The sequence below is a fragment of the Bombina bombina genome, chromosome 2, assembly GCF_027579735.1.
Source record: "Bombina bombina isolate aBomBom1 chromosome 2, aBomBom1.pri, whole genome shotgun sequence".
NCBI lineage: Eukaryota > Metazoa > Chordata > Amphibia > Anura > Bombinatoridae > Bombina > Bombina bombina.
Window position 1 is genome coordinate 900,608,000 of NC_069500.1, and position 72,089 is coordinate 900,680,088.

Here is a 72,089-nt window from a genome sequence, read left to right on the forward strand (position 1 = left end):
AGGTAGGTGGCGGCAATGTTAGGGATGGCAGGTTAGGGGTTAATAATATTTAACTAATGTTTGCGAGGCGGGAGTGTGGCGGTTTACGGGTTAATATGTTTATTATAGTGGCGGCGATGTTGGGGGCGGCAGATTAGGGTTAATAAGTGTAGGTAGGTGGCGGCGACATTGGGGGCGGGAGATTAGGGGTTAATAAATATAATGTAGGTGGCGGCGATGTTGGGGGCAGCAGATTAGGGGTTCATAAGTATAATGTAAGTGGCAGCAGTGTCTGGAGCGGCAGATTAGGGGATAATAAGAATAATGTAGATGTCGGCGATGTCGGGGGCGGCAGATTAGGGGTAATAAGTGTAAGATTAGGGGTGTTTAGACTTGGGGTTCATGTTAGGGTGTTAGGTGTAAACATAAAATATCTTTCCCCATAGAAATCAATAGGAATGCGTTAAGGAGTTTTACGCTGCTTTTTTGCAGGTGTTAGACTTTTTTTCAGCCGGCTCTCCCCATTGATTCCTATGGGTAAATCGTGCACGAGCACGTTACACCAGCTCACCGCTGACTTAAGCAGCGCTGGTATTGGAATGTAGTAAGGAGCAAAATTTTTACTTCTTGTCTTTTAACGACGGATTTGTAAAAACCTGTAATACCAGCGCTGCAGGTAAGTGAGCGGTGAGGGAACACTGCTCGTTAGCACTGCATAGCCTCTAACGCACAACTCGTAATCTAGCCGATTGTTTTCAGGTATTATCTGATAAAGCCAGAGACAGATATATATAGCAATATAATCCTTAAAAAGCAGGCTGCATTTTAAGTTCTGAGAATAAGCCATTGCTCATGTTTAGATCTAAATTACAAAGAAAGGGGGGCAAAATAAATAATGAAAAATTATTGCAAAGTTCTTTAATTATGCATAACTAAACATTTTATTTAAAAATATCTTTAAAGGGGCATTAAACTACTGATTACAACAACAGTTTATACTCTGTGCCTGCAGCCTCTTCAAAGCCTTTTTAAAAGTGCTGGTTGGGGATGTTCTGCATCTTCATACAAGGGGCCTGATATTCAAAACCTCACCACTCAGTCAAGATATTCTATGAAGTCTCGTCAGTACAGCGAGACCCTTAAATAGAGTTTCTCTTCCCTTTAATAAATTACTAGAACTCATGGAGAAAAGAAAGGGACATTGTAATCATTTTTTATTTATTTTTTTCCTTTTAAAGAGTGCATTTCAAAATATATTGCTGTTTTGTTTAAAGGGCCATAATACCCAAATGTTTAAACACTTGAAAGTGATGCAGCATAGCTGTAAAAAGCTGACTAGAAAATATCTCCTAAACATCTCTATGTAAAAAAGAAAGATATTTTACCTCAAAAGTTCCTCAGTAGCCACCTCCCATTGTAAAGGATTTCTAAGCAGCATTAGAGTGTGTCTGTCCTGGGACAGCTTAGGGGATGAGCCTCGTGAACTCTCATATTATTTCACCAATCAGGTAAAGGAAGCTTACTATGAAATCTCATGAGAGTTAAGCGAAATCTCATGAGATCACAGTAAGAGTTCATGACCTCAGCAATGCTGATGGCTGCTGTTCATTTCTTCATTTTTTTTTTTTTTTACCTGCAGCTGGGAGCAGGTGAAGTATAACTTTTTACACAGAACTTACTCTGCTGAGCTGAGGAGATTGTGAGGTAAAATATCTTCCATTTTTACATAGAGATGCTCAGGTTTTATTTTCCTGTCAGCTTTTTACAGTTATACTGCATCCGTTTCAAGTGATTTAGCATATGAGTATTATGTCCCTTTAAGCCTCAATTAAACCATTTTTCAGGCCTGATGAAACAGCCACTGGTTGGCTGAGAAACGCGTTGCTAGTATTTTCTTTTTCTTTTAATAAATTAAGTTATTTTATTCTTACCACTTGCTGCCATACACCATCCTTTCTGTAACCATTATTTATTCCTGGATTGCTGGGAGTTCCTGTGTGCCTAGTATCAGTCTACTGGGTGACTGTTTGATCCCATTTCGCTCCTAATGCACCAAGGGAGGTGCTTCATCACATATTACAGATTATCAAACATCCACCGGAGGTCAGTCTGCTGGGTGACTGTATTAGATCCCAGCCCGCTCCATCTGCACCAATAGGGGTGCTAAACCTAATGTGAGTGTAACCATTAGACACAAAATTCACTATTGTATCAAACAATATTGGGCCATGTGGTGCTTCTGTCTTTTAATGTTGTCTACAGATCAATGATCCTGGATCGTGGCCTTGATTCCTATACAGACAGCTGCCTTGACCTGAATCAACTATCCATTGGTGATACCTTATTACATATGGGACTTTATTTTCACTGACATTTATATTGAGATATTCTCATATTTCCACAATATTCAATGCCTGAAGTGATATAATTGTATCTGTTTAATTTGTTCACTGGAATTTGTTTTTAGTGTGAGATATATTGTGAGATATATGATATCTAGCCCTTTAATAGATTCTAGGCTAAGATATTAATTGTATCTTATTCTGACACCCTGACCAATAGTCATTTAGTACATACACTTAAATTTGATTTACCAAGGGCGCCTCCTATATACGTTTATATTTTTCTCTGGTAACTTACATGAAGGTAAGTTATATTGATAATAATATAAAAGAAAAATCCAAACATTAAAAAAAAGGAAAAAAAGGGGGGTTATAGGGTAGCGCTAATGAAAGCAATAGAGCTGTAAATATATGTGTGTGGTATCTACCAATATATAAAAAGCATATACGGTATATCTCAATGTGCAAAATATAATAGGTGATGCGAAAAGAGGATATAGATTCTCAAAATGGTATTAAAAATGTAATATATAATAATAATAAGCATATATTAATAATGAGCAATAGTGCCGGCACTAATAAAAGCAATAAATATTATCAAACATAAAAAACAAATCAAGCAATTATCGCTGTAGCAGTGTAACATATAAATTGTATTAATATATCACATCTATGGAGAAGAAAGTCCAGGATATAAGGCTAGCTAATGGGTGATTATACCAGCGTGCAACTGGCTTGCTGAATAATTGTAGCAGCTTCTAACTGCAGGTGTGTCCGTATTGGATAAAGAGCAAAGTTCCCAAATAGGTATACAAGTTACCGTCTCTGAAGTGTATATAGTTGTCCGTTGTTTTTAAAGCTCCTTGCTTTTTTTTCCTCAGAGTGATTCTCCTGATGTAGATGTAACCGAAGAGGTTAATAAAAGTCACAGTGTGTGGTAATAAATCGGTTGAAATTGCAAAGGTGGGGGTAGGTCCTGGGACCGATGTATTAGCTGAAATATGATGATATGTCCCACAGCTATACCATTGAGTCCTATTACCCTTAACAGCAACAAAGGTAGAGAATCAGGAGCTTGTTTGAGGCTCCAGGAGTACTCCAATATTCATGAGACAGACACAGGTGGTAAACAGATCATGGGTCGGAATATTAAGCCGGTATCCACTACTCTACTGTTATGAGAGGGATATAGCACCATACCTACTGTAACCACTTATATCAAACGTTTAAAATAAAGAGGTGGACGAGCAAATCTCTTTTCGCATCACCTATTATATTTTGCACATTGAGATATACCGTATATGCTTTTTATATATTGGTAGATACCACACACATATATTTACAGCTCTATTGCTTTCATTAGCGCTACCCTATAACCCCCCTTTTTTTCTTGATCTATCTCATTAACGATTGGAGATTCGTTAATGTTTTAGGGTAGCCATATAGAGCCAGAGAGTGTTAGTATCTTTTACACCATTTCTTTGTATCATTAAAAAAAAGGAAGAAAGCAGTATGGAGTATAGGGTTATTTTGGAGATGACAAATATAGAAACAAAGATGTAATTCTGAAATGTTAATAGAGGTTGCATGTAGCAAAGTGGTTGAGCTTTCCTATATAATACTGTGAATGTAAAAAAATGAGAGCGTCAAAATAAAAATAATATAATTTACTCTAAGTATTAAGAAAGAAAAAATTGAACTTCAAGATAAAGTTTCTTTGATAGGCTGCTATCTACAATGCTAAGCAGTCAAAATCACTACAATACTGACAGAGCCAGAAAAAAGATAACGATACTAACAAATATAAAATATGTTATATATTATTAAAAAAACTAACAATATGGCTGTCATAAAAACATAAATAATAAAATATTATGGTTAAAAAAGTGCATCAAAACATAGGTCAAGTCATATATAAAATCATAGGTAAAATATCAAAAATTAAGAAAAAAACAACGTAAAGAGACAAAACACTGCTTGCCTGGTCAGGATAAACAATCCCCACAAAACGCTTCAGGGATCCTCCCCCTTCCTCAGGTGTGCTTAGATTGCTGTAAGCAATAACATAATTTATGTAAGAACTTACCTGATAAATTCATTTCTTTCATATTGGCAAGAGTCCATGAGCTAGTGACGTATGGGATATACAACCTTACCAGGAGGGGCAAAGTTTCCTAAACCTCAAAATGCCTATAAATACACCCCTCACCACACCCATAATTCAGTTTAACGAATAGCCAAGTAGTCGGGTGATAGAAAAAGGAGTAAAAAACATAAAAAAAAAGGAACTGGAAATAATTGTGCTTTATGCAAGAAATCATAACCACCAAAAAAAATGGGTGGGTCTCATGGACTCTTGCCAATATGAAAGAAATTAATTTATCAGGTAAGTTCTTACATAAATTATGTTTTCTTTCATGTAATTGGCAAGAGTCCATGAGCTAGTGACGTATGGGATAGTAATACCCAAGATGTGGAACTCCACAGAAGAGTCACTAGAGATAGAGGGATAAAAAATAATAACAGCCATTTTCCACTGAAAAAATTAAATCCACAACCAAAAAATAAGTTTTTCTCATAATTGAAAAGAAAAAAACTTAAAACAAAAGCAGAGGAATCAGACTGAAACAGCTGTCTGAAGAACTTTTCTACCAAAAACTGCATCCTAAGAGGCAAATACATCAAAACAGTAGAATTTAGTAAATGTATGCAAAGAAGACCAAGTTGCTGCTTTGCAAATCTGATCAACTGAAGCTTCATTCTTAAAATACCACGAAGTGGAGACTGGTATAGTAGAATGAGCTGTGATTCTCTGAGGCGGGGCCTGACCCGACTCCAAATAAGCCTGATGAATCAAAAGCTTTAACAAGATGCCAAGAAAATGGCAGAAGCTTTCTGACCTCTCCTATAACAAGAAAAGACAACAAATAGACTAGAAGTCTTCCTGAAATCTTTAGTAGCTTCAACATAATATTTCAAAGCTCTTACAACATCCAGAGAATGTAAGGATTTCTCCAAAGAATTCTTAGGATTAGGGCACAAAGAGGGAACAACAATTTCCCTATTAATGTTGTTAGAATTCACAACCTTAGGTAGAAATTTAAATGAAGTCCACAAAACTGCCTTATCCTGATGGAAAATCAGAAAAGAAGACTCACAAGAAAGAGCAGATAATTTAGAAACTCTTTTAGCAGAAGAGATGGCCAAACGGAAAAACACTTTCCAAGAAAGTAGTTTAATGTCCAAAGAATACATAGGCTCAAAAGGAGGAGCCTGTTAAGCCTTTAAAACCAAATTAAGACTCCAAAGAGGAGAGATTAATATAATGACAGGCTTGATACGGACCAAAGCCTGTACAAAACAGTGAATATTAGACATGTGCGGTTCGTTTCGGATTAATTCGGAAATTCGGTAAATTCGGTAAATTCGGAGATTCGGATCGATTCGGATTTCCGAATTAAAATACTTCCGAATCTACCGAATGAATCCGAAATAGTTGCCGTATCTCCGAATAAATCCGAATTAGCTCGGTAAAATTCGGCATTTCCCCATAGGAAACAATGGGAGTTTCGGCTGAAAAAAAACTAACACCGCAGCCCCATTGTTTCCTATGGGGAAACACTAAGTCTGCACCTAACACCCTAACATGTACCCCGAGTCTCTAAACACCCCTAATCTGACACTTATTAACCCCTAATCTGCCGCCCCCGCTATCGCTGACACCTGCATTATTTTATTAACCCCTAATCTGCCGACCGAATATCGCCGCCACCTACATTATAACTATTAACCCCTAATCTGCTGTCCCTAACACCGCCGACCCCTACATTATAGTTATTAACCCCTAATCTGCCTCCCCCAACGTCTCCGCAATCAAACTACAAGTATTAACCCCTAATCTGCCGACCGAATATCGCCGCCGCCTACATTATAGCTATTAACCCCTAATCTGCTGTCCCTAACACCGCCGACCCCTACATTATAGTTATTAACCCCTAATCTGCCTCCCCCAACGTCGCCGCAATCTAACTACAAGTATTAACCCCTAATCTGCCGACCCGATATCGCCGCCGCCTACATTATAACTATTAACCCCTAATCTGCTGTCCCTAACACCGCCGACCCCTACATTATAGTTATTAACCCCTAATCTGCCCCCCCAACGTCGCCGCAATCTAACTACAAGTTTTAACCCCTAATCTGCCGACCCGATATCGCCGCCGCCTACATTATAGCTATTAACCCCTAATCTGCTGTCCCTAACACCGCCGACCCCTACATTATAGTTATTAACCCCTAATCTGCCCCCCCAACGTCGCAGCAATCTAACTACAAGTATTAACCCCTAATCTGCCGACCCGATATCGCCGCCGCCTACATTATAACTATTAACCCCTAATCTGCTGTCCCTAACACCGCCGACCCCTACATTATAGTTATTAACCCCTAATCTGCCCCCCCAACGTCGCCGCAATCTAACTACAAGTTTTAACCCCTAATCTGCCGACCCGATATCGCCGCCGCCTACATTATAGCTATTAACCCCTAATCTGCTGTCCCTAACACCGCCGACCCCTACATTATAGTTATTAACCCCTAATCTGCCCCCCCCAACGTCGCCGCAATCTAACTACAAGTTTTAACCCCTAATCTGCCGACCCGATATCGCCGCCGCCTACATTATAACTATTAACCCCTAATCTGCTGTCCCTAACACTGCCGACCCCTACATTATAGTTATTAACCCCTAATCTGCCCCCCCCCCAACGTCGCCGCAATCTAACTACAAGTTTTAACCCCTAATCTGCCGACCGCAAATCGCCGCAACTATAATAAATGTATTAACCCCTAAACCGCCGCACTCCCGCCTCGCAAACACTATAATACATTTTATTAACCCCTAATCTGCCCTCCCTAACATCGCCGCCACCTACCTACAATTATTAACCCCTAATCTCCCGCCCCCAACGTCGCCGCTACTAAAATAAGGTTATTAACCCCTAAATCTAAGTCTAACCCTAACACTAACACCCCCTAACTTAAATATAATTTAAATAAAACGAAATAAATTTACTATAGTTAAATAAATGAATCCTATTTAAAACTAAATACTTACCTGTAAAATAAACCCTAATATAGCTACAATATAACTAATAGTTACATTGTAGCTATTTTAGGATTTATTTTTATTTTACAGGCAACTTTGTATTTATTTTAACTAGGTACAATAGTTATTAAATAGTTAATAACTATTTAATAACTACCTAGCTAAAATAAATACAAATTTACCTGTAAAATAAATCCTAACCTAAGTTACAATTACACCTAACACTACACTATCATTAAATAAATGAATCATATTTAAAACTATAGACTTACCTGTAAAATAAACCCTAATATAGCTGCAATATAACTAATAGTTACATTGTAGCTATTTTAGGATTTATATTTATTTTACAGGCAACTTTGTATTTATTTTAACTAGGTACAATAGCTATTAAATAGATATTTACTGTTTAATAGCTACCTAGTTAAAATAATTACAAAATTACCTGTAAAATAAATCCTAACCTAAGTTACAATAAAACCTAACACTACACTATCATTAAATAAATTAACTACAAGTACCTACAATTATCTACAATTAAATAAACTAAAGTACAAAACCCCCCCACTAAATTACAAAAAATAAAAAACCACTAAATTACAAAAAATAAAAAAATATTACAAGAATTTTAAACTAATTACACCTAATCTAAGCCCCCTAATAAAATAACAAAGCCCCCCAAAATAAAAAAAATGCCCTACCCTATACTAAATTTCAAAAGTTAACAGCTCTATTACCTTACCAGCCCTGAACAGGGCCCTTTGCGGGGCATGCCCCAAAGAAAACAGCTCTTTTGCCTGTAAAAAAAAACCACAATTCCCCCCCCCCCACATTACAACCCACCACCCACATACCCCTACTCTAACCCAAACCCCCCTTAAATAAACCTAACACTACCCCCCTGAAGATCTCCCTACCTTGAGTCGTGTTCACCCATCCGGGCCGAAGTCTTCATCCGATGGGGCAGAAGAGGACATCCAGACCAGCAGAAGTCTTCATCCAAGCGGGGCAAGAAGAGGTCTTCCATCCATCATACAAGTACCAAAATACAAACAAACACTAAATTACCAAAAATAATAAAATATTACAATAATTTTAAACTAATTACACCTAATCTAAGCCCCCTACTAGCTATTAATATAGCTTCAATATAACTAATAGTTACATTGTAGCTATTTTAGGATTTATATGTATTTTACAGGCAACTTTGTATTTATTTTAACTAGGTACAATAGTTATTAAATAGTTAATAACTATTTAATAACTACCTAGCTAAAATAAATACAAATTTACCTGTAAAATAAATCATAACCTAAGTTACAATTACACCTAACACTACACTGTCATTAAATTAACTAAATAAATGAATCCTATATAAAAATAAAGACTTACCTGTAAAATAAACCCTAATATAGCTGCAATATAACTAATAGTTACATTGTAGCTATTTTAGCATTTATATTTATTGTACAGGCAACTTTGTATTCATTTTAACTAGGTTCAATAGCTATTAAATAGATATTGACTATTTAATAGCTACCTAGTTAAAATAATTACAAAATTACCTGTAAAATAAATCCTAACCTAAGTTACAATTAAACCTAACACTACACTATCATTAAATAAATTAACTACAAGTACCTACAATTAAATACAATTAAAAAAACTAAACTAAAGTACAAAAACCCCCCCACTAAATTACAAAAAATAAAAAAATATTACAAGAATTTTAAACTAATTACACCTAATCTAAGACCCCTAATAAAATAACAAAGCCCCCCAAAATAAAAAAATGCCCTACCCTATACTAAATTACAAAAGTAATCAGCTCTATTACCTTACCAGCCCTGAACAGGGCCCTTTGCGGGGCATGCCCCAAAGAAAACAGCTCTTTTGCCTGTAAAAAAAAAACACAATCCCCCCCCCCACATTACAACCCACCACCCACATACCCCTACTCTAACCCAAACCCCCCTTAAATAAACCTAACACTACCCCCCTGAAGATCTCCCTACCTTGAGTCGTGTTCACCCAGCCGGGCCGAAGTCTTCATCCGATGGGGCAGAAGAGGACATCCAGACCGGTAGAAGTCTTCATCCAAGCGGGGCAAGAAGAGGTCTTCCATCCATCAGAAAAGTACAAAAAAACAAACAAACACTAAATTAGCAAGAATAATAAAATATTACAATAATTTTAAACTAATTACACCTAATCTAAGCCCCCTACTAGCTATTAATATAGCTACAATATAACTAATAGTTACATTGTAGCTATTTTAGGATTTATATTTATTTTACAGGCAACTTTGTATTTATTTTAACTAGGTACAATAGCTATTAAATAGTTAATAACTATTTAATAACTACCTAGCTAAAATAAATACAAATTTACCTGTAAAATAAACCCTAACCTAAGTTACAATTACACCTAACACTACACTGTCATTAAATTAACTAAATAAATTAATCCTATATAAAACTAAATACTTACCTGTAAAATAAACCCTAATATAGCTACAATATAACTAATAGTTACATTGTAGCTATTTTAGCATTTATATTTATTTTACAGGCAACTTTGTATTTATTTTAACTAGGTACAATAGCTATTAAATAGATATTTACTGTTTAATAGCTACCTATTTAAAATAATTACAAAATTACCTGTAAAATAAATCCTAACCTAAGTTACTATTAAACCTAACACTACACTATCATTAAATAAATTAACTACAAGTACCTACAATTAAATACAATGAAATAAACTAAACTAAAGTACAAAAAAAACAAACACTAAATTACAAAAAATAAAAAAAAATTACAAGAATTTTAAACTAATTACACCTAATCTAAGCCCCCTAATAAAATAACAAAGCCCCCCAAAATAAAAAAAAATGCCCTACCCTATACTAAATTACAAAAGTAATCAGCTCTATTACCTTACCAGCCCTGAACAGGGCCTTTTGCGGGGCATGCCCCAAAGAAAACAGCTCTTTTGCCTGTAAAAAAAACACAATACCCCCCCCACATTACAACCCACCACCCACATACCCCTACTCTAACCCAAACCCCCCTTAAATAAACCTAACACTACCCCCCTGAAGATCTCTCTACCGTGTCTTCACCCAGCGGGCCGAAGTCTTCATCCGATGGGGCAGAAGAGGACATCCAGACCGGCAGAAGTCTTCATCCAAGCGGGGCAAGAAGAGGTCTTCCATCCATCAGAAGTCTTGATCCAGGCGGCATCTTCTCTGTTCATCCATCGGGAGCGGAGCGGCAGCATCCTGAAGACATCCCACGCAGAGCATCCTCTTCTTTCTTGATCCGACGACTAGGTGACTGTACCTTTAAGTGACGTCATCCAAGATGGCATCCCTTGAATTCCGATTGGCTGATAGGATTCTATCAGCCAATCGGAATTAAGGTAGGAAAAATCTGATTGGCTGATTCAATCAGCCAATCAGATTCAAGTTCAATCCGATTGGCTGATGGAATCAGCCAATCAGATTGACCTCGCATTCTATTGGCTGATCGGAACAGCCAATAGAATGCGAGGTCAATCTGATTGGCTGATTCCATCAGCCAATCGGATTGAACTTGAATCTGATTGGCTGATTGAATCAGCCAATCAGATTTTTCCTACCTTAATTCCGATTGGCTGATAGAATCCTATCAGCCAATCGGAATTCAAGGGACGCCATCTTGGATGACGTCACTTAAAGGTACAGTCACCTAGTCGTCGGATCAAGAAAGAAGAGGATGCTCTGCGTGGGATGTCTTCAGGATGCTGCCGCTCCGCTCCCGATGGATGAACAGAGAAGATGCTGCCTGGATCAAGACTTCTGATGGATGGAAGACCTCTTCTTGCCCCGCTTGGATGAAGACTTCTGCCGGTCTGGATGTCCTCTTCTGCCCCATCGGATGAAGACTTCGGCCCGCTGGGTGAAGACACGGTAGAGAGATCTTCAGGGGGTAGTGTTAGGTTTATTTAAGGGGGGTTTGGGTTAGAGTAGGGGTATGTGGGTGGTGGGTTGTAATGTGGGGGGGGTATTGTGTTTTTTTTACAGGCAAAAGAGCTGTTTTCTTTGGGGCATGCCCCGCAAAAGGCCCTGTTCAGGGCTGGTAAGGTAATAGAGCTGATTACTTTTGTAATTTAGTATAGGGTAGGGCATTTTTTTTTAATTTGGGGGGCTTTGTTATTTTATTAGGGGGCTTAAATTAGGTGTAATTAGTTTAAAATTCTTGTAATTTTTTTTATTTTTTGTAATTTAGTGTTTGTTTTTTTTGTACTTTAGTTTAGTTTATTTCATTGTATTTAATTGTAGGTACTTGTAGTTAATTTATTTAATGATAGTGTAGTGTTAGGTTTAATAGTAACTTAGGTTAGGATTTATTTTACAGGTAATTTTGTAATTATTTTAAATAGGTAGCTATTAAACAGTAAATATCTATTTAATAGCTATTGTACCTAGTTAAAATAAATACAAAGTTGCCTGTAAAATAAATATAAATGCTAAAATAGCTACAATGTAACTATTAGTTATATTGTAGCTATATTAGGGTTTATTTTACAGGTAAGTATTTAGTTTTATATAGGATTAATTTATTTAGTTAATTTAATGACAGTGTAGTGTTAGGTGTAATTGTAACTTAGGTTAGGGTTTATTTTACAGGTAAATTTGTATTTATTTTAGCTAGGTAGTTATTAAATAGTTATTAACTATTTAATAGCTATTGTACCTAGTTAAAATAAATACAAAGTTGCCTGTAAAATAAATATAAATCCTAAAATAGCTACAATGTAACTATTAGTTATATTGTAGCTATATTAATAGCTAGTAGGGGGCTTAGATTAGGTGTAATTAGTTTAAAATTATTGTAATATTTTATTATTCTTGCTAATTTAGTGTTTATTTTTTTGTACTTTTCTGATGGATGGAAGACCTCTTCTTGCCCCGCTTGGATGAAGACTTCTGCTGGTCTGGATGTCCTCTTCTGCCCCATCGGATGAAGACTTCGGCCCGGCTGGGTGAACACGACTCAAGGTAGGGAGATCTTCAGGGGGGTAGTGTTAGGTTTATTTAAGGGGGGTTTGGGTTAGAGTAGGGGTATGTGGGTGGTGGGTTGTAATGTGGGGGGGGGGTATTGTGTTTTTTTTTAACAGGCAAAAGAGCTGTTTTCTTTGGGGCATGCCCCGCAAAAGGCCCTGTTCAGGGCTGGTAAGGTAATAGAGCTGTTAACTTTTGTAATTTAGTATAGGGTAGCGCATTTTTTTTTATTTTGGGGGGCTTTGTTATTTTATTAGGGGGCTTAGATTAGGTGTAATTAGTTTAAAATTCTTGTAATATTTTTTTATTTTTTGTAATTTAGTGGGGGGGGGTTTTGTACTTTAGTTTAGTTTTTTTAATTGTATTTAATTGTAGGTACTTGTAGTTAATTTATTTAATGATAGTGTAGTGTTAGGTTTAATTGTAACTTAGGTTAGGATTTATTTTACAGGTAATTTTGTAATTATTTTAACTAGGTAGCTATTAAATAGTCAATATCTATTTAATAGCTATTGAACCTAGTTAAAATAAATACAAAGTTGCCTGTACAATAAATATAAATGCTAAAATAGCTACAATGTAACTATTAGTTATATTGCAGCTATATTAGGGTTTATTTTACAGGTAAGTCTTTAGTTTTATATAGGATTCATTTATTTAGTTAATTTAATGATAGTGTAGTGTTAGGTGTAATTGTAACTTAGGTGATGATTTATTTTACAGGTAAATTTGTATTTATTTTAGCTAGGTAGTTATTAAATAGTTATTAACTATTTAATAACTATTGTACCTAGTTAAAATAAATACAAAGTTGCCTGTAAAATAAATATAAATCCTAAAATAGCTACAATGTAACTATTAGTTATATTGAAGCTATATTAATAGCTAGTAGGGGGCTTAGATTAGGTGTAATTAGTTTAACATTATTGTAATATTTTATTATTTTTGGTAATTTAGTGTTTGTTTGTATTTTGGTACTTGTATGATGGATGGAAGACCTCTTCTTGCCCCGCTTGGATGAAGACTTCTGCCGGTCTGGATGTCCTCTTCTGCCCCATCGGATGAAGACTTCGGCCCGGCTGGGTGAACAAGACTCAAGGTAGGGAGATCTTCAGGGGGGTAGTGTTAGGTTTATTTAAGGGGGGTTTGGGTTAGAGTAGGGGTATGTGGGTGGTGAGTTGTAATGTGGGGGGGGATTGTGTTATTTTTTTACAGGCAAAAGAGCTGTTTTCTTTGGGGCATGCCCCGCAAAGGGCCCTGTTCAGGGCTGGTAAGGTAATAGAGCTGATTACTTTTGTAATTTAGTATAGGGTAGGGCATTTTTTTTATTTTGGGGGGCTTTGTTATTTTATTAGGGGGCTTAGATTAGGTGTAATTAGTTTAAAATTCTTGTAATATTTTTTTATTTTTTGTAATTTAGTGGTTTTTTATTTTTTGTAATTTAGTGGGGGGATTTTGTACTTTAGTTTATTTAATTGTAGATAATTGTAGGTACCTGTAGTTAATTTATTTAATGATAGTGTAGTGTTAGGTTTAATTGTAACTTAGGTTAGGATTTATTTTACAGGTAATTTTGTAATTATTTTAACTAGGTAGCTATTAATTAGTCAATAACTATTTAATAGCTTTTGTACCTAGTTAAAATAAATACAAAGTTGCCTGTAAAATAAATATAAATGCTAAAATAGCTACAATGTAACTATTAGTTATATTGCAGCTATATTAGGGTTTATTTTACAGGTAAGTATTTTGTTTTAAATATGATTCATTTATTTAGTTAATTTAATGATAGTGTAGTGTTAGGTGTTAGTGTAACTTAGGTTAGGATTTATTTTACAGGTAAATTTGTAATTATTTTAACTAGGTAGCTATTAAATAGTTATTAACTATTTAATAGCTATTGTACCTAGTTAAAATAAATACAAAGTTGCCTGTAAAATAAAAATAAATCCTAAAATAGCTACAATGTAACTATTAGTTATATTGTAGCTATATTAGGGTTTATTTTACAGGTAAGTCTTTAGTTTTAAATAGGATTCATTTATTTAACTATAGTAAACTTATTTCTTTTTATTTAAATTATATTTAAGTTAGGGGGTGTTAGTGTTAGGGTTAGACTTAGGTTTAGGGGTTAATAATCTTATTATAGTAGCGGCGACGTTGGGGGCGGGAGATTAGGGGTTAATAATTGTAGGTAGGTGGCGGCGATGTTAGGGAGGGCAGATTAGGGGTTAATAAAATGTATTATAGTGTTTGCGAGGCGGGAGTGCGGCGGTTTAGGGGTTAATACATTTATTATAGTGGCGGCGATTTGCGGTCGGTAGATTAGGGGTTAATACTTGTAGTTAGATTGCGGGGACGTTGGGGACAGCAGATTAGGGGTTAATAACTATCATGTAGGGGTCGGCGGTGTTAGGGACAGCAGATTAGGGGTTAATAGCTATAATGTAGGCGGCGGCGATATCGGGTCGGCAGATTAGGGGTTAATACTTGTAGTTAGATTGCGGCGACGTTGGGGGAGGCAGATTAGGGGTTAATAACTATAATGTAGGGGTCGGCGGTGTTAGGGACAGCAGATTAGGGGTTAATAGTTATAATGTAGGTGGCGGCGATATCGGGTCGGCAGATTAGGGGTTAATACTTGTAGTTAGATTGCGGCGACGTTAGGGGAGGCAGATTAGGGGTTAATAACTATAATGTAGGGGTCGGCGGTGTTAGGGACAGCAGATTAGGGGTTAATAGTTATAATGTAGGCGGCGGCGATATCGGGTCGGCAGATTAGGGTTTAATACTTGTAGTTAGATTGCGGCGACGTTGGGGGAGGCAGATTAGGGGTTAATAACTATAATGTAGGGGTCGGCGGTGTTAGGGACAGCAGATTAGGGGTTAATAGCTATAATGTAGGTGGCGGCGATATTCGGTCGGCAGATTAGGGGTTAAATAATGTTATTATAGGGTTTGCGATGTGGGGGGGCCTCGGTTTAGTGATTCATAGGTAGTTTATGGGTGTTAGTGTACTAAAAACATACCGAATTTCGGAACGGAATAGGACCGAATTCAGCCGAATCAGAATAAATCCGAAACGAATTTATTCGGATCCGAATAAATCCGAAACGAATTTATTCAAATTTTGCCGAATCCGATTCGATCAGAAACGAAATTTGAAAAGTCCGAATCGATCCGAACCGAAAACGAACCGAATTTTTTAGCCGTGCACATGTCTAGTGAATATCAGGAAGTTTAGCAATCTTTCTGTGAAATAAAACAGAAAGAGCATAGATTTGTCCCTTTAAGGAAATTGCAGACAAACCTTTATCCAAACCATCCTGAAGAAACTGTAAAATTCTAGGAATTCTAAAAGAATGCCAGGAGAATTTATGAGAAGAACACCATGAAATATAAGTATTCCAAACTCGATAACAAATCATCCTAGAGACAGATTTACGAGCCTGTAACATAGTATCAATCCCTGAGTCAGAGAAACCTCTATGACTAAGCACTAAGCGTTCAATTTCCATTCCTTCAAATTTAATGATTTGAGATGCTGATGGAAAAACGGCCCTTGAAACAGAAGGTCTGGTCTTAAAGGAAGTGGCCAAGGTTGGCAACTGGACATCCGGACAAGATCCGCATACCAGAACCTGTGAGGTCATGCTGGTGCTACCAGAAACACAAACGATCGTTCCATGATGATCTTGGAGATCACTTTTGGAAGAAGAACTAGAGGCGGGAAGATATAAGCAGGTTGGTAAAACCAAGGAACTGCTAACGCATCCACTGACTCCGCCTGAGGATCCCTGAACCTGGATAGGTATCTGGGAAGTTTCTTGTTTAGATGTGAAGCCATCAGATCTATTTCTGGAAGACCCCTGATCTGAACAATCTGAAAAAACACATCTGGATGGAGGGACCACTCCCCCGGATTTAAAGTCTGATGGCTGAGATAATCCGCTTCTCAATTGTCTACACCTGGGATATGTACCACAGAAATTAGACAAGAGCTGGATTCTGCCCAAGAAAGTATCTGAGATACTTCTTTCATAACTAGGGGACTGTGAGTCCCACCCTGATGATTGACATATGCCACAGTTGTGATATTGTCTGTCTGAAAACAGATGAACGGTTCTCTCTTCAACAGAGGTCAAACCTGAAGAGCCCTGAAAATAGCACAGAGTTCAAAAATATTGATTGGTAACCTCGCCTCTTGAGATTTCCAAACCCCTTGTGCTGTCAGAGATCCCCAGACAGCTCCCCAACCTGAAAGACTTGCATCTGTTGTGATCGGTTGGATGAACAAAAGAGGCCCTTTGAACTAAATGATGGTGATCTAACCACCAAGTCAGAGAAAATCAAACATTGGGATTTAAGGATATTAATTGTTATATCTTTGTATAATCCTTGCAACATTGATTCAGCATACAAAGCTGGAGAGGTCTCATATGAAAATGAGCAAAGGGGATTGCATCCGATGCTGCAGTCATGAGACCTAAAACTTCCATGCACATAGCTACTAAACGGAATGACTGAGACTGAAGGTTCCGACAAGCTGAAACCAATTTTATTTGTCTCTTGTCTGTTAGAGACAGAGTCATGGACACTGAATCTATCTGGAAACCTAAAAAGGTGACCCTTGTCTGAGGAATCAAGGAATTCTTTGGTAAATTGATCCTCCAACCATGTCTTTGAAGAAACAGCACAAGTTGATTAGTGTGAGCTTCGGCAGAATGTAAAGACTGAGCTAGTACCAAGATGTCCGTCCAAATAAGAAAACACCGCAATACCCTGTTCTCTGATTACAGAGAGTAGGGCACCGAGAACCTTTGAAAAAATCATTGGAGCTATCGCTAGGCCAAATGGAAGAGCGACAAATTGGTAATGCTTGTCTAGAAAAGAGAATCTCAGAAACCGATAGTGGTCCGGATGAATCGGAATATGAAGATATGCATCCTGTAAGTCTATCATGGACATATAATGACTTTGCTAAACAAAAGGCAGAATAGTCCTTATAGTCACCATCTTGAAAGTTGGCACTCTTACAAAACGATTCAAAATTTTTAGATCCAGAACTGGCCTGAATAAATTTTATTTCTTTGGGACAATGAACAGATTTGAATAAAACCCCAGACCCTGTTCCTGAAACAGAAATGGTATGATTACCTCTGAAAGCTCTAGATCTGAAACACACTTCAGAAAAGCCTGAACCTTCACTGGATTTGCTGGGACATATGAGAAAAAAATCTTCTCACAGGAGGTCTTACTCTGAATCCTTTTCAATACCCTTGAGAGACAATACTTTGAATCCATTGATTTTGGACAGAATCTGCCCAAATGGCTTGGAAATTTTTTAATCTGCCCCCCACCGGCTGAGCTGGAATGAGGGCCGCACCTGCATGCAGACTTGGGGGCTGGCTTTGGTTTCTTAAATGGCTTGAATTTATTCCAACTTGAAGAAGGTTTACAATTGGAACCAGATTCTTTGGGGGAAGGATTGGCTTTCTGTTCTTTATTCTGTCAAAAAGAATGAAAATGATTAGAAGCTTTAGATTTACCCTTAGATCTCTTATCCTGAGGTAAAAAAAACTCCCTTCCCCCCAGTGACAGTTGAAATAATCGAATCCAACTGAGAACCAAACAAATTGTTACATTGGAAAGAAAGACATAGTAATCTAGACTTAGATATCATGTCAGCATTCCAATATTTGAGCCACAAAGCTCTTCTAGCTAAAATAGCTAAAGACATAGATCTAACATCAATTTTGATTATATAAAAAATGGCATCACAGATAAAATGATTAGCATGTTGAAGCAAGCGAACAATGCTAGACAAATCAGGATCTGTTTCCTGTTGCGCTAAGCTTTCCAACCAAAAAGTTGATGCAGCTGCAACATCAGCCATAGAAATGGCAGGCCTGAGAAGATAGACAGAATATAAATAAGCATAAGATTCAAGTTTCCTATCTAAAGGGTCCTTAAAAGAAGTACTATCTTCCATAGGGATAGTAGTACGTTGTCATGATTCCCTCCGTTCATCACGTCTCGCCGCGGCTCCCGGGTCTCTTCTGTGTTCTTACGTCACGTTGCCTAGCTCCCTCTGACATAACGGCCCCTCTCTCAGCCTTTTTATCTCGGCGGGAGATTTACTCGGGGCCCGTTTGTTCTCTTCTTTCCGGACCGTGTCAATGTGAGTACTTATTTTCTATATCTGGATCCTGACCCTATCCTGCCTGACTTCGCTTTGTCTGAACCTCAATCCTGTTTTGGATTTACTTGTCCCTTTCCTGTCTGAAGTCCTGCAATATCTGTTACTTAGAGTTTAACCTCTTGCCTACCAGACTTTGTTTGCTTTAGTCCTGCTAAAAAGGAACATTATCATTTGTTTGCTGACAACCTGCTTAAAGGGACATTATCTTTGTTCGCTTTAATCCTGCTAAAAAGGAACATTGTCATTTGTTTGCTGACAACCTGCTTAAAGGGACATTATCTTTGTTTGCTTTAATCCTGCTAAAAAGGAACATTATCATTTGTTTGCTGACAACCTGCTTAAAGGGACATTATCTTTGTTTGTTGCAAACCTGCAAAAAAGGAACATTATCATTTGTTTGCTGATAACCTGCTTAAAGGGACATTATCTTTGTTTGTTGCAAACCTGCTAAAAAAGGAACATTATCATTTGTTTGCTGAACCTGCTTAAAGGGACATTATCTTTGTTTGTTACAATCCTCCTAAAAAGGAACGTTATCACCTGTATATCAATTCAGTCCTCAAGAAGATATACTGAGTTACTATTTCTTTTGGGAAGATCTTATATCCTGCTTATTTTGTTTCCTGAGTGGGTCACGTCCTGGATATTTCTCAGTGTGCCAGCGTGTGTTTTAATTTTCACGCTAGCAGTTGGGTTAAATCCTGGGCTGACTAAACACGGCTGACATTACAAACGGGCCATAAATGGACCCCACTGAATTATCCATGGCCGTGGCCCACCAGGGACAATTACTGGGATCTCATGCTACCCACTTGCAATCCTTGGATTCTAAGCTGGATCAAATCACTACATTATTACAGAGCTTGGTTGCTCCTATCCCTCCCAATCCTAATCCTATTGAGGCATCTCCTCCTCCGATCCCAAACAACCAATCACAAGGACAATTGAGTCCTAGGATTCCTCTTCCAGACAAATATGACGGGAATCCTGAAGACTGTAGGGGCTTTCTGAATCAATGTCGACTTCACTTTCGTAACAGTCCTACCCTTTTTGCTACTCCCTCTTCTCGGATTACATTCCTTATTTCCTTAATGAAAGAAAGAGCTTTGGCCTGGGTATCGACTCTGTTAGAAAAGAATGATCCTATACTTCAAGATGTGGATGGTTTTCTTTCTGTTTTCTCTAACGTGTTTGACAAACCTGGAAGGTCTTCTGCTGCTGAAGCTTCTCTTTTAGACCTACGTCAGGGTGGTCAACCAGTGTCTCAATATGCCATTGAGTTCCGCACTCTTGCATCTGAAACTACTTGGAATCAGGGAGCTCTTAGAGCAGCTTTTTGCAAAGGACTTTCAGAACGTCTCAAAGATGAATTGGTGTATCAGGAACTTAATAAATCTTTGCATCAGTCTTGATTCAAGATATCGTGAATGCCAACAAGAAAGAGAAAGAAATCCGAGGTCCTCAACTCGAACTCCTTTCTTTTTCTAACCCAGTAATGACTGCCTCTCCTTCTCCTGATCAGGCTGAACCTATGGAAATAGGAACCATAAAATTAACAGAAACAGAGCGTTTGAGAAGACGTTCTCTTGGCCTGTGTCTGTACTGTGGCCTTAAAGGGCATTTATTAAGGGATTGTCCTACCAGGCCAGTAAAAGCCAGGGCTTAACTTCTGTCCAGGGAACTAAGTTAAGCCAAAAAAGAATTCATTCCCTCTATAATAAACTCTTTGTTCCTGTAACTCTTAAATTGGGTGATAGCAAGATTCATACCCAAGCTCTTATTGATTCTGGTGCTGGAGGAGTGTTCATTGACTCCACTTTTGTGTCTACTCACACTATTCCCTTACTAAGAAAGAAATTTTCAGTTTCTGTCTCTACTGTTAGTGGAGATCCTTTGGGTTCCGGATTCATCCAGTTTACTACTATACCCATACTTTTTTCTGTCGGAGTACTTCATTGTGAGAGGATATGTTTTGATGTTATTACTACTCCTCAATTTCCCATAATCTTGGGTCTTCCTTGGCTTCAGTTGCATAATCCTACCTTTTCTTGTACCCATGGTGAACTCACCTCCTGGGGATTATCTTGCCATACTAACTGTCTTCAAGAACTTACTAAAATACCACTCACTATTGCTCTTACTACCGACACTTCTGGTCCTCTACCTATGCCTTGTCAAGATTTTGTCAATGTCATTTCTAAAAAAGAAGCAGAACTCCTTCCTCCTCACAACAGTTTTCAATTTTTTTGTGCTGAGATAAATAACAATTACAGCTGCTTATACCTGTGGAGAACCACAAACCGCTAAGTACTTAATTAAAGAAAATTGTTTTTTAAGCTAAAGTTTCCTTCATTATTTTTACAACAAGAGAGGCAATTTAAAAAACGAGGACCCCTGACACAGCGTTTCACTAACGCATCCTCAGCTGTAATTGTTATTTATCTCAGCGCAAAAAAATTGAAAACTGTTGCGTCTCTATAGCATAATCCGGGTAACGCTGGGCTAACTGAAACTAGTGGGATAAAGATTCTAGTCAATACTTTTGCAGTAATACCTGATACTATTATAGAGTGGTATAGAGCATAAACGTATTATAAACCAGATATCCTGTACCAATATATACGTCACAATACTTGATATACTATGTCAGCTATCACAAGCTGAAACTTTGTAACACTACGGTATCACTTAAGCGTAGGAAATGCGATAAAATATAAATGTTCACACTGGATTAAAGTGGTATAAGTAGAATTTAATTTAAGTATCTACTTGATACAGATACTGATAGTTTGCGAAATTTCAAAACTTATTATGATGCTAAAATGACAATCATTAGACACAACTACGTGTAGTATTTTCAAGTGCAGACTATCCTAAATCAAAACCAGCATAAGTCTGGGAACCCCTCTTGTAGTTGTAGACGTACAATTACACAGAATTAGGTCTATACTAGTCAGAGTTACAAGTCAACATAGTAATAAAGCATTAGCCTTGCATTGTAGTAACTCACAATTTGGTAATCTACAAAACCTAGAGTGACATATATATATATATATTTCGTTGATTGTAGACTAGTACTCGATTACTGTGTTCAGGTTTCCTGCAAAGATTCATTAGACGAGAACCAACACTTACGCAGCAAATACTAAAAATTAATAGCTGTGTTATACACTCCTGCTGAAGTGCCAAAAAAGCAAACTCACAATAAAAGACCACAGAGCTAAATGATTATAGGTATATAACGCACTAATATTCCCTAGTGGTAATCTAATAGATTGGCCAACTACAAGGCCACATAGACCCACAGTAGATTAACAGATATACATACCTATAATACAATCTGGGTCTCATAACAGAACTACTAAGTGCTCCATATACTTAGCATTGTAAAGGCTGAGGATTGAATAACCAACAGAGAGAGTGTTTTTAACATTTTCAAGGGTAGCATACACGCATACTTTATGCTGACTTTTTAAAATTAAATTAATAAAGGTTATATTTTAAGTCCTGGTATTTTTTTGTTTCGAGTTCCAGTAATCAACCGAACCAATCTATACAATTTAATTACAGTGTAAAAAAGCATTCTTTTTTTGGACTGACTTGCTTATATAGCAGGTACAGTTCATCTTTGTAAATAAAGGAAATATAAATAAACCTGACTCATGGCAAATATATGTACAATACATATATTTAGAACTTTACATTAATACATAAAGTGCCAAACTATAGCTGAGAGTGTCTTAAGTAATGAAAACATACTTACCAAAAGACACCCATCCACATATAGCAGATAGCCAAACCAGTACTGAAACAGTTATCAGTAGAGGTAATGGAATATGAGAGTATATCGTCGATCTGAAAAGGGAGGTAGGAGATGAATCTCTACAACCGATAACAGAGAACCTATGAAAAGATTTCCCGCAAGGAAAACCATAGAATTCAATAGGTGATACTCCCTTCACATCCCTCTGACATTCACTGTACTCTGAGAGGAATCGGGCTTCAAAATGCTAAGAAGCGCATCTCACAGAAGAAAATCAAGCACATGCTTACTTTACCACTTCCATAGGGAGGCAAATTTGTAAAACTGAATTGTGAGTGTGGTGAGGGGTGTATTTATAGGCATTTTGAGGTTTGGGAAACTTTGCCCCTCCTGGTAGGATTGTATATCCCATACGTCACTAGCTCATGGACTCTTGCCAATTACATGAAAGACATTTTATTATTCACGTTTTTTATGACATCTATATTGTTTTATATATATATTATTTTTTTATTATTATTTTTGACATCAGTATTGTTTCCCTTTTCTGGTGCTGTCAATGTTGGAGTTATTTTGACTATATAAAACTATATTTTATTGTAATTATAATAATATGTGCTTGACACTGATGTGCACATATGTTAAATTATATAACATTTAATAGCCATGAGGCTTCTTAATAGTTTAAAGTTTAATGTGATACTAAAAAAAAATGGAGCTGCCAAGAGTTGCCAACCCTCCCTTATTTCCAGGGATTTCCCTTTCTTGCCCAAATATTTTTATAGTCTAGTATTAAAGAATATAGTGGAAATATACTCTCAAGGAGGCGACAAATAAGCAGTATACAAGGATCCTTTTTTTTTTTTTTTTTTTCAAAGAGCTTTATTGAGAGAAAATTTGATATTTTACAGCAAATATAAAGTCAGCAAGTCAAACAAAATGTAAATACATATAAATATACTGCAAGTTGCTTCTTGGGTAGATAAACCAGGTCCTTTTTTCTGTGATTTCGCACATTCAACAGTTCATATACAAAAGCAGGACATATGGGCTGTATTTGCTGGGTGCTCTTTCCATACCCGAGTTGGAGAGACCTCTTTTGGATCTCGCAAAAAAGGAAATTAAAGTTGATATTATAGGGGTAGTTGACTGATTATTAGTATATTATAGTCTATATAATCTCTTTGATCTTTAGTACAAGGATATTGTGCAACTTAGGGTAATATTGAACATATATAGAAAAGACAAATGAAGAAATTAAAACTATAGCAACAGGAAAATTGAAAATAAAGTATATTATTAGTGAGTATGGTTGGCTTTGATGATATAGAAACAGGACTGGAGTTATATCCGACAGGGCCTCATAGGCAAATTAACATGGGGGACTATAGGGGGCTTATGCCTGTATTAGAGAGCAAGTTTATAGTCTGGGAGCATGAGACCAAATAATTATATCCTTTAGGTTCACGGTCTTATATCCTATGATTAAATTCATTACAGCAAGCGGTAAGCAGAACACAAAGCTGTCTAGTGGGGAAGGGGGGCTAAGGCTTTAAATATAGCTGGAGGTTTGTTACTAGGGCATCCGAGTTCCCATCATGTCTGTTAAGTGGTGGCAGCCTAACTGTACTAAACTAAGGAATTGTTCAAACGTTATACATTAAAGCTCTTAATACTTGAACGTCCCATTTTTGCCATGGGGTAATAACGTTAAGCTCAAATTGTGTTCCCCTGTATTACAGCAAAAACTTCTGCCTATGATACCTACATGCTACATATTTGCAAATACCAAATCAACCTCTAACTTATAAACGTTGTAATGTCTTAATGCTAGAACATCAAACAGAGGAGGAGGATAAATCATTATGTTGTCGGTCATTTGAAATTTCATCAACTTTATGAGAAGTTTTAAAAGACCTTTTACGTTTATTAGAAGGCGGAATAGCAGACAAAGCCTTGTGAATTGCATCAGCAATAAAATCTTTTATATTCACAGGGATATCATGTACATTAGATGTTGAAGGAACAACAGGCATTGTACTAGAACTGCAAGGAGAGGAAGCAGCACGGCTCAGGAACACATCCATAAAACAGCTGGGTAATCCAGAGAAATGAATACACAAGTAGGAAATATACCGCACTGCTAGTGTAAAATAAAGTAAAAATGTTGAGGTGCCCACCTGTTGAAAGGGGACTGAGCGTTTCCCAAAAACTTGAGCAAAGGAAAAAGACAGCACACACGGATCCTAGTAAAAAGCGGAGTTTAATCCATTGAAGAAACACACCGAATAACACGGAGGGGGAAATGGGCATCGCCTTACGCGTTTCGTGCCGTGCGGCACTTACTCATAAGATAATAGGTAAGTAGGAACAAGGTGAGCTTATACACTGTTACTACCAATCAAATCAACAGATTCACACATGGGAGTGACAGCATACTTAAAGACACATTGCATTAGCAACAAATATACTTGGGGAAAGAAAGGATTCACATAGTTCCACTAGCTATTAACAAAATAACAATAATAAAGGAGCAAACTTAACAAAGTAGCAGCAAATTAACAAAATGGTTAGATTATACAATCACTTATGTAATGGAGGAAAAAATGTGACAGATGCACAGTCACACACAATGTTAATATAATAATACATATGGAACATATCCCTTGAGTTAGTAAATAATGCGCATAATATCAAATGACTCCGCAATTGCCAGACCTAAGTAAGAACAGGAGGGCACATCTATTTTCATAACAAATGAATGAATGAATCAAAAAACAAAAAGCAACATCTTTACTAATATTGGCACTATAATGACTGATATATGAATGGGATATTAGGTCCCCTTATTCAACAAACAGAAATCATTGTAAACCAATTTCAGTGTGTCAAATTCATCAAATGAGATAACAATACTCATAATGTATTAGTTTATTCAATAAAAAAACTAATATCCCATTCCGTATTTAAGCCGTCTGGCTCTCTTGTGTTCAGTACAAAAATCCAATATATTGGATATTGTACTAGTACTGATGGATACATTATCTGCATGTAAAAGCTTATCATGACAGCTATTACATACCACAGCTGGAGATTTAATCTCTGCTAATTTACAACAGATACACTTATCTTTGGTAGAACTGTTATCAGGCAGCAGGAATCCAACAGTGGTTTCTGAGACAGGATCAGATTGAGACATCTTGCAAATGTAAGAGAAAAAACAACATATAAAGCAAAATGATCAATTTCCTTATATGGCAGTTTCAGGAAAGGGAAAAAATGCAAACAGCAAAGCCCTGTGAGCATAGAAAAAGGCAAGGGGCATATAGGAAGTTGGGTATAAATAAATAAATGATTTGGCGCCAAGTATGACGCACAACGCAAAATTAAATTTTTTGGAGCTTACAACATCTGGAAATAACGCAACACGCATCATGGCAGACGCAACCCTGTACAAGAAAACCTGGCGTCAACTAAGACGCCGGAAATTATAAATTTGCGTCACTGAACATACTTTCGCGCCAAAATAACTCTCGCACCAAGAATGACACAAAAAATATCAGCATTTTGCAGCCTCGCAAGATTAATTTTGCCTGCAAAAATTAAATGAAAACAGTCAATTTCGAAGAAAAGACTATACCTCAGGTAAGAAAAAGTAACTTCCTAAATATGTTTTTCCCAATTTTGAAACTGATAGTCTGCAAAAGGAAATATAAATAAACCTGAATCATGGCAAATATAAGTACAATACATATATTTAGAACTTTACATTAATACATAAAGTGCCAAACTATAGCTGAGAGTGTCTTAAGTAATGAAAACATACTTACCAAAAGACACCCATCCACATATAGCAGATAGCCAAACCAGTACTGAAACAGTTATCAGTAGAGGTAATGGAATATGAGAGTATATCGTCGATCTGAAAAGGGAGGTAGGAGATGAATCTCTACAACCGATAACAGAGAACCTATGAAAAGATTTCCCGCAAGGAAAACCATAGAATTCAATAGGTGATACTCCCTTCACATCCCTCTGACATTCACTGTACTCTGAGAGGAAACGGGCTTCAAAATGCTAAGAAGCGCATCTCACAGAAGAAAATCAAGCACAGGGATTTCCCTTTCTTGACCAAATATTTTTATAGTCTAGTATTAAAGAATATAGTGGAAATATACTCTCAAGGAGGCGACAAATAAGCAGTATACAAGGATCCTTTTTTTTTTTTTTTTTTTTTATTTTCAAAGAGCTTTATTGAGAGAAAATTTGATATTTTACAGCAAATATAAAGTCAGCAAGTCAAACAAAATGTAAATACATATAAATATACTGCAAGTTGCTTCTTGGGTAGATAAACCAGGTCCTTTTTTCTGTGATTTCGCACATTCAACAGTTCATATACAAAAGCAGGACATATGGGCTGTATTTGCTGGGTGCTCTTTCCGTACCCCAGTTGGAGAGACCTCTTTTGGATCTCGCAAAAAAGGAAATTAAAGTTGATATTATAGGGGTAGTTGACTGATTATTAGTATATTATAGTCTATATAATCTCTTTGATCTTTAGTACAAGGATATTGTGCAACTTAGGGTAATATTGAACATATATAGAAAAGACAAATGAAGAAATTAAAACTATAGCAACAGGAAAATTGAAAATAAAGTATATTATTAGTGAGTATGGTTGGCTTTGATGATATAGAAACAGGACTGGAGTTATATCCGACAGGGCCTCATAGGTAAATTAACATGGGGGACTATAGGGGGCTTATGCCTGTATTAGAGAGCAAGTTTATAGTCTGGGAGCATGAGACCAAATAATTATATCCTTTAGGTTCACGGTCTTATATCCTATGATTAAATTCATTACAGCAAGCGGTAAGCAGAACACAAAGCTGTCTAGTGGGGAAGGGGGGCTAAGGCTTTAAATATAGCTGGAGGTTTGTTACTAGGGCATCCGAGTTCCCATCATGTCTGTTAAGTGGTGGCAGCCTAACTGTACTAAACTAAGGAATTGTTCAAAAGTTATACATTAAAGCTCTTAATACTTGAACGTCCCTTTTTTGCCATGGGGTAATAACGTTAAGCTCAAATTGTGTTCCCCTGTATTACAGCAAAAACTTCTGCCTATGATACCTACATGCTACATATTTGCAAATACCAAATCAACCTCTAACTTATAAACGTTGTAATGTCTTAATGCTAGAACATCAAACAATGAACAGTTAACGGAACTCGTGAACAAAACTTGCGTGCGGTGCTACCACACTATACAGCATAAATAGCGCTGCGGAATCTGTTGGCGCTCTACAAATAACCGATAATAATAATAATAATAAATGGTTGGCATTTTTTGTACAACAGTCTCCTCATCCTGTATCAAAACACGAGTGTGCCCATGTCAACACCGCCACATCGCAAGGAAAGTGCCGTGTGTTCTTGTAATCGGAACGGTGTCTCCCAGCCACACACATAAGTAATCCGGTGGCTATCAGTCTCTCATCAGATGATTTTATGTCCCCGACGGTCGTCTGGAGTGCAGAGCATAATAGTGGCAGTGAGTTTATGTCCGCAGCGGTCTGCAGTGAGGGGGTGCAAATGCTTTTCCCCGTGTTAGTCAGTGAGGCCACATTGTACAGTGGTGAATCTGCCATATAAGACAGGTTAGTGAACAATGAAAACGGAGTATCGAGTTGTAGGTATTGGAGATCAGGCCGACACCTTCGCAAAGTGCTCTTAACATTATAGAGCGGCTCCCGGTCTTTGAGCTTGGCTGGTGGGGTATATATGTGAGGAGTCTCTTCATTTGGAGATGTTTGCAGACAGCGGTGTTCCCCTTTAAGCAGGTCGATGGCGTTTTCTTTATAATAAAGGGGTTGTAGACTTTCGTCATTAGCAGTAGCACCAGGGCTGAGGTATTGTTGTGTGTTCTGCTCCGTTGAGATAGTAACAGGCACCCCTGTCTGATGCTCTTTGTCCTCCTCTATCACTTGTAGTCTGCGTACTAGATAGTCGTAAGGTGCAGATTCTATGAGCCGGTGCATAAGGGATGCAAGTTTTACTGGTATGTCCTCAATGAGCTCTAGGTTGTTTATTCCCGCCATGAGGTATTTCTTTGCCCTTCCAGAGAGCCAGTCAGAGTAGAATATTACTAAGTAACTGTCAGCTTCTCAGTCCAGCAGGTGTTATGGGTCGTAGAGACTCAGTAAGTCAGGTTGCTCTGACAGCACTGATCACCCGGCTCTAGCCGGGGGGGAGGTGATTGCCTAGGAATAGTATGCCGCCGCAATAGGCCTTTGAACTCCGATCTGGTCCTTCAGTGTCATGAAAACGGCTAAAAATAGAAAATTATAAATCCAATATAGCCAATACTGTGTGGTGTTTATATAGTATGTTCTATTCTTGCTGATTAAATTTAATAACCGGCAGATTATTAAAGATTCCTCTGGAGCCCACAGAAAATGCGTCCTATCCAGAACACAGCTCGGACACGCCCCCCGTATACAAGGATCCTTTATTAATGTCCATGTTAAAATACAAACTGCACAGCACCAATTGTGAACATTATCCTACGCGTTTCATGCATATAGCATTTCCTCAGGGATGGCATCAGTTAATACACATCTGCTTTTTAAAGTGAAACTCTAGGGGTGGATTTAATAAGTAGCGGAAGCTGCTTTATCCTCCTGTAGTTTCCGGATAGCTGGAAATGGCAGTTAAGAAGCAGCGGTCATAAGACCGCTGCTCTTTAACTTGTTCACCACCTTTTAGGTGGCGGACTGCAATCATCCCGATCAAATACGATCGGAATGATTGACACAGAAATACTTGTGCAACATTAAATGTGTATTTAGCGATGTCAGGCAGACATGGTTTGCTATAGCAAATCATGTCTGCCAGACATTTTGGTAAATTGACCTAGGTGTTAACGCTATTATTGACGCTATTCACTACAAATAACTTTAACATGAAAAGATATAATAAATCATGTAAAGGTAAAGTAAAGACCAGCAGCCAGGGAGTAAAAACAACCTATATACACATAATGAACAGGAAAGGGATATAAAAAGATATTGAAGGAATTGAGAATGTAAATCAGCAGTGTTTAATATCTAATAAAGAAGTAGAAAATGAGGGGTTCTGTTGAAACCAAACCACGGTCGGGTAGACCAACTAAAATTTCAGCCACAACTGCCAGGAAAATTGTTCTGGATGCAAAGACAAACCCACAAATAACTTCAGGTGAAATACAGGACATGTGGTGTGGCTGTTTCAAGATGCACAATAAGGAGGCACTTGAAGAAAGATGGGCTGCATGGTCGAGTCGCCAGAAGAAAGCCATTACTACACAAATGCCACAAAGTATCCCACTTACAATATGCTAAACAGCACAGAGACAAACCTCAAACCTTCTGGCACAAAGTCATTTGGAGTGATGAGACAAAAATTTAGCTGTTTGGCCACAACCATAAACGCTACATTTGGAGAGGAGTCAACAAGGCCTATGATGAAAGGTACACAATTCCTACTGTGAGGTGGATCACTGATGTTTTGGGGATGTGTGAAATACAAAGGCACAGGAAATCTGGTAAGAATTGATGGCAAGATAAATGCAGTATGTTATCAAACAGAACGCCTCATTTTCCACTTCTTGATTAGGGTTTGAACACTGCTGATTTGCATTCTCAATTCCTTGGATATCATTTTATATCCCTTTCCTGTTTTATACAGTTCAACTATCTTTTTCCCACAGATCATTTGACAATTCTTTTTCTTTCCCCATGATTCAGAATCCAGAAACGTCAGTGCAGCACTGGATGAAAGATGCAAGGGTCTGTCAGGAGTCCAGAAACTCATTGACCATTTATACACACACACTAATTACAAGCAAACAGACACAATTGAGGATGGTTACCTTTAATAGCCATTCAAACCCCTTTGTGTCAACTTGTGTACATGTTATCAATCCAAAATCACCAGGGTATGTAAACTTTTGATCAGGGTCATTTGGGTAGTTTCTGTTATCATCAACACAGTTGATTGATAATAAATGGCTTAAGTCACAAACTAACCATAAGTGAAAGAAAAGTTTTTGTGTTATTCATATTCTGTGAAAGACTTTTGTATGTATATATATATATATATATATATATATATATATATACACACACACAGTATATATATATATATATATATATATATATATATATATATATATATATATATATATATATATATATATATATATATATATGTGTATGCTTATAGGTTGTTTTGCATTTTATCTTCAAAGAGTAATTGTTATATATGTGTGTGACAGAATATGTTAATAAAATATAAGTAAAGAGGATTAAATGAGTTGCCTTTAGAAAAGAGCGCTACTTCTGGATTACCTAGCGAAGGCTTCCGGTGGTAGACATGTGCAACGCTAAAAATTTCGTTTAGTTTCGTTTTCATTAGTTAAATAAATAATTTAGTTTCTGCAAATTAGTTTAGTTAAGTTAAAAAAAAAATTCGGCAAAATATTTATGTTAGGTTAAATCGTTTTATCAGATCTGTTCGTTATTTCGGATCCATTTTTTATTCATATTTATTATTCTATTTTGAACTTCAGAATAGAATAATGCATGTGAATAAAGAATAGATCCGAAAAATGAAAGGATCTGAAAAACGATTTAACTTAACATAACTAATTTGCCGGCAATTGCAAAAACAAAATTATCTAAAACCGCCATCACCCACATCGACGACACTACATAAAGCTATTAAACCATAAACTGCCGTACCCCCACATCGCCAACACTAACTAAAGCAGAGCTATATAAAAGTAATCAGGAATATGATGAATACCAAGAGTGTTTCAGTAGAATCATGCCTCAGCCAAGGTGTGAGAAACAAGAATCTTTACCTACCTTTTTTCTGTCACAGGAAAACAAGTACACACATTTACTAAAGTGGAGAATATGGTGCTTTTCAAAAGAACAATTGGCATCTCTAATATGCTCTTTACTATAAGAGATAACATTAACACAGAGGGAAAATAATTATATAAAGGCAAACGAGCTGTTGGATTGATAGGTGTATAAGAAATGGTCTGTAAGCACATCAATACCAATTTTGCATGGAGTTCTTTCTAAAGAAAAAAAAAGAAATGGATATATAAACGCTGTCACCGCAGCAATGAATACATCGTTGTTGCATTACTCACATATTGTTATATAACATTTATAAAAATGTTTACATTGTCCTTTTATGAATAGTGGTATGATAAACAGCTCAATAAACCATGCCTATGATTAACATTGTATTATTATGATTTGTCCTATTAAGTGCAGTTCTACTATGAAGTATCAAGGATTAAAAACTGTTGAGGTTGAAAAATCCAAATGTCCTGTGAAAACCCTCTTGGAAAATTGTTTTCTGATGAATGAGTATGCCATTAAAATATTGTCCCTATATATGGAATTATTGCAATTTGGTCATAGATTAATTTGAAAAGCTTGAGATAAGCAGCTGTTATGAAGTTTTCAACTTGATCTTAATAGTATTCAATCTGAAAACCCTGAGAAATTAACACTTCACTACCATGAATTTCAGAGAAAAACTTGCACTAAGTAGCTGTGATTTTTTAGCATTCTTGCTATCACTCTGTTTACACAGAAATATAGCCTTTGTTTTTATTTACTTATGAAAACAATACTTTTTGGGGGGAAGGCATAAAAAGAACTTTTGGTGTATGGCAGTTTCAACTAGCTATTTATTCTCAAAATTAAGAAATTATTGTAAAATTAAATAAATAAAAAGATTAATGATCACATTCCACAAAAACCTGTAGTTCTCTAACTGTAAAATGTTTTCAAAAATTTTTCTTCTGACTCCTCTGATTCAGCTAAGACCAATTGTATATATTTTTCATTACTTTTGAGTATTTTAAAGTCTTAGGGGTAGATTTAACAAGTAGCAGATTCTGCAATCTGCCCCTGAAGTTTCCGGCTCACCGGAAACATAAGTTAAGAAGCAGAGATCGCAAGACCACTGCTCCTTAACGTGTCCGTCACCTATGATTGTCACCCCCTGCTAGTGGCCAATTAGCTGTAAATGTGCAGGGGGCGGCATTGCACAAGCATTTCACAAGAAATGCTTGTGCAATGTTAAATGCCGACAGTGTATGCTGTCTGCATTTAGCGATGTCAGGTGGAAATGATTCGCTACAGCCAATCATGTCCGTCCGGCATTTAATAAATCTACCCCTTAATCTGCAGCTATGTCTAAATGCAATAGGGTAGTTCTAATTTTTTTATAGCAGAACTGTTCAATTTCTCAAAATTGACTCGAAAACTATATATATATTTAAACTATACAACCCAAGGTATTAATCTAAGCCTATTTTGGCAAATTTCATGTCACCATTTGACTGCCAAATGCCATCATATAAAAAAAATAGTTAACTTTTTCACAAACTATGGCCTAGATTACGAGTTTTGCGGTAACAGGGGTGCGTTGCTAACGAGCCTTTTTTTCCCACCGCTCCCTTAAGACAACGCTGGTATTACAGGTTTTTTTAAACCTGGCATTAGCCACAAAAAGGTGAGCGTAGAGCAAAATTTAGCTCCACATCTCACCTCAATACTAGCGTTGCTTAAGTCAGCGGTGAGATGGCTAAACGTGCTCGTGCACGATTTCCCCATAGGAAACAATGGGGCTGAGCTGGCTGGAAAAAACCTAACACCTGAAAAAAGCAGCGTTCAGCTCCTAACGCAAACCCATTGTTTCCTATGAAGAAATGAATTTTATGTCTGCACCTAACACCCTAACATGAGCCCCGAGTCTAAACACCCCTAATCTTACACTAATTAACCCCTAATCTGCTTCCCCCAACATCGCTGAAACCTGCATTATATTATTAACCCCTAATCTGCCACTCCGGACACCGCCGCAACCTACATTATACTTATGAACCCCTAATCTGCCCCCCCCAACGTCGCTGCAACTATATTAAATCTATTAACCCCTAATCTGCCGCAGTCAACGTCGCTGCCACTATTTTACATTTATTAACCCCTAAACCTAAGTCTAACCCTAACCCTAACATCCCCCCTAACTTAAATATAATTTAAATTAAACGAAATAAATTTACCATAATTAAATAAATTATTCATATTTAAAACTAAATACATACCGATAAAATAAACCCTAAGCTAGCTACAATATAACTAATAGTTATATTGTAGCTAGCTTAGGATTTATATTTATTTTACAGGTAACTTTGTATTTATTTTAACTAGGTAGAATAGTTATTAAATAGTTATTAACTATTTAATAACTTCCTAGTTAAAATAAGTACAAAAGTACCTGTAAAATAAACCCTAACCTAAGTTACAATTACACCTAACACTACACTATAATTAAACTAATTACCTAAACTACCTACAATTAATTACAATTAAATAAAAAAAAACTAAATTACGAAAAAAACACTAAATTACAGGGAAAAAAAAGAATTACAAGAATTTTAAACTAATTACACCTAATCTTATCCCTTTAATAAAATAAAAAAGCCCCCCAAAATAATAAAATTCCCTACCCTACTCTAAATTACAAATAGCCCTTAAAAGGGCCTTTTGCAGGGCATTTCCCCAAAGTAATCAGCTCTTTCACCTGTAAAAAAAATACAATACCCCCCAACATTAAAACCCACCACCCACACACCCAACCCTACTTTAAAACCCACTCAATCCCCCCTTAAAAAAACCTAACACTACTCCCCTGAAGATCTCCCTACCTTGAGCCGTCGTCACCCAGCCGGGCACAAGTAGACCTCCAGAGGGGCAGAAGTCTTCACCCGATCTTCTATCTTCATCCATCTGGAGTGGAGCGGGTCCATCTTCAATCCAGCAGATGCAGAGCCATCCTCTTCAAACGAAGTCCAAGCGAAGAATGAAGGTTCCTTTAAATGGCGTCCATTGAATTCCGATTGGCTAATACAATTCTATCAGCCAATCGGAATTAAGGTAGGAAAAATCCTATTGGCTGATTGGATCAGCCAATAGGATTGAGCTCGCATTCTATTGGCTGTTCCAATCAGCCAATAGAATGCAAGCTCAATCCTATTGGCTGATCCAATCAGCCAATAGGATTTTTCCTACCTTAATTTGGATTGGTTGATTGAATCCTATCAGCCAATCGGAATTCAAGGGAATTCAAGGGACGCCATCTTGGATGACGTCATTTAAAGGAACCTTCATCTTCGCTTGGACTTTGTTTGAAGAGGATGGCTCTGGATTGAAGATGGACCTGCTCTGCTCCGGATGGATGAAGATAGAAGATGGCGCCTGGATGAAGACTTCTCCCGCTTGGAGGACCTCTTCTGCCCGGATCGGATGAAGACTTCTGCCCCTCTGGAGGTCCACTTGAGCCCAGCTGGGTGAAGACGTCTCAAGGTAGAGAGATCTTCAAGGGGTTAGTGTTAGGTTTTATTAAGGGGGGATTGGGTGGGTTTTAGAGTAGGGTTGGGAATGTAGGTGGTGGGTTTTAATGTTGGGGGGGTATTGTATTTTTTTTACAGGTGAAAGAGCTGATTACTTTGGGGCAATGCCCCGCAAAAGGCCCTTTTAAGAGCTATTTGTAATTTAGTATAGGGTAGGGAATTTTATTATTTTGGGGGGCTTTTTTATTTTATTAGGAGGATTAGAGTAGGTGTAATTAGTTTAAAAAATTGTAATTATTTTATTATTTTCTGTAATTTAGTGCTTGCTGTTTTCATACTTTAGTTTATTTAATTTAATTGTAATTAATTTTAGGTAGTTTAGGTAATTTATTTAATTGTAGTGTAGTGTTAGGTGTAATTGTAACTTAGGTTAGGATTTATTTTACAGGTATATTTGTATTTATTTTAACTAGGTAGTTATTAAATAGTTAATAACTGTTTAATAACTATTGTACCTAGTTAAAATAAATACAAAGTTGCCTGTAAAATAAATATAAACCCTAAGCTTGCTACAATGTAACTATTAGTTATATTGTAGCTAGCTTAGAGTTTATTTTATAGGTAAGTATTTAGTTTTAAATAGGATTAATTTATTTAATTGTAGTAATTTTATTTAGATTATTTTAAATTATATTTAAATTAGGGGGGTTAGGGTTAGGTTTAGACTTAGGTTTAGGGGTTAATACCTTTAATATAGTAGCGGCGACGTTGGGGGTGGCAGATTAGGGGTTAATAAATGTAGGTAGGTGTCGGCGATATTAGGGATGGCAGATTAGGGGTTAATAACATTTAACTTGTTTGCAAGGCGGGTGTGCGGCGGTTTAGGGGTTAATATATTAATTAAAGTTTTTCCGATGTGGGGGGGCCTCGGTTTAGGGGTTAATAGGTAGTTTATGGGTGTTAGTGTACTTTTTATCACTTTAGTTAAGAGTTTTATGTTACACGTTAGCCCATAAAACTCCTAACTACTGACTTTTAAATGCGGAAGGAGTCTTGACAGGAGAGGCTGTACCGCTCACTTCTTCCAAGACTCGTAATACCAGCATTAGGCAAATCCCATTGAAAAGATAGGATACGCAATTGACGTAAGTGGATTTGCGGTATGCTCGAGTCGCGGAAGAAAAGTGAGCGGTACACCTGTACCTGCCAGACTCGTAATACCAGCGTGCATTAAAAAGCAGCATTGGGAACTCTCAACGCTGCTTTTTAAGGCTAATGCAAGACTCGTAATCTAGCAGTTTCGGTTTCAAACTAAAATGATTTACACACAACTACTGCAATCATAAGACAAATGATTGTAAAGGTTTCTCTGGGGTCCCCTTTGCTCAAAAAATGTCAAACATGCATGGCTTTGCCATTGATTTTTGATAATTAAAAGGCCACTAATTGCAGCAGCACACCACACCTCTAAAATTTCCAGGAGTGAAAGCGTTAATCAGTTAGCTGTTAAGGGTAAAATGTATTGTAATTAAGTGATTACCTTCCCACCTGACACGTACCACTTCCCTGATCACTCCCAAACAGCTCACTTCCATCCCCCACCCACTGGTCACCATAATTTTCCACAATATTAGGTACTGGCAGGCAGCCAGTCTGCCAGAATGCAGTATAGGGTTTTTATTTTTTTTAAATGATTTATTTATTTGTTTTATGTAGTGTAGGAATCCCCCCCCCCCTCTTCTCCTTACTGTACTTCCATATTTGTTACTGGTAATAGATCAGTGTGCAATGTTTGGGGGGGATTCTGTGTTTTTTTTTTTAATTTTATTTTATTTGTCTGTAATGTTGTGATCCCCCTCACACTCCCTACCCCCTTCAAGCGATCTCACTGTAGGGCCTCCCCCACCCCTCTAATATCCCCTTTTCAGTAGTGTTGCCGACAGCATATATTTTTGGAAGGGGAGAGGGAGAGATGGATGCCAACACTATGGAAAAGGGGAAATTAGAGGGATGGGGGAGGCCCTACAGTGAGATTGCTCTATTATCAATTTTGCTTCATTCTCTTGGTATCCTTTGTTGAAGGAACAGCAATGCACCACTGGGAGCTAGTTGAACACATTTGTAAACAAATGACAAGAAGCATATATGTGCAACCACCAATCAGCAATGTTAAATGCCGACAGCGTATGCTGTCGGCATTTAGCGATGCCAGGCAGACATGATCTAGCCCAAATGTTCTTTTTGCATGGAAAATCACCCCTTTGTAATGCATACAGATTGTATCTGTGACATCATATAAATATTATATAAGATCCTTCGTATAGAAAGTGAGTTTAAGTTTTAATATACTAGAGTTTTTGGCCACTTACAAAACTTTTTTGGATGCATTAAACAGTTAATTAGTGTTGAATGGCTATTGCAAATTTAAAATGTGCCTATGAATTATGAAACACCAGTAAATGATACAAAAACAGCATGAATCCTTTTTCTTTCACGCAGAAATTACCCAATATAACCTCATTAAGATGTAAGAAAATATTTGTTGTACCTCTGTGCAAAAGACAGATTGAGGAAACGAAATCTCTTTTAAGGTAAAATACTTTCTTTTTTTTTTCCAGCTAGGTTTTGAATCTACTTCATTAACTGAACCCTGGAGTTTTAATATTTGTAATGCAATTTGCATAATGAGCTGTTCACAAAAAAAAAGAACTGTAATAAGCCTGTAATTTAACTCTTATGATTGAGTTTCCAGTAAGATGTCTTTATGATAGTTCCCATGGTGTTACATGATAAATGGCTAATGTGTACATCCCTGTTCTAATCCTGTTAGACCTAATACAAAGTACATCCCTCAATACAACATCGGCCTTGGAGGAAGCGATTTGATGCATGATAGAGCTATTAAAACTTGGCAAAAAATGCAGTCAACGGAGCAAGAGGAATTATTGAATTCAAGGCTTTCAGTACCTTGAGTATCATGTTATTTTAACACATTTAGGTCGAGATTACATATATGGCGCTAGCTTCGGTGCAAGCGTTGCAACCCACGCCGCCCGTAATTTCACCTCGCACATTGGGGTATTACATATACGGCGCCGTTAGATGCTAGACTGGCATAAGTAAGACAAACTTGCAATCCTCAGAAATGTGCGCAAATACATCATCGCAAGTAGCTTACGCCAGTATTATGTCCGCGGAAAGTGTCAATAAAGAGTAGTTTTACGCAAATGAGGATAACACGCGTAAAAACGAAACCCGAATTTAAATAAAAATGCGACACTATGGTTATATGTAGTGCTGCTAAATGGATGTTTTGTAGCAATATTTGATTCCTAGAAATTATGAGTAATCAATTGGTTAAGTAATAGTGCAGTTAATTCAAAGAGATTAATCACATTTCAGATAACCACCTGAGAAAGCATAAGGAATTGGACTGAGGCTGAATAACTATTTACGGAAAGAAGGTTTGGTATGAACTTTAAACTGTTAGTAGACCAAATATTAATATATAATGGATATAGAACCAAACTTGATTTAAAGATAAGGTAGTTCAGAGATACTTTGCAAAAATGGTTACTTGATAATCCCAAAAAGTCACAGAAGCAAATCCCAATAGTTCAATTAAGTACTAAACAGTTTTGAGTAAAGTTCGTATTGCAACGAAGTAATATACTTGCGGTCAGCTGGAATGAATACTGAGTGACAGATGTCTGCAGATTTTGATCACTAGTTGGAGGTGTATCGCCAAGAGGCTGTATCCAAAAACAGTCTAAGAGAAACCAGAAGATTTGAGAATCCGGGTGATGAGGAGCAGCTGTAAGCAGATCTGGAGTGACTTTAGCTTGTAAACGCTTCAGTGCGGCAGTGGAAGGTTCCGTGATGTATCTGCTGGGCTCAGGAGAGATGAGCGGTCTCGTGAGAGAGGCAGAGGTATCGGAGTTGAAAACAGCTAGTGAGCTGTTTCGAAGATCAATAGGAGCTTGATTTGATCCTGTAGAGGAAGTTGTCTCAGGAGAGAGTAGAAGTTGTACTCATACATACACATGAGAACAAAATAATCAAGCAAGGAATAGGTTAAGGATGTGACGTTTTATAGGCAGGTAAAATAGGAGGTGCTGTGATAGGCGTATTACAGGTAACATAGTAGGTCTGTGATAGGAGCATTACATTACGCTATTCAAATTCATATCCACAAACCCATGCACAGCCGCAATTTTCTTCAGTGTGTTTGGATTGTTCGTTGAGCTACAGCACACGGCCCAGGAGTGGAAGATTAGTGAGAGTAGAGAGAGAGGTGCAAACAGAATAGTTAGTTAGGTCGCATTGGTGGATTGAGTAAGCTTGTACACTTACACATATTCTGACATATTGCACTCATTTTGCATACATACATATACAAATACACCACACTTTTTTTTCTAACACCTCACATATTTTTGTTTAGTTTTACAGTGTGATAGGCTGAGTGTTTGATTGTGATTGTGTGTGACTGAACTGGGAGTGAGTGGGAGTGTGTGTAGTGGTATTAGTGTGAGGATGGCAGGTAGAGGTGGGGATGAGGGGAGGAGGGGGGAGGAGCGACAGGGAGAGGAGTGGCAGGGATTGGAGTATTGGAGATGACAGGAGGAGCAGTGGGGTCCCCGCAAGGGGGTAAGTGGGGTGGGGAGAGGGAAAGCCCAAAGGGATGATGGGAGGGGAGATGTCCGAGAGCCCCAGAGAGCAGGCACATACAGGAGAGGGACAGATGGTACACATGGGGACAGAAGGGGGGGGGGGGAGAGGATAGGGAGGAACCCACACTTCCAGGGACATCACAGAGAGGAAGCCAATTGTCCATGGAGGATAAGAGGCTGAGATGTCCCAACTTCTTATTTGAAGAAAATGTTGCCCTAGTCCAGGCCATCATGGACAATTACAGTGCCCTCTTTGGACAGGAGAAGGACAAAGGCAGTGCCAAAGGAAGAAAGACTGCATGGTTGGCAGTAGAGGAAGCCGTCAACAGTGTGGCCCCACAGAGGAGGACTGTAGAGGGCCTGAAAAAGAGGTGGAATTTCTGTAAGAGGCAGGTCAAAGAAAAGATGGGGCAGGAAGCTATCCACAAGAAGGGAACAGGTGGTGGGCCAGCCCTGGACATAGAGTACACCACCTGGGAGGAGATGATACGCAGGTCCCTGAGTATCACAGCAGTCCATGGACTTCCAGGGGCTCGTGACTCAGGGGCTGTAACCACAGCACATCATGCTGGTGAGTAACATCCCACACACCTGTATTATATGAAGTTGCGATATAACATTCTTTAATATCACACATTTATGTACACGATGAGGAGCATGGTATTTGGTGTACTAACAAAAACATCTACAATCATACTTGACATTACTGCTACATAACACAATGCAATTCATGATATGAGGTGGAATAGTGCAATACTAACATGTCTCAGAGTAACACAGGCCACAAGCCACATGTAGAGTTTTCATTAAATGGACACTATAGCCATCCCAATACTTTTAGCTCAATAAAGCAGTTTCTGTGCCTGGATCAGGCTAAAGTAAATTGTGTGACCATAGTGTACCTTAAAGAACACATTATTTCATCATTGACATGTACACATAACTATTGTATGAAACACATCCTTGTATACTGCTCATATATAAATCCCTCATAGAACAAATCACAATGTGCACATGCATGTTATAGAGTTTGACATGAGAATCAGTATAGGCACTAGCATGTATCAATGTACATTGTATGCCCACATGGACATATATCTGACTGTATTAATCCCTCTCATCCTTTGACTCCACAGAACCTCCTGTCATGAGGATACAAACAGCCATGCCACCACCACCACCACCACCAGTCTTTAGGCAACCTCACGGACAGTATGCTCCCAGGTATGAGCATAGTTGGATGGCTTCGGTTGAGGACCCAAGAGTGATGCCACTGCCATTGCCATATGACCCCTGGCAAGATTCCTGGCCAGAGGAATATCCTTCCTTTGGATTTGAAGGGGAGCCAAGACATCCACAAAGGGTCCATGAATTTACACTCCCCACAACACAATCTCATGTTAGTCATGGATATTACCCACAGACTATGTCACAAGAAGTGCCGATTGTAGAGGCTGAGTGGTCACACACTGGTCATCAATGTGACTACTAATCAACCATGAGAGCTCCACCATCTTAATCCATTGGACGAGCTCCACCATCCTCATCCATTGGACGAGCTCCACCAACTGCAGATGGCAATACACCAGAAACTACAGCTGCCCTCAAGCAGCAGAATATATAGCCGAACCTGCCCCTATAGCAGCAGAAGATGTAGGTTAACCTGAGACTCAAGCAGCAGCAGAAGATGCAGGTGAACCTGAGACTCAAGCATCAGAAGATGTAGGTGAACCTGAGACTCAAGCAGCAGAAGCTACAGTTGAACCTGCCCCTCAAGCAACTGGCAGCCCTATTGCTCAAGAGCCTGTGGATGCATTGTATTCTCCCCTGGGTGAGGAATACATTGCACTCCAGAGGAGGTTCGTTAAAAGCACTGAGATCATGCAAAGAGGCCAAGAGAGGTTCTTCAGGAATCAAGAAAGGTTCATCAGGAGCCAAGAGAGGGTCTTCAGTGGCCAAGACAGGTTACACAAATGCAGCATAGAGCTGCAGAGGAACATGGCAACATCGTTAAGTGCAAATGTTCAAAACCAGTTACAGATGATGAAAATTCTGTCTGATATGAAGATGCAGATGGACAATAGATGGAGCACTTTACACACCAGCAGGACACTGCCTCCAGCCTATCATCTGTGGTCAGCACACCAGCAGAAACAACAGAATCTGCTAAAACCAGGAGAACAAGGAAATCCACTACAGGCACCTCAGCTCCCTCATCCAAGAAGCCAAAAAATAAATAAATATTATTATAGTTCACCATAAACCTTGTCCTCTGTTATTTACCATGTAATTGTCATACACATCCATGTGAGGTGTGTTTTATTACACTAATATTGTTAAAACATATAATATGACCTGTGTGGAAATGGCAATAAAACAGGTAATATTATCATGTTTATGACATATTCTTGTACTATAACTCACATCCACATAGTTGTGTATAAAGGGTAAATAAAGTAATATTCACTTATAAGATGCAAATCAATGTATCTCACATCCAAAATAAATTGACACATGGGTATATATAATACTGATGTTTCTTGTGCATTTTCAGGTATTGTAAGGCTGCAGGTATTATTGTTATCGGTTATTTGTAGAGCGCCAACAGATTCCGCAGCGCTATACACAAAGGCAGAGTACAACAAAACAATTATAGGGATCAAATGGGTAGAGGGCCCTGCCAAGAGTCGCACTGTTATAGTCAATATATATATATATATATATATATATATATATAGAGAGAGAGAGAGAGAGAGATCCTTCACTGCTCTTTGTCACAGCCCAGAAGGTAAATTCAAATAAAAGATGGTGGCGCATGTGCAACGTGAGGCTCTGCACCTACCCAGACTAAGCAAATTAATAGTTATTTGGTTGATAATCTCAAGTCTACTCGTTCAGAACAGCTTGGGGACAATTGTATATAGCAGACAAGAACTTTTGGCTGTTGAATTACAAAGTTCAGAGGATCTTTATAATAACTTTCAAGTTATCGAGGAAATCACCAGACTGCCGTGGTTTGTGGAGCAAATTCCGCCGACACAAAGTGTCAGTCGGCAGCGGTGGCGAGAATGTAAGCAGAGACGTGGAAAATGAGGAGGTATCTGCAACAGGCTATTAACATCTCCACATCGAGTCTCACTGCCCAGTATTTTTCTTGCCAATGTTCGGTCTCTGGCGAATAAAATGGATGAACTTAAAATCCGGATTACTTCGCAAAGAAAAATCAGAGACTGCAATGTAATAAATTTTATGAAAACATGGCTCAGTTATAGCATTCCTAACAATGCTTTTGAACTAGAAGGCTGTGATGTTTTTAGAGAGGATAGAGTGGCAGAAAACTCAGGTAAGACCAGAGGTGGTGGTTTGTGCATTTATGTCAATCAAGCTTGGTGTACAAACATTGTAATCATGGAGAGTCACTTGTTTTACTTATATGGAGTACTTTCTGATAAAGTGCAGGCCCTTTTACTTGCCTAGGAAGTTTACATCCACTGTTATTAATGCAGTATGCTAAACTAGCTATGGAATAACTCCTAAAAATGATTAACAGGCTACAAACTGCTTACCCAGATGGAGCCTTTATTGTTGCGGGGGGACTTTAATCACTCAAATCTAAAAATTGTTCTTCCTAAATTTCATCAAAATGTTACTTGTGCCACTAGAGGAAATTAAACATTAGACTATGTCTATACAAATATTGTCAATGCCTACAAGGCTACTCTTCTTTCTCACCTGGGAAAATCTGACCACTGTGCACTGTTCCTGTATCAAAGGTACTCTCCCCTTATTAAACGGGAAAAACCATCTGTGAGATTAGTGTCAAAGTGTGGCCAGAAGATGCAACCTCTATACTTCAGTATCAGTTTAAATACACTGATTGGAGCATGTTTGCCAGGAAAGCTATGGGGGATTCCCATAAAGATATTGAACTATATGCCTCCTCTATTCTGGATTATATCAGCTTGTCTACCAACAGTGTAACCACTTTTAAAAAGATAAGAATCTTTCCAAACCAGAAACCTTGGATGAACAGGGAGGTTTGCTTCTTACCGGATGCACAAGATGCTGCTTTTAGATCTGGTGATGCTGAAGCCTATAGCTCTACCAGGGCAAATTTATAAAGGGGAATAAAAAATGCTAAACATGATTTCAAGATGTGTATTGAAGATTACTTTCATAACAACTGGGACCCCAACGTATGTGGCGGGGAATCAGGCCATCACAAACTATACATCTGTAAATACAATCTCCTCAGTCAAGGATGCCTCCTTTCCAGACAAGCTAAATTACTTTTATGCACGTTTTGATCAGGACAATAATGAACCAATCATCAAAGTTGTGCTCCATCCAGAGGAACAGTCTTTAACACTCTCTGTTTCTGAGGTGCACTAAGCACTTTTCAGGGTAGATGCACGCAAGGCTGCCAGCCCAGATGGTATTCCTGGCCATGTGCTAAGGACAACTAGCCAAGGTCTTTACTGACATTTTTAATCTGTCACTGGCTCAGGTGGTTGTCCTGGTGTGCTTTAAGACAGCAATCATTGTGCCTGGTGCCAAAACAATCCGCTGCAGTGAGTCTGAATTACTATCGTCCCATTGCACTTACCCCAATCATCATGAAGTGTTTTGAGAGATTGGTCATGGCCCACATTAAAGACTGTTTATCATGTACACTTGACCCTCATCAATATGCCTACTACCAAAATATTTCAACAGAAGATGCTATTTCTATGGCACCACACTCTGTTATGACCCATTTGGACAATAACAACACTTATGTTGCTGTTTATTGATTTTAGTTCAGCATTCAATACTGTTATTCCCACAAAGCTGGTTGCAAAACTTGATGACTTGGATATCAACATCTGGCTCTGTAATTGGACCCTGGACCTTTTGACCAATAGACCTCAGTCAGTGAGGTTAGGCAATTTCATCTCCTCTACCCTGACCCTTAATACTGGAGTTCCACAAGGCTCTGTACTGAGCCCTCTATTATATTCTCTTTTTACCCATGACTGCCTACCTAAATTTGTGCCAAATACCATCATTAAGTTTGCAGATGACACTACTGTGGTAGGCAGGGTCAGCAATATCAACGAGTCGGCTTATAGGGAGGAAGTAACGCACTTGGTGACTTGGTGTGCTGATAACAGCTTGTCTCTTAATACCAATAAGACCAAAGAGATTATTGTGGACTACAGGAAGACCAAATGCTGTACAGTCACACATGCCCATTTATATTAATGGGTCCGAGGTAGAAGGGGTGACTAGTTTGAAATTTCTGGGAACCAACATTAACGAAAATCTGTCCTGGTCATTAAATACCTCCACTTTAGTTAAAAAGGTGCAATGGCGACTCTGTTTTTTAAGGAGGCTGAAGAAAGTACATCTGTCTTCTCAAATGTTGGTTAATTTCTATCTCTGCACCATTGAGAGCATTCTTACCAACTGCATTTCGGTGTGGTACAGCAACTGTACTAACCTGGACCGGAAGCTCTGCAACAGGTGGTCAAAACTGCCCAGTACATCATTGGTGTTCAGCTACCCTCTATTGAGGAACTTCAGCATAGGCGATGCATGCAAAGGTTGCACTGCATCATTGGAGAATCCTTCCATCCTAGCCATGGACTGTTTGTTTCTTTGCCATCTGGAAGGCGGTTCAGGAGTCTGAATACCAAGAGAACCAGGCTACGAAAAAAATTTTTTCCCCAGAGCTGTTGTTATGCTGAACACAAATACATAGTGCTGATTTAGCTCATTTTTTATTATATCTTTTTTAGACTATTCCATTTTTTAATTGTAGGCTATCTCAGATTATAATTGCTGTTTATCACTCATATTTTATCCATTACCTGTGCTTACTACACGGATTGCACCATGTACTTATTCATATAACATTGATAATTTGTATTACACTGTTACACTTTTTCTGTGTTTTATATATTTTTTACAACTGATTTGCTGGTTGATACTGATCTGCACCACGCACTTTTCTGCTATGCTGAATTATTGTCACACTGGGATTCTCAGTGTGTAAACTATTGTTTCTTGCCATATTACACCTATACTGCACATATTTTTTATGCATTCACACATAAAGTATATCACCTTTCAATTATCGATATTACATATGTTACAATGTATGTACTCAACACTTAAGTTATTTCATTTTATAATCTTTTAATTATCAACGACTATTATTGTATTAGCTTCTGCACCTTATACTATTTATTTGCAATGCCTGGGTTAGATGTTTTTTAAATATATTTAGTTGCCCTTGTGCAATGACATTAAAACAAATCTTATTTTATCTTATATATATATTATTTAGATACATTTTTTTCTCCATGCAATAGCGCATCGGGTTAGCACGAGCACGCTAACTTTTTAGTTTCAACTCGTAATACCAGCTCAACCCGACGCTCGCAAAAATTTTACATCTAGCGCAATTAGCGCGATAACAAAAGCCCTTAAAAGCATTCCACTTGCAATCTAGCCCATACATTATGTAAGCATAGTGTCAGATGATAGAATATTTTAAATAGATACAAGCATATATTAAAGCAATTAACTATGGTAACTGTAAACTGCAACAGATGAAGTAATGCTATTTTATCTATAACAATTTGGATGACAATAAAATGGTTGATGTATTTGTGAAATCTGACATACATTTGTTATCTCATGCTACATATTTATGTACTTGCCTTGACTATGCTCTTTAAATACCTCTATGTAATGTCACAGAAATACTCTAGAGTTTCTCTCTTACTGCTAATCAAACTTCACCTCTGACTGTTGAGTTAACAACCACTGTATACTTTACACAAAGGACAAGAATACAAGCAGCACGCTAATGTTTGTGTGTGAGCGATATCTGTTGTTTTTTCAGTTTATTGTGTGTGATGGAAATAGTGCTTGTATTACAAGTTTAAAGTAAACTCGAGAGCAAATGCGATTTACGTTCCTCGGGTTTTCTGTAAGTATCTAATTCCGATGTTCTTCACATAAAGGACAATGTTACTTATATTTCTATGTATACTGTATGTATCTGTTTATACCTGTATATCTATTTATATAGCTATATAAGTATAGGTGTCTATTTTATATTAACATTATTACATGTATATAGACTATATAAATATATATTTAATAATAATAAATAAAAAAATGTACATGAATATCAATAATTATAAAAAAGTTTTACAAAATGATTATAGATACTGTAAAAAATTGTAAATAATGAATAGAATATAAATAAATATATATATAAAAAACAGTATCTATAATCATTTTTTAATACTTTTAATATTTTTTTATATTGTATATGTAATATTTCAATAACTCTTCTTAAGATTACGGCTTTCAAGTGCGCTAACCCAACACTGCGTTAGACCTAAATCACAAAACACGAATTGTGTTACGCATATTTTACATTCCTTTGTGTTCTTCACATAGAAAAAATGTATTGTTATTATTAAATATATATATGTGTATGCGTATGTATATATATATATATATACTTAGATAAACAGGAGGGCACTCACAGGTCTTTCCATCAAAAAAATTCCTTTATTTACATGAATCAAATTGCATATAGGTCGACATTTCGGCTGGTACAGTCAGCCTTTTTCAAGATAATCTACAATTGAATATAAAATGCATTAATCTAAAGTGCTACAAGGAATATACACAATAGATTTTATACATTAATTCTCAAAAAAAATTATTATCAAAACACAAAGTGCTCACCCACCAACAAACCATTTAAATAAAATGTGAAAATACAAGACATAGCTTTAATGTTAACTTCAAGTTAAAAATACGTATGGAAATACAAGTAAAATACTTTCCAACAGTGCACAATATATATATGTCTAAATAATGTTGTTTAAAGATATCTGATATGCTCTACCAATGCTAACACATCCTAACATGCTTTATCCCAAATCCAACTATAATATTACAAATTTGTAACTAGAAGCACCAATGAAAATGCTTACTGGGGAGCCGTGAAACAGTTATACAATGTATCATTAACCTGCCCTTACCTCATATTGATTGAGGGTAGCTACTGTGAGTATATTTTCAAAAGGGCTTGTGTGGATCCCCTTCATCTACTGGAGTGTTTCTGAATTCATGGGACTCTAGCCTTTGATATCACATATCCCTATGTGTGTACCTTAGTGGCTTGACCAGGGCTTTCATGTTTTTGGGACTTATTCATATATATATTTTTTAATTTTCCCATTTTTTTTTTCTGCTTAATTTATTTCCCTATGTACCCCTAATCTGCTGCCCCTAACACCGCCGACCCTATATTATATTTATTAACCCCTAATCTGCCGCCACCAACGTCGCTGCTACCTTACCTACAATTATTAACCCCTAATCTGCCGACCGGACCTCACCGCTATTATAATAAATGTATTAACCCTTAATCCGCCTCACTAACCCTATAATAAATAGTATTAACCCCTAATCTGCCCTTCCTAACATCGCCGACACCTAACTTCAAGTATTAACCCCTAATCTGCCGACCGGACCTCGCTGCTACTATAATAAATTTATCAACCCCTAAAGCTAAGTCTAACCCTAACACTAACACCCCCCTAAATTAAATATAATTTAAATCTAACGAAATAAATTAACTCTTATTAAATAAATTATTCCTATTTAAAGCTAAATACTTACCTGTAAAATAAACCCTAATATAGCTACAATATAACAAATAATTATATTGTAGCTATTTTAGGATTTATATTTATTTTACAGGCAACTTTGTATTTATTTTAACCAGGTACAATAGCTATTAAATAGTTAATAACTATTTAATAACTACCTAGTTAAAATAATTACAAAATTACCTGTAAAATAAATCCTAACCTAAGTTACAATTAAACCTAACACTACACTATCAATAAATTAATTAAATAAAATACCTACAATTAAATCTAACACTACACTATCAATAAATAAATTAAATAAAATACCTACAAATAAATACAAATAAATAAACTAACTAAAGTACAAAAAATAAAAAAATTATTTACAAACATAATAAAAATATTACAACAATTTTAAGCTAATTACACCTACTCTAAGCCCCCTAATAAAATAACAAAGCCCCCCAAAATAAAAAAATGCCCTACCCTATTCTAAAATTAAAATAGAAAAGCTCTTTTACCTTACCAGCCCTTAAAAGGGCCTTTTGCGGGGCATGCCCCAAAGAATTCAGCTCTTTTGCTTGTAAAAAAAAACATACAATACCCCCCCCCCAACATTACAACCCACCACCCACATACCCCTAATCTAACCCAAACCCCCCTTAAATAAACCGAACACTAAGCCCCTGAAGATCTTCCTACCTTGTCTTCACCACACCGGGTATCACCAACCGATCCGTCCAGGCTCCGAAATCTTCATCCAAGCCCAAGCGGGGGCTTGAGATCTATCATCCGGCTGAAGTCTTCTATCAAGCGGCAAGAAGAAGTCCAGAAGAGGCTCCAAAGTCTTCATCCTATCCGGGCAGAAGAGGAGATCCGGACCGGCAACCATCTTCATCCAAGCGGCATCTTCTATCTTCATCCGATGACGAGCGGCTCCATCTTGAAGACCTCCGGTGCGGATCCATCCTCTTCTTCCGACGTTCTAAGTCCGAATGAAGGTTCCTTTAAATGACGTCATCCAAGATGGCGTCCCTCGAATTCCGATTGGCTGATAGGATTCTATCAGCCAATCGGAATTAAGGTAGGGAAAATCTGATTGGCTGATTGAATCAGCCAATCAGATTGAGCTCGCAGTCTATTGGCTGATCGGAACAGCCAATAGAATGGGAGCTCAATCTAATTGATAAGCCTGTGCACCCTTCACTTGTTCCCAGTTTGATGGATTGAGAGCTTGCATTGTGTGGCTGTTTTAGGGTCCCAGGTTTTGGAAGGAACCTTGACATGGTACCTGGGCTTTTTCCCATTTGGCCAAATACGGTAACTAACCATTCCATTTTTGCTTTTAATCTTAGCTGAGAGCTTGTGAGTGCTGGACTTGTTCTGTGTGTTGTATTAATTTGTTTTGTAATTTTCCCTATGGTTCTTGCACCCAGGCCTGTCTGTAGTTAACTGCCTGTGACTCTGGGGACAGCACAGCTTCCTGTGAGTGCCAGTGAGCACCCAGGGCTGAGCATGTTGCAGGGTCATGGGATGTGTAAGTCTGAGAGTGCAATCCCCTTCCGTGTTTTGTATATGTCTAGCGTGATCACATAAGCCTGTGCACCCCTAACTTGTTCCCGGTTTGTTGAATTGAGAACTTGCATTGTGTGGCTGTTTTAGGGTCCCAGGTTTTGGAATGGACCTTGACGTGGTACCTGGGCTTGTCCCATTTGGCCAAATGTGGTAACTAACCCTTTCATTTTTGCTTTTAGTGTTAGCTGAGAGCTTGTAAGTGAGTGCTGGACTTTCTCTGTGTGTTGTATTAATTTGATTTATAATTTTCCCTATGGTTCTTGCACCTAGACCTGTTTGGGGTCTGGGGACAGCACAGCTACCTGTGAGTGCCAGTGAGCACCCAGGGCTGAGCATGTTGCAGGGTCATGAGATGTGTACCCAGTCCAGTTTGAGAGTGCTGTCCCCTTCCGTGTTTTGTATATGTCTAGGGTGATTACATAAGTCTGTGAACCCTGACTTGTTCCCAGTTTGTTGTATTAAGATCTTGCTTTGTGTGGCTGTTTTAGGGTCCCAGGTTTTGAAAGGGACTTTGACATGGTACCTGGGCTTGTCCCATTTGGCCAAATGCGGTAACTAACCCTTCCATTTTGCTTTTAATCTTAGCTGAGAGCTTGTAAGTGAGTGCTAGACTTTCTCTTTGTGATATATATATATATATATATATATATATATATATATATACAGTATATATATATATATATATATATCCCTTACAGGTTCTCTACCTGTAAGGGATAAAACAGGGCTTAACCCTTATAGACAAAATTAATTAATGTAAATGCACAATCTATAGTAATCTTAGGTAGCAAATTAGTAAGAACAAAAACCAGTATATATGTATAAAACAATATAGTATAAAGCTTGTAAGTGAGTGCAAGACTTTCTCTGTGTGTTGTCTTAATTTGTTTTGCAATTTTTCCTATGGTTCTTGCACCCAGACCTGTCTGGGATTAACTGCTTATGACTATGCATTCTGTGAGTGCCAGTGAGCACCAAGGGCTGAGAATGTTGCAGGGTCAGGGGATGTGTACTCAGTCCAGTCTGAGAGTGCAGTCCCCTTCCGTGTTTTATATATATATATATATATATATATATATATATATATATATATATATACAGTATATACTGTATATATATATATATATATATATATATATATATATATATAAGTGCAAGATAGCAGTAAAAACATAAACTTTATTCAAGTGTAGTCACACTCATTAAAACATGGGGGTACCAGCATAAAAATAGAACGAAAAACAAAAATCAAACATGAGAACAAATAGCTGACATGTTTCGGCACACAGCCGTAATCATAGCTAATGGGCACACCTGCATTAAACCTTTAGTACCCTTCTCTAAATTCTCATTGGTTGCAATAAAATCATGTTGAGATTGTCACTCCTCCCTATTATTTATTCGTAACTTACAATTCAATCTTGATTAAATATAATAGGATAGAACTCCTAGCTAGAGGAACATAATTCTAACAAAATTATGTCTATTATATCTAATATAAATTCAAATTAGAAATACTTAGCCAGACTAATGTTGCAACAATAGTAAATTATAACTAGATAGATAGCAACAGTTTTAATATCTTATAAATCTATAAAAGACCTTAATAGACAGTGGAAAAAGCTGTAACCATACAATTCCTCCATTATAAATATTGTAAAACTAATTGCATCCAAATATGTTGATAAAGAATGTATGAAAGATTTCATGAAAAAGTGTAGAGTGTTTTTTAACACCCAATACAGCAATGAACTTGGACTTGGCATATAGCCAATGAATTGACAAATATAATCAAATTTATTCATTCAGAATTATTCCTATCTTTATTTAAGTATATGCTATACCAAATCCACGTCCATTACAGTAACACAAATAGAGGGAAATTTGAAAAAATCTATTTCCAGTAATTAATTAAGTCGAACTCAGAGTTCAAACCTGAGGGGACTCTGGTACCCAGTCTAAATATCCAGAACATCTCCCTCTTGCCCAGCAATTTGTCTCTATCCCCTCCCCTAGGGGGGGTAGCCACCTTTTCAATAGCCTGCCAGCGAAAAGTGGTCAAAGCCTTATTGTGCCTTTTAGCAAAGTGCTGGACAAGAGGGGTTGTCGCTGTGCCTGAACTGATCGTAGATAAATGGTTCCTAATTCTCATGTTGGCATCATTTGAGGTTAATCCTACATACTGTACAGAACACTCTATACATGTTATTAAATAAATAACATATGTAGTAGTACAGTTGAGGCATGTATCAATATTAAATGTTTCTCCTGTACTAGTTGAATGGAAGCTATCAGAAAATATTGCATATTCACAAGGTCTACATTTACGTTTACCACACATATATAGCCCTTTGTGTTGTATCCATGAGCTCTCAGACTTTCTATTAGGTTTTGGTAAGCAAGAGGGGGACAGAATATTACCCAAAGTTCTACATTTCCTATATGAACATTTTAGGCCTCTGTCCACACACTCTGCTAAACCATCGTCTGCTGCCAGCATTTTAAAGTGTTTTTTTACTATTCTACAGATATCTCTGTATTGGGCGCTGTACTCAGTGACAAAGTAAGACTCACTCTTTTTCACTGGGTTGATATTATCTGATCTCTTTCTTGTATTGAGTAATGTCTTCCTATCTATCCTGGCAACCTGCCCCTGTGCTTTATCCAGGATAGTATCTGCATAGCCTCTCTCTTTGAGTCTTTTTCTCAACTCCTCACTTTGCATGCTAAAAGCTCCATCCTCCGTACAATTTCTCCTTAACCTTATAAATTGTCCCTTTGCCACTGAAAAGGGTACATGTGGAGGATGGCAATTCCTAGCATGCAAAAGTGTATTGCGTGTTATTGGCTTGCGATATGTGTCACATATTATGCCCCCATTTCCAGTACCAGTCAAAGTCAAGTCTAGGAAGCAAATGCTCTCTTTGTGGTGTTCGAAAGTAAAATTCAAGCCCATATCATTATTATTGATCCCGGAAATGAAGTTGTTCAACTCATCTTCCGTACCCTTCCATATAAGAAGTAAGTCATCTATGTATCTCCTGTAAAACACAATCTGATCTTTAAATACATTCATATCTCCAAAGATGTGGGACAGCTCCCACCAACCCATATACAGGTTGGCGAAAGATGGTGCAAACTTGGCACCCATTGCTGTCCCACACCTCTGGAGATAGAATAATCCTTCAAACTTGAAGTAATTGTGTGTCAGGAGATACATAGTGACTCTTCGTACATAATCCTTTAATTCATCAGAAAAGTTGGTAAAATTGTGCAGAAAATATGTTATAGCTTCAAGCCCTCTTTCATGTGGTATGGAGGAGTAGAGTGATGTGACATCAATTGTCACCCAACTATACTCTCCTTCCACCCACTTTTCTTCTTCTAAGAGATTAATGACGTGTTTAGTGTCTCTCAAGTAACTTTGTAATCTGAGAACTAATGGATTCAGAATAGAATCCAACCACTCTGATAAATGCTCTGATACAGAACCTATACCGCTCACAATCGGACGGCCTTTAACGTCATCAATACTCTTATGCACTTTGGGAAGATGATGGAAGATGGGCACAACCGGACATGTTACATAGAGATAATCCCTCTTGGATTTGTTAATGTGCCCATCTTCCAAACCATCATCCAAAATGGTCTTTAGAGTAGCTTGGTACATCTGTGTAGGGTCACCTGGTAACGGAACATAATTGTCAGTATTCTGTAATTGGCGTAAGGTCTCTTTAACATAATCGGTCCTGTCGAGAACCACTATTGAACCACCCTTATCTGCCTTGCGTATTGTAATATCATCCATTCTTTTCAATTCATTTAATGCCCTTTTTGCATTGCGTGATAAATTATCATGAGAAACAGCCGTTTCTCTTAAACTCAAAAGATCATTCTCCACCCTTCTGTAAAAGGTCTCTAGTATTGTGCCCCTATAATGTATAGGGTAAAAGTCAGATGAGGGTTTAAACCCACTAAACTCATTTACAGAATGGTGGTCTTGATCAATATGACCTTCAATAGACAAAGCATTAAGGGTGGTGATGTCACAAGCATCCTTAAAAGAGGTACAATTAACCTCACATGCTTCAGGTATACCAATTCCAACCCTAGTTTCCTCCTCCAATGGTGATTCCCTAAAAAAATTCTGTAAAGTTAAGTTCCTTATCAATTTATTTAGATCTAACATAGTCTCAAAAACATTAAACATATTAGTTGGTGCAAAGTTAAGACCCAAGCTCAACACATTAAGATGTTCTTTAGTGAGTATTCTAGATGAAAGGTTTATTACATTGTTTATTTGTACTTCGTGTTGGTCCTGTTCCCTCTTACTGGGTACCTTATTTGCTCGTGACCTATACCTGTTTTTTCTGATGCTATGTGAAAAACCTTATCAAATTCTGCTTTATCTTGGTTTGCCTGACCAGATTGATTAGTATGTTGACTCATCACATATTTAGAACCTTTGCTGCTAGCTGCTGCTTGTGGCACTATCTCCTTCTGTTTCACTCCCTGATCATCATTGTATTTAGCTACTTGTGAATTGGGAATCTGAAAATTAACATTATGATGTGTACTGGGTTTTAAGATACCAATCTGTGTGCTCTGACCCTGATTACTTTCTCCTTGTTGTTTTAATACTTCTGAATTCTTGTTACTTTCAGAATGGGGTGCAGGTGTAAGTGCATTACTTGGAGATCTATTATGTCTATTGCTATTCCTATTCCTACTCCTGGATCTACCCCTATTCTGTGATCTCCTTGTGTTTGTTCTATCTGTTTTGTTCCAAACATAAACATTCTTGTTGTCAAAATCTGTTTTATCTCTCACATATTTTGTGTGTTTTAAACTCAAGACAGAAGTTTTAATCTCAGTAAGAGATGTTTTCAGAATATATATATATATATATATATATATATATATATATATATATATATATACAGTTGTGCTCATAAGTTTACATGTGGATGACAATGCCTTGTTGATGTCAGAGGTCAGAGGAGAATGGGCAGACTGGCTCGAGGTGATAGAAAGGCAACAGTAAGTCAAATAACCACTTGTTACAACCAAGGTATGCAGAATAATATGTCTGAACACACAACATGTTGAACCTTGAAGTAGATGGGCTACAGCAGCAGAAGACCACACCGGGTGCCACTCCTGTCAGCTAAGAACAGGAAACTGCGGCTAAAAGTCGCATAGGCTCACCAAAATTGGACAATGGAAGATTGGAAAAACGTTGCCTGGTCTGATGAGTCTCGATTTCAGCTGCGACATTTAGATGGTAGGGTCAGAATTTGGCATAAACAACATAAAAGCAAGGATCCATCCTAGCTTGTATCAATAGTTTAGGCTGGTGATGGTGGTGTAATGGTGTGGGGATATTTTCTTGGCACACTTTTGGCCCCTTAGTACCAATTGAGCATAGTATAAACGCAACAGCCTACCTGAGTATTGTTGCTGACCATTTCCATCCCTTTATGACTACAGTGCACACATCTTCTGATGGCTACTTCCAGCAGGATAATGCACCATGTCACAAAGCTCAAATCCTCTCAAACTGGTTTCGTGAAAATGACAATGATTTCACTATACTCCAATGGCCTCCACAGTGGCCTCCACAGTCTCCAGATCTCTATCCAATAGAGCACCTTTGGGATGTGGTGGAATGGGAGATTCACATCATGGATGTGCAGCCGAAAAATCTACAGCAACTGCGTGATGCTATCATGTCAATATGGACCAAAGTCTCTGAGGAATGTTTCCAACACCATGTAGAATCTACAGTATGCCACAAAGAATTAAGGCAGTTCTGAAGGCAAAAGGGGGTCCAACCCTGTACTAGCAAGGTATACCTAATAAAATGGCCTGTGAGTGTGTATGTATATATATATATATATATATATATATATATACAGTATATATATATATATATATATATATATATATATATATATAGGTATATATATATATATATATATATATACATATTTAAAAACAGTTATAACATATAGTGCTATGTGCAGAATGTTAAACCTTTATTAAATATGAATATTGCATAAATATGCTTTTTCATGTTTTCATCTACTTAACTTCAAAGGGCTCCAATGCACTTCTATATATGTCAATATATGTGTACATGTGTATTTATGTTGTTTTATGTGTATATTTGTCTGTATATGCATATATACACATATCAATACATAAATACATATGTATACATATATAGACATATAAATATACATACTGTACATATACATTTTTAGACATGTATATGTATGTATCTCATTGTTAAAGCCATTTGCCTGCCTTTTTTTTTTACGTCTGAGACCTCATATCTTTGAGTCCTTATAACTTTTTTGTGCAAAATATTTTTTTAATAATTTTTATTAAATAGTGCTATTATGAGTGTAATGTACTTTGCAATGCATTTTTTATGTGTTTTGTGCAACTTTTTTGTTTCACAAAACAGTTAAACAGCGCTATGAGGATACGGCAATCATTCTAATGTAAATCGTGATTGCACTCGAGCGATCACATTTACTTTCAACTCGGCATACCAGCAGTAAGCCCGATGAGCGCAAACACCTAATATAAACCCATTATCACTCGCCCGCAATCATTTGTGCTCCATTTGTTATCTGGCCATTAAAAAATCCTAAATATTGTATATAAATAAAGATTAGTCCGAGAATAACATGTAGATGTATTTTTTAAAGTTTAATTATTTGATTTAAATATTTTAAAGTTTTAGGGGCATATTTATCAAAGCGTCAACTGAAAATACGCTTGAATTCTGCATTGCGAGATTGATCCACCATATTTATCAAAGCATCAAGATCAGCAAATGTTGAAATTTGTGACGTGATATACGATCCCGCAATCTCAATCCGACGCAGATCGATACTTGCGTCATTACAGATGTTTTGAATTTAGATTCAACTCTATTTGACCCTTTTCAAAATGAATTAAACATTTAACAGGTACGCTTGCTTGTATTCTGACGCAGCATACTTGGTTTTCATTCCGCCACCCTTGAGGTCACGGATGCCATAGAACTCACAAAAAAAACAGTTGGAAACTGGAAAGTGTGTACATGTATAGCACTCAACAACATTCATAAATAAACTTGACAAATATCACAATAGGAGAAAATTCAAAAAGTGAGTTACCAGAGAAGCGGTATTAAAACTTAACTTTTATTATTACTAAACATAAAATGCACAATGGAACAATAAAAACACAGTGACGTGTCACTCGGGGTACCTAAAATGTGAGCTAGGCAAATAGTGTTTTAATAATGGCTGGTGGTCACCATAGGTAATGTACTAAACCTCTAAAATTGTATTGCTTACTACTGCAATAAGCAGTCAATAGTGGAGTATATAGGTAATGGGCTCCCACACTTTGAGCAGTAGTATGGAAATGGACTAGAATGCTCCTAGTGAGTAACTCTCAAGGTAGCAGATAGGGTTGTGCACCACTGTTGTCCACAGTGATACACAATAACAATAATGTACACTATTGAAACACTGTAGAGTGAGCGGAGTACCATAGTATGAGTGCTCGGTGGTACATTATGTAAACTCCAGTTCCAACAGTGTAATGTATCTTAGTGCTCTCTTGATGAACTAATTTGGTGAATAGGTGGTAAGCAGGGGCGTATTACCGCCTAGGCACACAAGGCCCATGCCTAGGGCAGCAGCTTGGGAAGGGCAGCACTTGGACCCTGTGTAGTCGGACTCTCCATCCCACAGATGCCCACCCAACAAATTTCCCCCAAAAGGAGAGTTATTTTAGCGCTTTTTTGAGTCGCTTATTACTCCGCACTAACACAAACAACTGACTGTGGGAACAATGGTTGCGTTGTAAGTATTTCTTCCGGGTAAGGAGGATTTCTGGTACATGCTGCAGCAGTGATGGGGAAGAGAAGTTGTGTTACTAGTAGCTAGTCTGCCCATTAGCTGCACTAGTATGACGGCCGCTTCTACCGGAGAGTTCAGTGAGCAGCAGTCCCAGCCGCAGCATAAGAATGTGCATTTACAACGGTATGCACCCAGGAGTAGCAATACCCAGGCACATCCCGGTGTTTGCAAAGCTTCTATTTGTTACAGACATGTGCAGGAGCCAAATATTCGCTAACACCAATATTCAGAGTCCCTTTATGTGATTATGAGATGTAAAATAATTTGTATGGCTGAGCATATTGCTGACATGCTAGTCGCAGTTAGTAAAAAGAAGTATGTGATTGTGGTTACCTCTTCACTTTTAAGAAGCCTATAGGTTGCACTGCACATCTTATGTCTTAGCTACATATGGATGCAAGCAGAACAGTAACAGTTGCAGTATAGAAAAAATAATTTATACACACACATTAAATATATATATATATATATTTATATATCTAGATATATATATATATATATATATTTATATATCTAGATATATAGATAGATAGATAGATAGATAGATATATTTATATATATAGTACATATAGATATATATACTGTATATATATAGGTGTATATATAGATATATAGATGTATATATATAGATATATTTGTAAATAAAGATGGGTTACCAGCGCTACAAGACCTCAATCTCACTTAATAGTTATACCAAAATACCCTAGGTCAGATAAATAACTGGAAATTTAAAAATGAAAAAGAGGGCGCCACATAGCGTGATACTGTTAATCAAAATCAAATGGACAATATTCAAAAAGGCTTACCGAAAAGCTATGCACCGTACTGTGACCGGTGCTGTAGGGCGGACTAACACTCTCAGTGGTTAGCACACTGGTGAGTCTCAAATGAACTGCAGGCAGGTGAATCTCTGCGTGGCTTGATTGAAGTGACCGTATGTCTGTGGGGAATAGTATTGCAGACTGCGGTAGATTTTAAGATCAAACACCTTTTCAGAGTGGATCAATGAAAGTGATAGACAACTTCCGTGAGATAAAATTGAAATCTTTAATCCATAAAAGAATTGCTACGCGTTTCTCGACCAATGTCTGGTCGTTTCCTCAGGCATAAAACAATGGATACAATTAAAACAGGTTAAAACCTTAAATACAGGTAAGTTTAAAAGCGGAAGTTGTCATAGTTTCTGAAAGAGACCAATCGTGACTGGGTTAACACTGTGAATCTCATCAACACTAATTGCGATATATACCTGTGAGTTTGACCTATGTTAGCCATATGTATCAAAAATCACAAAAATGTTCCTAACCTATTAAAAGTATATGTCACAGATATTGTTAGGATAGATAATTCTAACTGTGTGAGATCCCAACAGCCTCTCCTGGAAATTGATTACATATATGTGGGAGTTGATATATGTATAATAAATATTTGGAGTCTAGTATGTTTGTTTAGATACAGGCATGTGGTGTTATTTAAAGAAATATAGTTGTTGATGTATGTAAATAGTGTGAAATATAAATGTTAATACCAAAAAATGGAAATAGAACTAAAAAAGGAAACCAAATGAATCAAAGTAACAATGAACAAGGAAAGAACTGGGGATCTGGACCCCACGGCTATAAAAATAATATACAAGTATTCTTTGATATGCTGACTTTTAAAGCCATCGCATATTCAGTTGCATAGATTATAACTTTCGTATATTAAAGTGTAAATTCATTATTTAGTTTACAGAAGGGATTTTGATAAAGTTTGTAATAATGCAAATATTCTTATAAGAAAGGAATTTATTGAATGTAGTATAATTAATTCTGAATACCAGTTATATAATGACAAGTCTCACAGATTGACTCAAAAATTAATAATGGTTATCAGACAAAAAATGTCCTGGTATGAACTTGATTTTTTATTTTATTTTTTATATATATATATTTTTTATTTTTTATATATGAAGTAGTAGTCGATTAAATTGATTTTCAAGTCAGTCTTAAATTGCTTTGTTGGTGTATCAATTTTTTAATCTCTAAAGATATAATATCATAAAAAAGTAACCATTGGGAGATTGTCTTCAATATTTATTATGGAATAAGTGCATAAATGACTATTATCGCTATTTGAAGCATGTAAATCAAAGGGACTCTTCTAAATGTTTAAGAAGATATTATAAATCTGAATTTTGTATATGAAATAATAATCATGGTGTATAGTATGAAATCAAAATTATATTCAAGTGTAGTGTCCTAACATGCATATGATATATGATTCTAAACTAATGGAAAAACTAAGTGCATGGTGAAAATGTGTCTACCGTTCATAAAGTTAATTAGATGTGTTTTCTAATCTGTGTATTGCAAACTAATATCTACTGAAGTCATGTAATTATTATTTAAATGAACTTTTGGAAAATTGAAATTTAGAGCATCTGAACCTGTAAGGTTCAAGCTGATGTCTACTCATGTCTTGTAATGAATATTTTAATATTTTAATAGACTGTTGGAAAATTGTAATTTAGAGCATCTGAGCCTCTAAGGTTCATGTGGACTACCAAAAATGTGGACAGCCTGAAATATTGGAATTTTACTTGGTGTGATGTACTTGTATTTTGTATGAAATGAATCAAGTCAATGTATAGTAAGAATGATCTTTGATCTGTTATTATGTATGCCATGTTAATTTATGTCATTGTTGGTAAGTTTAATTATTAGTTAAATCCAAGTTGGCATTTAAACCTTCGGGAAATAGTGTTTTTAGCTTGAAAATCCAAAAGGTTTCTCGTTGTCTAAGTTTATTAGTTCTGTTGTAATCTGCTGACCTAGGAATGAAATCTATGGGAATAAATCTGAAGATGTGGGGGTTGCCCTGATGTTTTGCTAGGCAATGGGTAGGAACGCTGTGTTTGACTTTCATTTTCCTACAATTTTTACAGTTACGAAAGTGTTCCCCCCACCTTGTTTTAACCTTCCTGGAGGTGCGGCCCACATATTGTAGGCCACATATGCACTCTAAGAGGTATACCACAAAAGAGGTATTGCAGTTGTAAAAACCCTGGATGGGATATATGTCTCCGGTGGTATGGGACCTGAAAGTTTTGGTGCTAGATTTAATATATTGACAAGAGTTGCAACCAGTTTTGCCACATTTGTATGCCCCCTGTAAGCCAAAGATGCCTTTCTTGAATTTGATGATATTTTTGGATTGCTGTTGGTTATGTTTGACTATTTTGCTGGGTGCTAATCTACTTCTTAGGGTTGGGGCTCTCCTATAAACTATCTTTGGTCTGTCCTGTACAATATTTCTCAATATAGGATCCCTTTGAATAACATGCCAGTGTTTACAAATAATCTGATTTATTTTTTGAAAATTGTTATTATATTGAGTGATAAACATGATATTTCCCTGATCTGTTGGTGTATTAGTTACTGGGTTCATATTGTTATTGTTGGATAGTATCTCATTCCTATCTAATCGTTTGGTTCTCGTTAATGCATTATCTAAGATGTGAGCCGGGTAGTTTTTTTCAATAAATCTATTATATATGGTCTGACTTTGTTCCAGAAAAGTATTATAATCTGAACAGTTCCTCCTGATGCGTCTGAACTGACTGTACGGTACATTCTTAATCCAACTTCTATGATGATTGCTATAATATTCCAAATAACTGTTGCTGTCCACATCTTTGAAAAATGTTTTAGACGTTATGGTCTGGTTGGGTCCCCAACTAAGTACCAAGTCTAAATAATCTATTGATTCAGATTGTATATTGGCTGTGAATGTAATTCCTATATCATTATTATTGAGTCGTGTTATGAATAGTTCTGCTGATTCTAAATTGCCATCCCAAATGAAAATAAGATCATCTATATAACGGCCATAGAATACCAGGTTCCCCCCAAGGTCCGCATGGTAAATATATACCTCCTCAAATAATCCCATAAAGAGATTAGCGAAACTCGGGGCGAACCTGGTACCCATGGCCGTCCCCCTAATCTGCAAATAATACCGGTCTAAATATAAAAAATAATTATGTTGCAAAATGTACTTAATGCATTCCAGAATGTATATTCTTTGTTCTTTGGGTAAATATGGGTCCTGTTCTAAAAAATGAGATACTGCCGCCAATCCTAGATTGTGAGCAATATTTGAATAAAGTGAGCTGACATCACGGGTAATCCATAATTTCTTTGTGTTTGTAAGGGTAAGATTCTGTAATAATTGTAAAAGATGAGTGCTGGAGACATATATACGATTCATCAAATTAGTGTTTACATATTGGATAAATGCATTACAAAGAAGAGTCCATGTGTAATGCATTTATCCAATATGTAAACACTAATTTGATGAATCTGAAATTCGCCTCAAAAGTATCAGACAAAGAGATAGAATTTCTAGACCTAATCCTATTTCATGAAAAAGACCAAATACTAACCAAACTATATAGAAATGAGACAGACTGCAATGGATATCTAAGAGCGGACAGCAGTCATTACCAACCATGGATCAACAATATGGGCAATTTCAACGCCTTAGAAGGAATTGCACTAAATTAAGCGATTACAACAAAGAAGCAGATATCCTTAAAAATAAATTGATCCAAAAGAAATATCCTAAAATATTGATAGAAAAATCATTAGACAAAGTAAAAAACCTGAACAGACAAGACTTACTGACAAATAACAACAATTACAACAAAAGATACCAAGGAAAAAGAAAAAATAACTAACGAAAGCAAAGGGTTTTTCAAATGTAATAGACTGAACTGCAAGGGTTGTGAGCATGAGTATGATCATAAAAAATCTACGAAAACAATAGTCCCTAATACTTTTCCAAAGAAAAAATGTACAATTAATAGGCTGACTAATTGTAAGACAACATTCATAGTCTATTTATTAGAATGCTCATGCAATCTACAATATATTGGACGCACGAAAAGACCATACAAAAAACTTCTCTTAGAACATATCAAAAATATAGAGACAGGATTCAAAGGCCATAGTCTATCCAGACACTTTAAGAAATTTCATCAACAAGATCGGAAATGTCTAAAAGGAAGCATTCTAGAACAGGTCCAATTACCACAACGGGGAGGGGATCGGTTTCAGAAATTACAGCAGAGAGAATCCTTTTGGATCCATTTCATGGGCACAATGAACCCTACAGTCCTAAATGAGAAAATGGATCTTGCCGCATTTCTTTAGAAAAAGAAATTTCAAATCAAACCCAGTTTTAAGTAATAATCATAAAACATAGTAAGAACCAAGGATAGCTTCATCTTATAGAATGATAAAATCCAGAAAAAAAATTTTTCCAAATGAAATCAGTAAAATATACAAACATAGATATACACCTAAAGGAGAATTAAATAAAGAAACATTGGTAGTCAAGGAGAGAGTGGTATAATCAAAATATGGGAAAAGCCAACTATTTAATAGCAGAACTATACCACATAGCATATACTGAACCGTTCCTCTGATTTGATATACAAAAGAGGACACAAGGATCAAAAGTGCAGCCTTCTTCCATACAGTGGGATTTATAGAGACTCTCAAGTACAAAGATCGCAGTGGGGATTTCTACATATCCTGAGCTTTTGAGAGAAAAATCTGTGTTTTACATGTTTTAACGCTTACCTCATCATGGATTGAGGGCACTACATGTGAGTGCAAAATTGTCTTATTTGTAGATAATAAATGATTTTCGTAACAGTATTACACTATGCTAGTCTCTTTCTTCTTTTTATGACATCATATCGAGAATTTCTACCATACAACCATACTCCCGGAGGATACAAAGAGAGGAGAGTATATACCAAGAAATCCCTCATCTACACCTATACGGAGTCTGAAAAGAACAGCTACAAAGAAACAAGAGGATACTGGGAAAACAATCTGAACGGATTCTTTGGTACAAACATTACTTCATATGATTGAGGTTAACTCTGGTAAGAAGAAACCCACTCTTTAACCACAGTTTATGCTCTTCATTGGGACTTATAATATCATAATGTATTTGAACAAGAGATTTATTTATGAAATAATATTCTGTCTGTGCGCTAACTTATATTGATTCTCTCTTGTTTATTGCCATATATAGATATATAGATGTATATATAGATGTATATATATATATATATATAGATGTGTATATATATATATATATATATATATATATATGTATATATACACACATATATATATATACACACACACATATATATATACACATACAGTATATATATATATATATATATATATATATATATATATATATATATATATATATATATATATATATATATATGTGGAAGAATAAAGGATGCACTCCTTGTCTTGATGAACAAGTATTTAATAATACAAAATTAGGTGATGTTTTGGGGTGACTAGCCCCGTCCTCAGACCCTTACATAATATAACAACCTCCTATAAATATATTAACTTACTTACCCTCCACCAACACCTACGATCAACCGGAAATGCCCATGGCGTCCTGTTCGCACCACTGCGCAGGTCCGGCAGTTGCCATGGCAACCGAAAGTTGCATCCTAATAGAAACAAATGTACAAGTACAGACATTAGCAAGTAATGCCACACAGTATAATTCAGTGACAGAGCATAACAGAGCATGTGAATCAGGTAGTTACAACCTTAAAGATCATTGTAAAGTATCAGAGCAGGACATAGTAATATCAGCAATTCTAACATATTATACTAAGAATGCTGGCAATGTTCCTGAACAAAAATTCAGGCAGTAGTACTAGTAAAAAAAAAAAAGTTTTACTTTTCTATGTAGTGACCATTTTATTGGCAGGTACTTTTGCATTCATTGAATTTTTGCTCAGGAACATTGCCAGTACACACACACAGTGTAATATTTTGGACAATGATTTTAAAAATCGATTGATGTTTGATTCAATATAATCTGATAGCTCAAAGGGATAGCCCACCTAACATTAAACTGTCATGATTCAGATACAGCAGACATTAAAATCACCTCTTTACTGTCATGATATTTGCAGTGTATTTCTTCGTTCTCTTGGATTTTATTTTCAGTAAGAAATGTCATCTTATATGCCTGTCCATTTTATAACACCTGTGTAGGGGTGGTTTTTAAAACTAGATTGCAATCAGGAGGGGTTACACAGGTACAGAGAGAAAACTGTCCCAGCTCTTGAAATATCCATTGATTGCAAATAAATACATATGATACCCTGATTACATGCTATATTCGCAATTAGTCATGCTCAGAATAATAATAAATGTACACTATATACATATAGTGGTATAAATAAACACAGATATATGATAGACAACATTGTTTAGAACAAAAAAAGGAACCTAGGGACATGTAAATTTGTTTGCAAAAGATTTCTGACATAACACACATATAAATAAATATATATACAGTATATATATATATATATATATATATATATATATATATATATATACAAGTATGAGCAAATATATATGTACAAATTCTAGCATTAATAATCATTTATTTAAAAAACACCAGATAAAAGCATATCATGACTTCTAGAAATACAAATACACATTAATTTATGTGAAAGTATCATATAACAGATTTTTTTGTATAACAAATAAATATAAATATAACTTTCTATCAGATATTGTTTGTTGAGGTATAAATCTATCTTTTTCTTGGACATTAACAGATGAAAAATAAAATATTAGCTTAAGAGAAATGTGCTTGTTCATGGACAGTAATGAAATGGTATAAATAAAGTTGGGAAAAACCCGAATAACTGCGTCATCGATGACTGTTAGTTAACAACTTGACGCGTGTGTTTCTGACGGCTTTTTTGATAAATAAGGGGATCGTATGTGGATCCGCGTCAGCGATATCTGGTGAGCGTATTAACGCCAGTGAATGCACTGAGATTGACGCTTTGATAAATATGCTCCTTAGTGTCTATAAAACAATGGGAGCTTCCATGTTGTAACTTAGGTTACCTTCTCTCTGGTGGCCAATCACAGACAGTTATAAATAGGTCACTAGAGTGTGCAAGCAATGGCTGTGTGGAATATAACAGTGTTCTGCACTTTCAATTCTAACAGGAAATAAAAAGCTCACAATTTCAGAATAGAATTACAGAAAAGATAAATAATGAAAGTATAATGCAGAGGTTTTTAAAAATATGGGAATTATCGTTTTATATTACCATATCAAAGTGTTTATTGTCCCTTTAATGTATAATAGATATATATACCTATATATCTATAAGATTAGATATACATGTATAGGTATATACAGATATTCAGGATATAGGAATATGTATTTAAAATAAAAATACAATTTTCCTGTATGTAAAGAACATAGGAATTTGAAATATTCATAACTTCTGTCAGGTTAGCATGTGAACGATAAGTGTTAGTTTATTTTTCTCTCCATTGCACAGCTGCAATATCCAAAGTCCGAAAGATAGTGCACGTCAGGTTTCTCTCATGCACTATAGCAAAGTTAGCGCTCAAGCGGTAGCGATAAATAGCATGAAGGGATGGGCAAATGTGTTTATATCCGAATTCGAATGTTAGAACAAATGTTATTGTAGAAATTCAATTTACATAATAGAATGTTGATAAGACTGAATATTCTTAAAAATTTGATTTTTGAATGTTATTTACAGTTTTCGAATGTCACATTCGAGTTCGAAAAAAATCAACAGGTTTTTTTTTTATTCATCCTTGTATATTGTTATGCCAATATATCCATTTATGTAGTTTACTTCAGCTGTGGGTTTATGTGTTGTCACACTGTAGTTGAATAGCTGTTGACTGCTATGACAACGTTAGCAATATTTAAAGTAATTATCACCATTATAGCACAAGTATATATGTGTCTATGTCAACTTAAGAGCTTTTAACAGGCACGTGTGTTTGTTCGGCTATTGATTTGTTTTTAATTAAATTTCAAGATTCGGGTAGGACATATTATTTCACTTCTATTATCAAAGGTTATATCATAAAGCTCCTCCTTACCTCCCTTGCTCTCAAGCACATAATTGGCATAGGAAGAATACCTTTACAGCAAGTACCAAAATAAGCAAGCATGGGTTACATTATTATCATCTGTTTAGCAGGACACCACAATGATTCCTAGTTTATATAAGTTACACATCCTAAAATTAGACAGTGATATAACCTCAATATGCTCAATATGTTTAATCTGATAACTACTATCTTGGGGGTGCTAGAACTGAGAACAATATTTGTAGATATGTTGAAGATTTGTTTTTATGTTTTAAATTTACTAAAACAGTATTCAATGTTTCACAAATAGGTGGAATTTGAGGAAAAGATTCATTTTTTTATCTTTGTTGCTGCAGTGATTGCTGGCAATAGGTTAATAGACTCAGAAAGGCCATAGTAAATCTGGATTTTTTTGTATGTTCTCTGATTTCCATTCCCAGCCTGATGTCTTAAGCCCATCTAAGCAAAGCCTCGGTATATAAACATGTTCCAAATTGTGCAACAATATTTTGTAGATATGTTGAGGATTTGATTTTATGTTTTAAGTTCACTAAAACACTATTAAACGTTTCACAAGTACAGACATCGCAACCTGAAAGAACTCATTTCAGGGAGGTGCCCCCTCAACTGTGCCCCCCCTAAACCACCACCCCAACTGTCCCCCCGGTCCCGATTTAGAATTCCTCAGTGCTCTGATTATGAAATAGTTGAAAATGTTATCACAAAGAGTATGTGGGGGAAAAAAACACCGATCTAAAGACAAGATGAACCTTGCATGTATAAATATCTATATAACCATTTTATAGCTATAAAGTATGGGAGTCTGGCACAATATACAGTATGGCAGTCTGCACATTATACAGTATGGCAGTCTGGCACAATATACAGCATGGGAGTCTGGCACAATATTCTGCATGGGAGTCTGGCACAATAGAAAGTATGGGAGTCTGCACATCTCACCTGTATCAGGTCTACTATGTCTCGCACCGCACTAGAAAGCAGGAAGGGGGAGAAAGTCCAGAGATGACCGCAGTAACTATTTACATTGAGCTATAACAGAACAGTTACACCTACAGGTAGAAATGAATGGTGCAGGCACAAATTTGATTTTCTCTGGCACTGCTCTTTCCGGGATCTTGTGTTTAATTTGCGGGTGTCAGGGAGCCCCTATTTCAATGCGGGAGCCTCCTGGAACTTCCGGGAGAGTTGGGATGTCTGCAAGTAGGTGGAATTTTATGAGGAAAAGATTCATTTTTTTATCTTTATTGCTGCAGTGATTGCTGGCAATAGGTTAATAGACTCATAAATGCCCTAGTAAATCTGGATTTTTTTTTTGTATGTTCTTTGATTTCCATTCCTGCCCTGCTGAGCAAAGCCTCATTATATAAACATGTTCCAAATTGTGCAAGAATATTTAGATGCATTGCTTCCTTGCCTATTACTGTCCCTCCTATTGTATATCCCATCTGAATACAAACTGCTCAACTTCAGTGTAACAGAAGACTACAGAAAAAGCATTCTGTAATCACTGAGACTGGTAATGACAATAGAGTAATATGAAAAGCCACAGAGACCTCTGTGGTGGGAGTACTGCACTGCACACAATATTATTTAACTAAATTTAGACTAAATTGAGCAAGAGATAGGAAGCACAAAAAGGGACTTTCCTTGAAAAACAGAAAAGTTTGCAACAATGCATACACCCAATATTGGAAATGCATCAAGTAATCCCCAGATGAGGCTTTGTTTAGCTACCATAGAGTAGTTTGCTAGAGACAGACAGACAGACTGACTGACTGACAGACAGACAGACAGACAGACAGATAGATAGATAGATAGATAGATGATAGATAGATGATAGATAGATAGATAGATAGATAGATAGATGATAGATAGATAGATAGATAGATGATAGATACAATAAAAAACTGTGGTCTTTTATAATGTATTTTGAGATATTATACAAGCTGGACTGTTTTGGCTCACACCAACTAATCTATATTGTAAGTTCTGTCTCTTACATGTTAAAAACTTTAGAGGTGAAAATGAATTTCTTTAAACAATTTATCAGAATAATCAAGTGAAGTAAACATGCATTGTCTTTAGAGGTTAATTAAGTTATGATATTATTAGGACAAGAACAAAATGACATACTGTAGTTGTAGGTTATAACATTATTTATCCCATAGAATGTCACTCTTGAAAACACATACATAAAAACAGCTGAGAACTCATTTAAGCTAATGGTACAAAATAATTTATTAGGAGGCTGGATACTTAAAAATTCTACTCTTAGTATCATTAAGCCTGACAAAAAAGCAATTATTACCAACAAGCATTGTGATTTATACTAGGAATTCGTAATTCACTTTAGAAAATTCTGTAACATCAGTCTTTAAAATAATTATTGTTAAGAGTTCTGGTCTTTCATGTAACATTTCTAATGTTGCATATTAATGAAAAGTCATCAGAAAATATATACAGGATTATTATTAATTATACAGCTGTCGCAATATATCTATGTAAGTGTAATATGGAAATTTTTCCAAGACCTAGTTTGATTTTTTTTTTGTGTGAGTGAGTAAATTGGGACAGCACCTTGAAAAAAGTCAGTTCCATTTTCTAGTATATGACTTTTATTCAACATTTCTATGTATAAAAATAGTCATCTTTCTATGTGGGCTGAGTCTCTAAAGAATTAACAATGTGCACTGGGAATTTTAGAGAAGTCACACATTTATAAGTACACTGTAGGATTTATGGAAGCACTCATGTTTTGAGAACAATATGCATGCTGTTCTACATTTGCACAACCTGTATGTGCTTACTTAAAGGGACATTAAACCCAAATGTATTCTTTCATTATTCAGATAGAGAATACAATTTTAAACAACATTCCAATTTACTTATATTATCTAATTTGCTTCATTCTTGAGATATCCTTTATTAAGAAAGAGCAATGCACATGGGTGAGCCAATCACACGAGGCATCTATGTGCTGATACCAATTAGCAGCTACGGAGCCTATCTAGATATGCTTTTCAGCAAAGAAAATCAAGAGAATGAAGCAAATTAGGCAATAGAAGTAATTTAGAAAGTTGTTTAACATTGCATGCTCTTTCTAAATCATGAAAGAAAAAATTTGGGTTTATTGTCCCTTTAAAAGGACATTCCAGACAAAATTGGAATCCAGGTGGATGCATTTCAGGTTTGAATAGAAGCATTTTTGTAATACACATGTATTAGCAAAAATGCTTCAAATAAAAGCTATAGCTGTTTCAAAAGTGTATTTTAGTATGCACCGTGCACCAGCATTTCAAACACAGCACTTGCTTAGAGAGCCTAAGATGCTTGTACCATCTGGAAATGACTCAATTTGTTAATAGCTGACATGATACAAGCCCCACTGTCGATCTGAGCAGCTGCAGTATTTAGAATGCTGGTGCACTGAGAATATCTAGCGATGCTTCACATGCACGTGCAAAGAAAACTGTAAACACTACAACAGTGATAACTTTTATTAGAAGCATTTTTGCCGCTACATGTAACGTGCAAATATGTTTATATTTCAAGATGTAACTCATTTGTCCACATTTAAATGTTGATTTAAATCTAGGTAGTGCACGTGTCTTTAGCTCCCTATGGCAACAGATTTACTATTCAACAAAGATACCAAGTGAATGAAGAACAATTGATAATAGAAGTAAATTGGAAGGTTGTGAAAAATTGTATGCTCTATCTGAATCATGAACATTTAATTTTAAATATACTGTCCCTTTAAATGCTAGTGATGAGCAAAATTAATGTTAAAAATAGCAAATGTTGGCTGCATTTGTTTGCTTGAAACAGGTAAATGTTTGCTGAACATTCAGCATTTGCTTTTTGAAATCAAGTGTTAAATTCTTTTTACTGTATGTAGCATTTATATTGAACATTAAATTCAAATGATCAAATATTAAGATTTGAATTTTGTATTGCATAGGGGCCCATTTATCAATCTCTGTATGGAGCTTGAAGGACTGTGTTTCTGGCGAGCCTTCAGACTCGCCAGAAACGCCAGTTATGAAGCAGCGCTCTAAAGACCGCTGCTCCATAACCTGTCGCCTGCTCTGAGGAGGCGGACAGAGATCGCATGAATTTAACCCGAGCGAATATGATCGGGTTGATTGACACCGCCTGCCTTGAATCTGCAGGGGGCGGCATTGCACCAGCAGCTCACAAGAGCTGCTGGTGCAATGCTGAATGCGGAAGAGCGTATTTCTCTCCGCATTTAGCGATGTCTGTTGGACATGATCCGCTGATCGTATCATGTCAGACAGACATTTCATAGATAGGCCCCATAGACTTTATTTTATTTTATTATGATTGATTGATTCTTAAAATGTTTCATTTAAATATTTGAATTCTAACATTAATTCTATAGAAAAATTTGAATAGCAAAATGAATGTCCCTTCTGCCATTTGAATGTTAAAATGTAGACATTGCCAATGCCTAGTTAATACCTAGCATTATCCAAATCCTATCTGTAACCTTTACCTCAGCACATTTTTTACTGCTATCATTTTATTTTTCTACTGTTCAAATGTAATATTACTACAGGTATTAAAAAATAGTCAAGCTAAAGGAAAATGTTTAATGTGGCCATCAGTTCCTGTCAGGTGCTGTCTGCTCACAATAAACATAAACCTTAGTAATTTTAACTTCAATATAATTATGCAGGTAATTATTTTTTAAGACTGGGTGCTTTGTATTTAAAACAATGAGTCATTATTAAATGCAAACTAATTAGTATTGCACATTGCAAATAATATTTGGATAAAAAAAAACATAATTTATAGATTACCACTAAAAAAAAAATGTTCTTCTATACCTGCCTTATCCTACCTTAATAATTATTGCCATTCCTTCTATATAACTGCCACATATTTTAATATTCATCACTCAGCTGCAGGGATGCCCACTGGTAATTGGCTATAAAAGTTAGGTAACATGAGCCTCTTTGGTAGTCAGAACTTGAAGACAATAATGTGATTTAGGCAAGATACTATATTAGGGCCTACTAGGGCCATAAAAATAATTCTATATTTTTCATGTAGCTATAAGCTCCAGCCCTATACATGTTTAAACAAAGCACATCTTGAGGATAGGCATCAAAAAAGTTCACCTATTTGCATTTTAGTAGCAAAGGTATGGTACTTAAAGGGACATAATACTCATATGCTAAATCACTTGAAACTGGTGCAGTATAACTGTAAAAAGCTGACAGGTAAATATCACCTGAGCATCTCTATGTAAAAAAGGAAAGTATTTTACCTCACAATTTCCTCAGCTCAGCAGAGTAAGTTGTTTTTAAAAAAGTCCAGCTGCAGGTACAAAAAAAATATGAAGAAATGAACTGCAG